Source organism: Neltuma alba, unplaced genomic scaffold (genome assembly GCF_004799145.2).
Source record: "Neltuma alba isolate B1F8T4 unplaced genomic scaffold, ASM479914v2 tig00010367_pilon, whole genome shotgun sequence".
Lineage (NCBI taxonomy): Eukaryota > Viridiplantae > Streptophyta > Magnoliopsida > Fabales > Fabaceae > Neltuma > Neltuma alba.
The window spans coordinates 38700-110788 of NW_021635273.1; the positions used below are offsets into that span (position 1 = coordinate 38700).

General features: G+C 32.6%; 5 protein-coding genes across 6 annotated transcripts; 2 read left to right on the forward strand and 3 right to left on the reverse strand.

Moving 5' to 3' along the window:
* Positions 1-1898: 1898 nt before the first annotated feature.
* LOC114755988 (alkylated DNA repair protein ALKBH8 homolog) lies at positions 1899-6623 on the reverse strand. Its single transcript, XM_028944896.1, has 8 exons — positions 6330-6623; positions 4864-4965; positions 4648-4734; positions 3589-3714; positions 3169-3459; positions 2935-3000; positions 2234-2358; positions 1899-2075 (listed from the first exon to the last, which is right to left on the reverse strand). The coding sequence occupies exons 1-7, from the start codon at positions 6621-6623 to the stop codon at positions 2302-2304; spliced, it is 1023 nt and encodes a 340-aa protein (XP_028800729.1). The 3' UTR covers positions 1899-2075; positions 2234-2301.
* Positions 6624-9325: 2702 nt separating this feature from the next.
* On the forward strand, positions 9326-15531 carry LOC114755999 (adenylylsulfatase HINT3). The gene is made up of 7 exons (XM_028944908.1): positions 9326-9841; positions 10819-10874; positions 11860-11917; positions 14364-14430; positions 14829-14884; positions 15001-15054; positions 15152-15531. Exons 1-7 carry the CDS (start codon positions 9626-9628, stop codon positions 15284-15286), a joined length of 642 nt encoding a protein of 213 aa, XP_028800741.1. The 5' UTR covers positions 9326-9625; the 3' UTR covers positions 15287-15531.
* A 931-nt stretch (positions 15532-16462) lies between these two features.
* On the reverse strand, positions 16463-22321 carry LOC114755996 (U4/U6.U5 tri-snRNP-associated protein 2). Its single transcript, XM_028944904.1, has 10 exons — positions 22165-22321; positions 21577-21999; positions 21125-21369; positions 20279-20363; positions 19991-20176; positions 19747-19914; positions 19443-19661; positions 17102-17273; positions 16837-17008; positions 16463-16754 (listed from the first exon to the last, which is right to left on the reverse strand). Exons 2-10 carry the CDS (start codon positions 21955-21957, stop codon positions 16661-16663), a joined length of 1722 nt encoding a protein of 573 aa, XP_028800737.1. The 5' UTR covers positions 21958-21999; positions 22165-22321; the 3' UTR covers positions 16463-16660.
* A 1210-nt stretch (positions 22322-23531) lies between these two features.
* LOC114755997 (DNA-directed RNA polymerase II subunit 4) lies at positions 23532-28083 on the reverse strand. The gene is made up of 7 exons (XM_028944905.1): positions 27931-28083; positions 27029-27095; positions 25570-25678; positions 25151-25228; positions 24729-24762; positions 24566-24634; positions 23532-24056 (listed from the first exon to the last, which is right to left on the reverse strand). The coding sequence occupies exons 2-7, from the start codon at positions 27075-27077 to the stop codon at positions 23979-23981; spliced, it is 417 nt and encodes a 138-aa protein (XP_028800738.1). The 5' UTR covers positions 27078-27095; positions 27931-28083; the 3' UTR covers positions 23532-23978.
* Positions 28084-64985: 36902 nt separating this feature from the next.
* Positions 64986-70621, forward strand: LOC114755978 (E3 ubiquitin-protein ligase CHIP). Of its 2 annotated transcripts, none has more exons than XM_028944885.1 (8): positions 64986-65147; positions 65275-65342; positions 65457-65520; positions 67286-67357; positions 69328-69461; positions 69681-69834; positions 69987-70097; positions 70182-70621. In XM_028944885.1, exons 1-8 carry the CDS (start codon positions 65028-65030, stop codon positions 70305-70307), a joined length of 849 nt encoding a protein of 282 aa, XP_028800718.1. In that variant the 5' UTR covers positions 64986-65027; the 3' UTR covers positions 70308-70621. The 2 variants fall into 2 exon arrangements, with proteins under 2 accessions (XP_028800718.1, XP_028800719.1); XM_028944886.1 differs by having other exon boundaries at positions 65012-65172.
* Positions 70622-72089: the final 1468 nt, after the last annotated feature.

A 72089-nucleotide genomic window follows, 5' to 3' on the forward strand; every position in this document is an offset into this window, starting at 1 on the left:
TACATTTACGACTGCGCTTACTTAGGTGGCCCACGTCCCTAACAGCAATATATAGCAATATATAGCACTTAACAAAACAGCGATATGCAGCACTTAACAATTTTAGTTCAAAATTCACATTGCGAGTTTTAAATACATCAAATGTTAAATTGTAAAGTTAGATATATTGTGAGTTATCAGTAAATTAGTTTTTTTTTTGGTAATATCAATTTGGCCAAAAAAAGTTAAAAAAAAAAGGCAGTGCATGATACAGTTTGATACAGAAAATCAGTGGAGGCGTGCAAGATTATACTAAGTCATCTCTATATAAAGACGAGATGGAATTCTTCAACGTCGGGGATCCGATGGAAGTTTTGTATTTATAATTTAGGTGCATCAAACAACGATTTCTTTTCCTCTTATCTATAAATTCCATAGCTACCGCTCCTAATTTTGAGCACTACAATCTCAAATCAATTCTTATCATTTAAACTATTATAATCATCTAAACAGGTAATCACCTTAAACAATCTGACTAAAAAATATTTTATTTGATAGTAAGATTTGTTGATTTTTAATACTTATTGAATAATGATCAATTTAATGTATTCATGGTTTTTGGCGGTTTAGTTATAAATTAATATTTGTTTAGCTGATACTTAGCAATCTGCATCCATCATAAAATTTTAATGCATTATATAAGGAAAAGTATATGAGGAGATATTGTTATATGTTGAAGTGAATTCGTAAGATTTTTTTTTTTTAATTTTCAAATAATTTTTTGGCTTCAAAGGTATGAAGTATTTTCTTAATTGATACTGGGATAAAATAACTCCCTATTTATAAGCTTCCACAAAATCTACGTGCAAGGATCGCCCAAAATCTGTTTGCATTTATAGTTATATGGACCAAGGGTCTCTTTCACCATGTTCCATTTAGGAGTATATTATAAACTAATGTATGCCTTAATGCATACATCAATTAATTAATATTCTATATGAATTATGGTCCTTAAATTAATTTTAGAAAGGCTAATCTCCCCGCGCTATGCACGGGTAGTACATACTAGTTATCTTTAATAAGAAAAATACTCTTCTGATCCTTAATATAAGACTTATTTAACTAATTTGATTAAATTAAACAAATTAAATAAGTTAGTTAATTATAGAAAAACATGATATATTTTTCCTAAAACATCATAATCATCTTTCTTAATATCTTACATGCCTCTCCTACTTAGTTATGGTTGAGAGAATATCGATAAGAATAATTTAAAAAAAATTAATAAATATAAAAAATAAGTACCATATTTAAGATCAAAATCAATTGAATAATTAGATCCTATATTAAATACCAAAGAAATACATATGCATTGGGAAAAAAAAAACTTATGAAAAAAAATGAAAAGCTTAATTAATTGTACAATAAAGCAAAATATTAACAAGAGAGCCCTTCAATATAGAATCACAAATTATTTCTTCTTCCAATTCTTTTGATATGTTCGGATGCATGCAAAGCTATGTTAAACCATTTTGACAAAACAAAAAAGAAAAAAGAAGAAGAAGAAGAAGCTACGTTAAACCGACTTGACACATTGTGACTATTGATATAATTTGACTTTAAAAACAAAAATCCAAAAAAAAAAACAAGCTTTTTACTTTTCAGGTGATTTTGTTGAATCACAAATGATTTCTTCGAATCCTTTTTATAATACTCGTTTTGAAAAAGAGAGATTGAGGATGAGGAGTAATGTACTTTCTCCCCACGACGAGATCTAATCTCCATGGCAAAGTATAATTACTGGCAACTATTTGTATTTTGTACCAAGCTGAATGGCTCATCTGAAAGAACCTAAAATGAAGCTGCGCCAAGGTAAGGCTACAAAAGAAAAATAATTGAACTCCCAGACTAACTTCAGCTCTAGTAAATAAACAACTCCACATAAGTCGTAAAAAATAATATAAAATAAAAGGCTGATGCATCATAATCTTCCAGGCCAATTTGGAAAAAAGAAAAGCATGATGATCTTCAATCTTCTCAGTGCTGCAGTCTATCTGATATGCATGACAAACAAAATCAATCAGGAAGATGATTACCTGGATAAGGGCCGTAAAAAGGCATTATATAGAATTCAATGTATATCATCAGATCAGTGCAGACAAATAGACATGCTTAATCCACTAGATGATATGGTATTAGATGTATAAATAATACCAATAAGCCACAAATACATATTATAGTTCGGGTTATGCACCTTCTGGCCCGACAAAAACGATGCCCAACTTGTCAATTCCTCGCCAAATTTGGTAAAAGCCAACCTTCCTATCTTTGAGAGTCACAACATTGAGGAAATTCGCAATTGCAAGCACCTGTTCTGACCTGGTTCAAAAGTTTCGAACGAACAATTTTAACCCGAAAACTTGAATTCTAGAATAACACTAATTTATTACTAGTAACAGTTTATAGGCATCAACATTGCATCTCTAATGGTTCCAAACCTCTTTATGATAGCAACTAGTGACAATACTATAGTAAGACATAAACCGTGGGCATGGGCATATACATGAATTCCATATGTATTGGATAATTCTTGAAAAGGAACCATGCTTAGTGTTCTTGTATTATGCAACAAAGTGGGTTTTGAGGAATACAGATCAGACACATTAGTGTGGGGTAACTGATCATATTGACCAAAATAAAGGGGGAAAATACAACAGCAAATCAAACGGGACAGGGCATCACTTAGAAAGGAGAAAGTGACAAGCAAAGGGCAGCAATTGACATAACTTCTTAAGGTAATTCAGAAGACAGGATCAAAAGCCCTAACTGGTGGAAGTGGTTTACCACTAAATATCCTCCATCTTTCCTTGTGTTTATGATGCATAGATACTTTAAAAGGGGATTAACAAGTTGCTCTCAGGAAGACAAAAAGCCAAAAACAGGAGATCCACAAACCTTTCGAAAAGTAAGAGATACCCTTCTTGAAGCTCTTCTGATAACTCTTTCATTCACCTTGTCAATCTGTGGGAGTTAAAACCCTCATGGAATTATTTATAGACAAAATTATATGATCAAGGCACACCTAAAAGTATATTAAGAAAGGACGAGTGTTTCTGATCGATCTTCAAAGTTTCATGCTAATAAAAGGAGAAAGTTGTCATTATTAATCCAGAAATGACATTATCAAACCTTGTGGTGAGGAATGTAATGGTGCCATGCATATCGCGCTTCTCCAGACATCAGTAGCATAGATCGGGGGGGAAGATAGATAGCCTTCTGAATAAAATTTAGATCATCCTCTGGACTTTCCACTTTTGTGACAGTACCTGAGGCAACTCTAGGAACCCAATCACCATTTGCGTATCTCCTGAACTCCATTATACAAGGCCCAGCTAATGAAAGGCTGAAAATTAAATCTTCAAATGCAGAATGGGTGTCTATATGAGGGGACAAGCCCACACCAGAAGGGTACTCGTTTACCTGTATCATAATATTGACACTCAAAACGTCAGACATGAGTAGACAATATTAATATATAAAATAACCTAATGGTAACAACATACTTGTAATAAATATAAAATTCCATTAGTTCAGCAATACTTAGCTTACCGTAAGTTGGTCCAAAACTACATTTTCAGAATTCCTGAGAGTTGGGAATAATGAGATCCTTTCGAGTATGGGGAAAACAAATGATGGAAGTTCACCCAAGCGGTGCTTTGTATTAACATTCCTTGTCTGCACAGCCAAATAGAAGTGGACAGTAAAGCCTATGGCAATCAATATTATTCTTGTATTACTCAACATGGTATTTTGTCTTGAGTAGTACTTGAAACCTTTCAGGAAGGAAAAAATCACCAATTGAGCAAAAGAATCAGTCATCTGACTTGGAAGAAATCAGATTGTAATAATTTAGGGGCAATAACAACGACTAAATGAAAAGCATAACGGCATAGAAATTAGAAAAATAAATACATAAAACCGGATAATAGCACCAATATGATATTATGGTTGAACATGGAAATTAGTCCCACATAAAGAGGAGAAAGATCTTGCTTTTGTATTAGATAAATGACTGAAAGAATTTGATTAAATATTTAATATTTGTAGTAACGGTTTATAGATGGCATCTTGGGATGGACAGTGTTATGGCGGAATAGAGGCAAAGAAAAAAGAGATTTTGATGATCTTTATTTGGGCTATTGGACGTGAGATTATTTGAAGCAAAATGCACGTAGATACTCACTCTAGTCCTATATATAAGCTACAAATAACCAAATTACATAGATAAAAAAGTTGGTCAAAATTGGTTAAATTGAACGTGTAAAAAATGCAAGCTTTTTCCAAATATACCCTTATTCATGAAGAAATTGAGTGAGAGAGAGAGTGAGTGGGAAAAGAGATGAGAGAGAATAAGTGAGAAACAGACATGAGTGAGACATGTAATTAAAGGGGAGTAAAAATGGGAAAAAACGCATTAAATGTTCAGACATATTCAAAGTGTAACTTGTAAAAAGGACCAGATCCCTTTAAAAAATTGTAGTTTATAAAAAGGACCAGAGTGAGTATATTCTAAGCATACCAACCAATATAACGATGCACCAATTTTGATGAAAAAAAGTATTGGTGCATCGTGATTACAAAAAATTTACTATCAGGTTATAAACTTACATCATAACAAAACTCATAACCATAGTGTTGAACCCTTCTTTTGGAAAGATGATTCCAAGGTCTGCAGTCAACTTCTTGGAGCAATGCCTGGGAAGATGGAAAAGGACCATACTCATCATATGAGAATTAAATTAGGAATAGAAATATAACATTGAAAAAGAATTACAAATATGAAAAGAAAAACTATATTAAAGCTAAGGCAAAAAAACAGCTAACCTTCTCTTCTTTAGTACTAATGAAGTCATGCACAAGGTAAAGGCCTGGAATGCTAAGATCTGAGGCTGTGATAGACACAGGAACCAAGTTATTTACCTGACTCTAAACAAACATGTAAACTTATCAACAAACATGGATAATGAAGAAATCCATTGAAACAATCAACATTAAAAGGAAAATCATCTCCTCACACAAGTAATTTACCATTTATTCAAACAACTTTTTTCAACTTAAACATTCAATTAGGGATGACTAAATTTTCTCAAGTAACAAAATATGATAATAGACAGAACACATAATTATAAATAAAGTGATGTCTTTTCATATACACCTCAACGCAGCATAGTAACTGAATATTAATTCAGGATCCGTCTTTGGGCCTAGTTGAGAGATGGGGGTAAGATGGCTTTGGAAGGAATCCAAGGAAAAGCTTTCCAAAGCTCTTCAGGACATCAAATTAAGACACATTAAAGGAAACCAGAAAAAAATATGGAATTTAATTAAATGGAAACTAAGAAATAAGAGAAAAAAGAATCCTGTCTTGAAGGACACGACAATTTGTTGAAATTACAAGTGTGTGAAAATAGGTGATATTCAAGAGGATCGTATAAATCAAATTGGAAAGGAAGTTTGTGTTTCATCTCTTTGCTACAGAAAAGCTGAAGAAAATTTGACCTTCAATCACTTGATATTAATTAATCACTTAATATTAATTAGGCTCACAAAGTCAAGCAGATAGAAATTGACCACAATACTACTTGAGCATAACAACAAGAATGCCGACTATTACAGCAACAACATGTGCTTATAAGGACGATAATGTGCTCAGCCTTTATGATCAAAACAATATACTTTATTCACATTTCTTAAGACTTTGAAGTTGCCCAGCACAGCTGGAAGCTTAGAGAAATACCGATCAATATCCAAGTCAGCATGATTGGGAAAAACACTGCTCTAGTTTGGTTGAAAAACCCAAGGGCAATTGGTTCTGATAAGAAGAAACAAAAACTGTAATAGTCGGATCTAAATTGAGTTAGAATCATTCTGGCTTTAAGAAATAGTTGTGACTGATATATACAATTGGAAAAGAGAAAGATACAACTCTGAGCACATAAGAAGAGCAAAGTCTTCTTCCACTGAAGGATCTGATTATACTTTCATCCTTACAAGCTGTACCTCATATAGAAACTTGAAAATCCAGCTTCTAAGTTTTGTAGAATTGATAATTCTGTACATTAGAATTTCTCACACATTTGGAAAAAAGGCAAGTAATAATTACCTCTACATTCTATTCTTAGAAATGGAAGCCAGTGAATGAGCACATAGTTTTTGAAGCAACAAGGATTTTCCCTAAACCCCTCATATCCCTAAAGTTTTTCAGGTCAAGAATTTACATGAAAGATATCAATATCATTCCATCAATTTCAAAATAATTATTTACCACATTGCTTGAGAAGATCCAATACCTGTGAAATAGGCTGAAGCATCGAGTAACGAATATGTAAAGATCGGCCTCTGAGTTTGGAACACGGAATTCCATTTAACACCCTTAAGGCAGCTTGGGCAGACCTTTCTTCAGAAAAAGATACAATGACACGGGTACCACTCTCATCTGCTGCATAAACTCCCTTTACATCCCCAAATTCACTAAACACAGATGCGATAGCATCATGGGAAAGTCCCACAGCTGGGCCACAGTTTGCAACATAGAGGTTTGGACTCAATTCACCATCATTCTTAGGACGCACAAACCTTGCCATAGCCACTAATCTTTTATCACTCTTCAACTACAAAAATGGATAACTGAAGACTCAGTTCTAGTGGAGTCAAATGTACAATAAGGTTACAATGAATTGCAATAATCTAACAGCTATAAAATACTATACACAAACACCCAGCAAAACACTATTTTCAATAATGAGAAATGACTCAAGCAAAATACTGAACCACATAAAAGACAGACAAAACAAATATCACAATAGGTCTGCATTATATGGGTTAAAATCCAAACATTTGAAGATAAGACCCCCCATCCAAGTTGTGAATACATAGGGTTCTTATATATAGGCTTTAGTTCAGATTAATGTTGTTGGTCTGTTTCTTCTGGATGTATGTATTCATTAAAAAAAAAAAAAAGGGAAAATTTTCCATCAATTTTCTCATCTTGGTTGAGGAACATAAAAGCCAGCCTGAATGCTGATGTGCTATGAGTAGCAGTGTAGAAAGAGAAGCTTTTTTCTTCATAATAATTAAAATAAGGTGTCAGGTTATAATGCAGAATTACCCATTATGGGCTGTCGCAATGAACCAAACTGATCATCAAGTCCTCCTTTCAAAAGGAAAAACATGTAATGCATGCTTTGTATTAGAACTATCAAAGCAGGCTAGTCCATACTGGCTTGTCACAAGTAAGTGGGCTCAATTGCTCAAATTTACAAATCAAGCCTTTCTTAGTTTCTAGGTTTTTTGGTCTTCAACTATGTAAGACTATAGAATTTCATCGAAAGATAACCAATACAAAAAGTTATTCATTTCAAACTCCTTGACTAAGGTACAAAAAGTTCATTTGCTTCACTAAAGTTTCTTACCATCAACATGAATTCAACAAACTCAACAAGTTGGTTTTCAAGGACTTGATGCAACAGGGAACTATTTTGCTAGTCACACATAGTTGTGACTTGCCTCTTGCAGGCTCTTGGGGAAAGAGGGGGAAAAGGGGAGGGGTCGCACTAAAACTTAAGTTTGATGACATCAAATCAATAAATTTATTTCATTTTTCAGCTACGATCAAAATCGGTTAAAATGGCCACTTTTAGTCGTTCTACATATTGGGCTTATCTTGGACAACATAGGAAGCTACTGCACCAAAAAAAATTTTTAAAAAAAAAAACTATATTGTTACGTCTCAGGATCCACAACCTATATATTTTCCATCTTATGTTCAACTCAAAGTTCTTCAATTTTTAAGTTTTAGGAGCTCATCTATCACATGTGCTTTGACCTATATCTAAATATAGCTACTCCGAAATGGTTGGTAAACGCCGTTAGATAGGTTGAATGCCAATTAGCACGTCGAAATGAGGACTTCGATCCTAGGACATACAGTTTCTGACGCCAAGTAAATCAAAGCTGGCAATTGAACAGACCCGCAGGTTTCATCCACCTAGGCATTCATAATCATCCTTCATGAGCAACCAACTCAGGACAGGCGCCAAGCAGCAATAATGCAAATATCATCCACCAGAACATTGCCACCAGCCAATTCTTATCTCATATTTCATAAACCCAGACTCAACAGTGGGGAGAAGGTGGATACTAACAGCGGTGCAGAGAACAACGTCCAAATCGCCGACCAGCTAACACGGTGGCGCTGCGGATGCAGGTGGCTAGCGTTCCTCTAGGATAGTGTTGGTGTTGGGATCGGGCGTCGCCGTTCGCGGGCGCTGAGGCTGAGCGACGCCAATGAGGTTGGGGCGTTAGTGGGAAGCGCGGGATGGCGGAGGGGAGGGCAAACAGACACAATTCTCCAGGCCTAACTTCGCATTCTTCACAATCAATTAAATTTTATTAATAAAATCAATTATTAGACGAGAATATTTCTAAAAAGAAATTTAAATTTTATTAGTCTAACTAATTTTTTTGCCCTTATAATCTAACTAATTTAAACTATATTTTTTAATAATTAGTAAGTCATCAAAGAAAATAATAACTTCATTTCTGCTGACTTCTTTTTTTGGATATATAATTCACTTCAAATCTTTAACAGCATTTATAAACTAATTTATTGTTCACTCAACATTCAAAAGTATTTTTTGCATAATGCTTGTTATTCAATATTCTCCAATACCTTTTTAAAAAATATTTTTTTATGTATCCAGCATCTTAAAATATTTTTTAGTTGTTGAGAAAAATAGAACAAAATTACACAAAAAATAATAATAAATTGGTTTAGAAGACTACTAAGAAATACCTCATGTGCTTTAAAATTCCTGGTGATTATTGAATGAGATTCCAACGAGAAATTTCTTCCTTAAAATTAAATATCTTTACTATATTTACTTCCTTAAATTCTTCTTTTAGAATCTGTTTGATTAGGGAGAGAGATTTTAATGGGAGATGGGGAAAAAATGGCAGAATAGTGGTTTTAATTGAGAGGAGGGAAGTGGCTTTAATATTATTTTGTATGGTTCACAAGAAGGGAGGAGAATAATTTTTAATTTTTATACGGACAATTTTATTTTTATTTTAATAATATGTAGATAGGATCAAAAATTAAAACATCCTAGTTAATTATTAATTAATATATTAATAAAAAATAATATTTTTGCCAACATTAAAACAATTAATATGATTTTTATATCAATTTAAAATATCCCACCAAAATAAGTAAAATTAAAAAGCGACCCCATAGAACTGAAGAAGCGTCACCTCCTCCTCTGAAACCTGTGGAGCGAATTCTTTTTGGAATTTTCTCCAATAAAAATTCTTTTGAATTATGGTAGTCAATGATCGCCCAAGCCTTCTGCTACGTCAACCCACTCTCGCCTGTGCTGTGCAATGTGGATAAGCCATAGACCATCCTAACCTCCAAGTTGAAACTAACGGTCATAAAAAAAATAGAGAAAGATCGAAGTTTGTGTGCCTGGTTTTGGTCATATTTTTGTCTTCATTTCAAATTTAAAATCGAAACCCTTCCCAGAGCTCACATGGCGAAGCTTACTCCTTCACCTTCTCCCGTGACATAATTCTTTTGAAGCCTTCGATGGAGGCAAGGAGACTCGCCATTTTGTGTTCCCATCTTCGCCCCATCGGGTTGAGTCCCGATTATAGTTCGTCTCACCGTTTGCGGGTTTCGGGTTTGCCTTGTACTTCTTCCTCTTCTGATCGGGAAAATCGATTGCGTGATACGCAGAAAGAGAAGTTGCAGGATGATTGCATTTTCTGTAAGATTGTCCGTGGCGAATCACCCGCTTTCAAGGTATGATTTTGGCTTCTGGATTTTCTTGCCTTCTTATTCTTAAGGGTCTTGCGCCTCTTGTTCTAGTAAATACAAGCCAATACGTGATTATTTGTTTGGTGGCTGAGAAAATTGTGGAAATATGATATTTTTGATATCTTGTGGGCAATCTGGTATTGAAGTTGCTCTAATATAGCATTCAATTGCATCTAGTTAAGAAATGGTGAAACTGATCGGAAAGAGACTTATAGAACCTACTGGGTCCTCTCGCACTTTCAAGGCATTGAATAAAATTTCAAAACTCTTCATATGCATGTTGTACAAGGCGTATTTAATGAGTTCACCAACTTGTTAAATCTTGTGAGGGTTGTGGTTGTTCTTTGCCAACTGTTTGGAACGTTCTACTGCTGCTTTAAGTGGTAGTAAACCAAGTACCCAACTTCTTATGATACAGAAAACAATATCTCTCTCTCTCTCTCTCTCTCTCTCTCGCGAATGGGCTAACGGTCATTGATATGACAAACGAGAATGCAGGCCCCCATGGTTGCTTAACTATTATAAAGCGGATAATATTATGTCCATGAGAAAGTGATGACGTGACCTGCTTATACAATCATAGAGACTGTAAGGTTTCTTGCGAACACTGTTCGTATAACTTGTTCATTTCATTTCTTAATCTGAAGTGGCGAAGATTTAATATTCACTCTAAAATGGTGTTAATGCCATTGGCTTGGAAGTTCATGGGTTTTTGGTTGCCCACATATTAAATGATTTTAGAGATTAAATTTACAAGTTTCCAATTGTATTAACTTTGTTCTTTTTTAGACCATCACAAATTCGTTCTCATTGTTGTGATGCAGAAATTGACATTGTGGACAATACTCTAGGAACTTTTTCCATACTAAAAGCAAACTTTGCTGTCTTTACTGATATTTTTGGACATTCTGACAAATTTTCTCCTTTGATTATCGTTTACTAATGTTTATTGAAATTGACAGCTGTTTGAAGATGACTTTTGCGTATGTATACTGGACACGAATCCGCTGAGTCACGGGTAAGGTATCATATATCTTAGTAGCAAGTACAAATGGACATATTGTGACGCATAGTCTTGTCCCCTCTTGTTTTGTTTTATGTCATTATGCACAAGCACATTTGGAAATGCTAGAAGGAATAAAGATGCACGTAATTGCTGTTCCATACATTGTGATACTGAATATCATCAGTTACCTTAGAAGTTGATAAAGTTAGTCCTGCGTCCCCCAAACTGCTGATTGCATCCAACTGCACTCATAGAGCAGATGTGTTTCATCAGTAGAAGCTCAATGAAAGCATGATTGAAAGAAAAGTGAACTAAACTTTGGTGGTTGAGCCAGAATTTTAAACAAAAAATGTATGTATCTTCAATAGCATTGGTCAAGTATCCGGAATTTTGGCAACAGCCAAGAAATGAAGGGTCTCTTAGATAGATATAGGGCAATCTTCAGTACTTTTGTATTGTAATTTAAATGAAAAAAACCTTTGAAATAGAGTTTTCAATATTCAAATATAAAACGTAACTGTGTATGACCCAAGATTGAATCTCTTAAGATGAGGGGGGTTTTGTTGGGTGCATCACTGAACAAATGAAGGTAAAGTACAATGGGGGATATGATGGAAGTCAGTGGCGTTCTCAACTGAGCGTGGGATTACAGGCGTTTCATGAACATTTTGACCACCACCATCTACACTAATACAACAACAACCATAGGAATGACCAAGAAAATATGAGGTATGGGGAACCAGTTTGGGTTATACAGAGAGTAACTATCTGATGGAAGTAATTGTGTGCATTTTTGTGAGTGAGAGAGCAAAAAGTTCAGGCCTTGTTGAAATGTCATCACTTTATCATATGCTGGAACATGATGTGGTAACAAATAGAAAATTATGCCTACAGGTTTAAAATTATAGACCTAACTTTATTTATTTTTAATTGGTTTTACTGTTCTACATGAGATTGTTTGACCATCAACTTCTTATTTCCAATATTTTTTTTCCAGGCACTCTCTCATAATCCCCAAATCTCATTTTCCGTCATTAGATGCTACCCCTTCATCAGTAAGTAATTTCAATAGGTCTGAAGTTCTAATATATTTGCTGACTGGTTTTTATCATTAGTTTGTATATGCTTTTAAGGTTATAATAAATCTCTTCTCAGTGCTGGATGATGACGGCATTAACAAAATAATGAGAAAATCGTACTATGTTGATTTCATGGCATTTTAAAAGCCAAATGATATTACATGTGTTAGTGTATGTACCCGAGCATGGAAAAAAACTTCTGACAAGCAAGTATCAACGGCCCCCTTGGGTCTCTGATTGTTTCTGGATTCAGAAATTAGTGGTAAAATATAATTTGCATTAATGGCGGAAGTTTTAAAATTGAAAATCTAAGACCTCTGCTTTCATTCCATCAAATGTGGGACATGAGAAAGGACCAAAAGAGGACAACAGACAGTAGAAGGCTAGATAAATAAAACAATGACAATAAGAATAGCCGGCTCAAATAAAAAGAAAAAAAAAAAAAAAAGTCATCAATTCAAGAACTTAGCCAACCGGTAGTACTCTCCCTTGATCATGTCCTTGACATCTAAGCAACTCTCAGACTTTCTTCCCATGAGTAGCCCCTCAACATTCTTCAACTACCCTCCTCAGCGTGATTATCTATCATTCTAACACAGCATCCTACAACTACAAGTCTTGAATCTGCTTCCTATGAGAAGCTCCCTTAACCATCTCCTTGTTGGTTGTCATTACTAGAGGTGCATACCAAAGCAATCATTGATGCACAGTTCTCTCAGTGCTTCCAAAGTCTTCAATATGCAATTGTTAGACTTTCCCTGTTCACAAGTTGCAATCTCCAATGTTGCACCAATGTCTTTGACTGCACTGTCCACGATCACCAAAGTAGAACACAACATTAACAACTGGGTAATTGAAAATAGTACCTTGTTGCGTTGGAATCTGATAAATTAATGAAAATCTCATGAATCTATATAATCAAACAAAGCAGTACTCAAATTGCTGGATTTTTGTTGGATTTCATGTTTTACTTTTGTGGAAGCTGGTATTAGGATTTAAGGTGAGTGATACTTGTGACCTGATGACATGTTGGGAACATAGGGGCAAAACAAGACAAAACTTAGGGGGTGTTTGGATGAAATCAAATCACGGTTTGGAGAATAGCTTCTGAAGAATAGATTTTTGGGAGAATAAATTTTGTGAAGTGATTCTGATAAAGTAAGAGTGTTTAAATAGTTGTTATCAGAAGTACTTTTTATATATGCAAATTACTAAAAAAAGCATAAGTTAATATAATAATTATATAAAACATAGATTTTATAATATATTTTAATTTGAAGGAATAAAATTGTTAATATATTTTTTACCAACATAATTAATAATACATAAGATAATGTAATTAATAAATAATTAATATGTGTATATATATTTATAAGATATAAGATTAAATATGCTTATAAAAAAATAATTGAGAGGTGTTAAGATCATATTATTATTGAGATCTATTCTAACAGGCACAATCATACTCTCCAATTTGAGCCCGAAGCAAAATGGATTTTTCCTAAAACCATGGTTTTGGCCCAAGTCATAGTTTCGGATTATTTCTCTCTGTTTGGCTCACTCTTTCTCCAAACCATGGTTTGGGATGATACCCTACACAAACTTGATTCCTCAACGGTTCAACCTCTATTCTAATGCTATAAACTACAACAACACCTGAACCCTTTATTGTGGGTTTACTATTTCTTTTGCCTTACCAGGCGCTCCTATACTTTTAGTGACTCTCAACAGTTTTTGGAACTCTGAACTTTCAACCATTTTAAGCGAATCCTCTGGCTGTTAATTTTGTTCTAGCACCCTATTTTATTTGGTGGCTTAGCCTTATTTTGGGCCTATTGTATCCTTTTAATGCACCCCAGCACTGGCCTGAAGGTTTGGACTGATTAAAGAGCCCATTCTTTCATAATTTTGTATGTTGTTGACATTTTGTTGTTGTTTTTTTTTTTTTTACCGGATTGACATTTTGTTGTTGAAGTATACTGCCAACTGTTATAGGGGAAGAAAAACTTTGGTGACCTGGAGCTAGGTTTTGAAAATCTTGTGGGCCTTATAGAATTGCAAACTTGAGTTCTTATACAGATTAATGGAACAAAATGGCCAAAGTCATCCAATTCCTAGTTCGGAATTAACAAAAATTGTGGCTTTATTTTTGTCTGAGTATTAATTATTCTTCTCCTATCATTGTTGCAATTTCTTCCAAGTTTGGAAAGTCCACGAGTTCATGTCTCATGGGTTTTATGCTTTGACTGACACACATTGGCATGGGTTCGAGCTGGTAGGACCTGTGAAAGTGTGATTTTTCCCACATCCTGGGTAAAGTGCTAGAAAAGGATATGTAAATTGATGCAGCATTTATTTAATTTAAATGCTTGTTGCGTAAAAAATTATTCCATTTTAGTTACCAAATTGACTTATGGTGCAGGTTGTAGCTGCAATGTGTTCAAAAGTTCCATTCCTTAGCAATGCCATTAAAAAAGCTACTGGCTGTGGTATGCGCTTAAAATTCTTTTCTTCTGTCATAGACTTTATTTATATACTTATTGCCCTTTCTGCCAGGCCTAAATTTCTGTGCTTCAGTTGAACGTAATAATTTCACTGGTTAAGTATTTTGACAGGCCCATGCACATATACAATATTATCCACTTTTGCTTTGGATTTGAAAATATTACACTTTGATATTATTTCCAATCTTGACACGCTGTCCTGCTATAGAAAAATTAAATTTATGGGGCTCATTTCGTGGTCAGATGTATATATATTTTGGCATTTTCCTGAAACTTCAAAGTACTTGAGAAATTATTTTTGCATTAAGAAGCTGCCCTGTGAGTCTATGAAGTTGACAAATATCATTCCACTTCAAATTTCATGGATGTTTGGAATTCGGCAGATTCATTCAACTTGTTGGTAAACAATGGGAGAGCTGCCGGGCAAGTTATATTTCATGTGAGATGTTTTACTTAGGAATCACGCATTACAATTTGTATGCAAATTCAGTTCCCGTTAACTTTTCAAAAAATGTTTAACATCGCTAATTCTATTTCTGAACATGTGAATTTCAGACTCATATCCATATAATTCCTCGCAAAGCATATGATTGCTTGTGGACGTCTGAGGTAATATTCATTCCATCTGACGAACGCACACATACATATTTTGGTATGTAATCATGTCGTGGGATTATAAACCATGGGTAAATCTTATTGTTTTCAGAGTTTGAAGAGGCGTCCCCTGGACTTAGATGGAGAAGCTTCTCAGTTAGTTGCTCGGGTCCAAGAACAGTTGTTGCCATCAGAAGACATCTGTCATGATAGCAAAAATCCAGATTTTTGTCCGAGTAAAGATTAGTTGTATCACTGAGCTGTTGTAACTTGTAACTTCCAATTTGTCTACATATTTGATTTTTTGTACAGTCAATCATATTTTATATATAAAAATAGTTTTGATGAAGGGAATCTTTAAGTTGATTATTATGTGCTACAATTATGCTTGGATTGAAAATTTGTGCTTTCCTCTGAAGATAAATAGATTGTCAATCCGCTTGGCTTTTAAAGATTTATATCTTGAATTGAAATTTGAGGAAATTGGTTGTATTGTTTGTAATAGTTCTATATTATATATAATTGTATAATATATTGATTCATGGTTGATTGTAAGGTTAACATATTGCTCAATATGTATTTTGATTCTGTTATTCCTGTTTGTGCAGCCCAATATGCACGTAACATGAACTAGGATTTCTCTTAGTCTTTCTCTGTTTGTATCAAGCTTCGCTCGCCTTTACCAATTCCCAAAAAAAAAAAAAAAACAAAATGAACTAGTAAACATCTTGTATCTAGACGTAGATGCTACTTGAGCTAATTATCGAAGGTAGACATCACTTTTTGGAATTAAAAAAGAGAGTATATTGCAGGATGATGTCAAACAAAAGATCTCTATCTTCCAAGGGTCTTGCTTCTTACTCTTTAATTCTAAATGGAATTTATCATTTCCATTTGATTGTAGATGCAAGTCTTCTGCAATTTTTCAGTAGTCATGCTGATATAGTTGTTTCTTCATTTTTTCATCATATAAGAAATTTAGGAAACAAACTTGCAGTTTCTCCAACTTGCGAATGAAATTTAGGCAGTCACACAACTTAGATAAATTGTTTTAATTTAAATAAGTTTTATGATAATCATACAGAAATGAAATAAAATTTGTTTTTTTTTCATTTGACCTAAAATTAGTATGTTGTGTGCGTGCGTGCCTGTTTTCACCCTGGTCGTAACTTGTTTTATTTCTACTTACAATGTGGCAATGTGCCTGGATTTTAATCAAAATGTAAATTGCTGTAATGTGAACATGACTATTTTTGCTAAAATTTGAATGTCAAGCTATATAACGGCAATTATGATTTAATGAACTTACACACGTAACATGATGTTTCACCAAGGAAAAAATAGTGTATTTAACTAGTTTCTCAAGTAATCAAGGCACCCTATCAGCTCCAGTACAATTCTCAGCTTACAAAAACAGGCTAAGCAATATGGGGTTTACAACAAAAGCAACAATGAAAGTCCAGTTACAAGTTTAACGCCGAAGTTCCCATGCATGTCTAAACATCTTCAAAGAGCAGAAACAGGGATTTGGATAATTCCTCTTCTGAGGGGGGGTTCTTAACAAAAGGACATTCAGATTCCTGAACCAATTCGCCGGGCAATGACCATATATCTATCAATGTTACTGCTGCTGCTCATATATCTGCATATAAGCCTCAGAGAGTGCAACCATTTGGGGAAGAGTTTCTGAGACGTGTAGATCCTGCATCTCATACCTAAACAATTTTGATTATGAGTCCAAAACTATATTACAAAGCCATTTAGATTGATTTCATTCTGTCAGGGACAAGAACGTACCAAAGTTCTTCTGATTTGCGCTGAACAAATACTCTGTAGGATCCTTCACCGGGTTTGCCATCATGAACAACATTGGCTATTAAATCATATTTAGATCGCAATTTCTCGTTTTCCTTTGGTGTTGACAAGGGAATGTAATCTTTTAACTCCAGGTTCTTCACAGGAAAATTAACTGAAACAAATAATAAGTTAGGATGAACTTAGAAATAAGCATGCCGTATTCAGATTAACATCATTAAAGCCTGCTTTCAATATGAATTCTCACCCAACGTAGGATTCTTTTCCACAAAAAAGTTATTCTTAGTAAATCGACGCATGTGTAGAATGATGTATGGTGGCAATCTGGTGACACGATATCGCATTCTAGCTATATGAGGACGGACTACCTCCGTGATGGTCTCCCCATCAAACTTCTTTAATATGTTGAAGAGTGGAACCTGAAAAGAAAACCTAATTAGCAGACATGAGGATGAAGGGGCATGAAAAGAAACTTAAATACAAAAGCTAACTCATACGAGTCCTCGGGTTCGACAGATCAAGAAAAGTGTATATTAGATACGTTAAAGTAACAGATTATGCTTGCTTCTTATGTTTTTTTCCTTCAGTGCTTTCTCACATAGCATTTCCATGAAGCAATTCATTCAATTAAATGATTAAATTGTTGTGGATGCTAACAACTAAAATTGCAAGCCACATGCATGGGCAGGTGGAGAAGTTGTAAGATGAGAACTTGAGAATACATCATCAAATATATAATAATGGGGAGCTTTTAGGCAAAGCCATGAATCTCCTGCAACCATGTGGAGGTGCTGAACAAAAAGTGGAAATCCTATTCATAAAAATGAGAATCTGAGCTGAATATGGCTGCATTGTAGTTTAACTAAGGCAGAAGATATGGTGGGTAGTGGCCTTTGGAAGACTTGTTTATTGGGCTATTTAAACTAGAAATTACATCATATGCCTGAGGATTCTACATTCTTTTCCCTCTTACATGATAATTTTTATTTTTATTTTCTGGTGAAATACATGATACTTTTTATGAGAGAGATGAAAAGAGCCTATAACATGGTGTATTCCTTTTTGGGGCTGCACTGTTTTATATAGGAACGGGGTGGTGGAACTTCATACCACTGATGAGAATCACTCGTGGGAATTGACCAGGACAAGGTTTCTTGGCTGATTGATAGTTGGTAGCATCCATAAACTCCCCTTATATATCGACCATGGCACTTGGCCCCTTTTCCATGTTGCAAGCTTGCAATAAGGAAACAGAAATGCACTATGGCTAATAGCTTTAACTTTTAGATGTGTCTCGCATTGATCCTAACAAGATCCTCTAGTGCCAATGGATTTTATATCGTAGGCAACTTGGAACAGGTTAGCTATAGGGAGTTTATCGGGAGATCTTATATTACTTCTAAAGCAATGAAGAACAGGATTTTAAAAGCAGGTAGCTTAACAGTTTATCATACCGTTTGGTTGCTAGAGTCAAGGCTTTAAGAATCAGAATGATGTCGCATTTTAGCATAATGAGTTGGTTGCATATTTATCTTGGCACTATCATTTCCATGGAAAACCCATACTACAAATATGGGAATCAACACAGCCATGGCAAACCTTATGAATCATGACTAGCAACCTAATAATTTTCATTTGAACTCACTTACGCCCCCTCCCCCAAACTTTTGGAAACTGTTAACCTATCTCCCCTCCCCATCTTAGTCACTTTATCTTTGTTTTTATTTATTTTCTATTCCATTCTCATCCATTGCAACAACCAAACGGCCTCTAAGAGGTCATCACAAGGCTAGTATGCTTGTATATTTTCTTTTCATACAACTCATGCACGATGGTCTTTTCTTCTGACAGAAAATGGAATTTGGTTGAGTTGATGACCGAAAATCTGGGGCAAGAGTGCAGCCAGATTGTTCAGAATGCTACTCTATGCCCCCCATATATATTTAACTGATATCTTTTCAATCAAAAAGCAAGGATTCAACAGAATTTTATTTATTTAACTGACATTTTTTATCCCATTTTTTTCATTTCCTTTAAGTAAAGGATCTTGACGAATGGTTCCCATAAAGCTAAACAAATAAATACTGTATATCTCAAAGTATTTTCATCGGAAAATGAAGGAAAAATTCAAGACATTATCATGAATAGAAAGAAATAAAATGAGAGAAGCATTATTTTTCTCTGCTCATTATCAAACAAACATTGTTAAAAAAGTTCTTAATGACAGACAATAAGTACTTCGGTGGGTGCCATATCAAAGCAAAGCATTTAATATATAATCCATGCTGATGTATATTATCAACTAAAGCAATAAACAAGCCAAATGGTCATGCTTGGGGCCAATAAACCACAACACTCCTCTTTTTTTCCCCAACCCATCAAGCAAGACAAAAAATATCAGATCCTCGTGTACGTGTGACTTCTATTCAGTTCCTATACCCATTTTATTACACAGAATAGACAATAACCGGGGGGGAAAAACTTTGTCTTGGTTGTCAGAGCAGACCACGCAGTGTGATACAAGCATATCAATCATGGTTCACAATATTCAGAGGCAATGACACAGAACTACATCACAGAGATGTTACCTGAGGTATTATATTTTTCTCCATCACATCCTTGAATAGAGGTGGCGGCGGCAAGTCCAATCCTAACATTAAAAATGGCATCTTGGAAGTTTCTGTGACAAAAGCATCCCGCTCAGTGCCACCATCTGAAAGTTTGTCATTGTGGTTTTGTTCCTCATTGTTTTCTTTCTTCTCAGTGATTTGTTTGTTAGGAATTTCTTTCACAACCTCCAATTCACCCTGCAAGCACAAGTTAGTTGCAGGCTTGCAGCTAGGAAACATATGTTGGTAAAAAATAAGAAAAGCAAATGGATCAGAGAAGAACCTGAAAACACTTGTGTATTATGCTACTATTCTTCTTTGAGGTTCTAAGATCTGCATGCAGTGTATTAAGAAGCCAGGACATAAACTCAACTGGGTCAGATTGTGCACCTATCCGAAATCTTTTCTTACTGGCTTTCATCACTGCCTGCAAAAACTCATGTGGGCTAACCTGCAGACACAAGCATTTAAAAGTTAAATGCTAGGATATCAGAATGAGTTTTACAATGTCTATAACAAAAACAAACCTGTCCTTTAAAGTTTCGCGCATGCCAGATCTTCCTGGTGAGTTCACCAAATCGATGAACAAGTTGAGATTTGCTATGCTGATAGTTTTCTGGGATAAGGAAAAAATTTCTCAAAGGAGTAACTCTCATCAAGGATTGAATTGTCACATTCACAAAATCAGTCTCCTTGATGTTATTAAGTCCCACCTAAAAAATTTAATCAATGCCAAAAAATAAGCAAATAGCACTTAATGACCAGCCAGAAATGAGCGAAATTCCAGTTATTTTAGAATCAAGATGAAAAAATACCATTCCAGGAAGGTAATCAGAGCCATCAAGTGCTCTAGACCATTGCTTAATTTTGTCAAGTTGTTCAACCTGTTCTCTAGTAAACCTACAGGCAGAGATCAATAGAAAGGAACTCAGACATGCCCAGCTATATTTAAAAATTTAAAAGGAAAAAAAAAAACTCTTTTCTTTAGAAAAATGCAGTAATGATAGGAAGCTAGCAGGTAATTTAACCAATGACTGTTAAACTAAGTTAAAGGCAATGCTTCAAATGTTTTCAATTAATGATGTATGGGGGAATAAATAATCATCAAGGCAATAGTGAACAAAATGGGCATCAAGCATGCTGCCAGAATTGAAAGGTTTACATGCATGACAAAGAAAATTTACAAACGGGGAGACCACAAGGTCAACATTGCGACAGAAACCAATGTGCTAATATTATTAATGTTTAAAACAGACAGTCCAGCACATTGGCTAAAAATGACACTGCAGAACGTTGACCAAAAACAAGGGCGGTCAAGAAAATACAATAATGGAAGAAAAAAGGAAAAAAAAAAAAAGTATTCCCCATGCAATTTTTTTTGGGTTTAATTTTGGAAAGCCCATTAATTCAGTTTTGAGCTTATAAAAAGGATAAAATTCCTGAATCCTCCAACAGCTGATGATTCATATAGGAAATAGAAAATTTATAATATGTAGCCACTAGCCTTTATAATATGTAGCTACTAGCCATTAACTGATGATTTAAGAGCTACTAGCTATTAACTGATGATTTAAGAGCTACTAGCCATTAACTGATGATTTAAGAGATAAGTTTCAGGGGAAAAGAAATTGTCTGCAGCAAAATAAACAAATTAGACCAACCTTGGGTTTAGAACATGCCGAATGTCATCTAATGATGGATCATTAATTTCATATCCATCAGGAAGACAATAAACTTTCTCGGTTCGAAGATTGATATAAACGTGGTGTCCTGCTTCTAGGCTATGAGTATAAGCGTGAGACTTCTTCCCCCTTCCTTGATAATATTTCCCACAAACTAAACATGCATACACATTTAAGTTTGAAAGAGACACAGAACAGAACTTCTCAAAGTCAAAATCCAAAACCTGCAGAGTATCACCAAAAGTGAATAATAAATTTAAAAGAAGGAAAGGAAACTAGAAACTCCATGTTACAAGTAATGAAGTCAGTCACAGCCATCTTCCAACCATACTAAAGAACTAAAAAAAAATATTTAAGCCCATATGTGGTACAATGCAAAAATACAAACCAGCAAAGTTCATTGTCCAACATTCAGCAGATGAGTTACATACCTGTCTATTAACAGTATCAAGATAAGGGCAGTCCCTCCGAACTTCAACCTGGCGGCTGTGCCTGCCCACACTCAATTGTTCCTGTGAATCCTCCTCATCCTCCTCCTCAACCTCTTCATCATATCCATGCCCATTTCGATGGGAGTCACCATTTACCTTCTCACCAACAGCAGTCCTCGATTCCCTTCTCCCATAAACTTCCTCTTCGTCTACATCGGCATAATTGTTGGCCAATCCAGAGAGAGGATTTGCAATGGAAACAGGAGGAGGAGAGGGAGAAGACTCCTCAACCAATCTTTGCCTTTTAGAATCCGACGCAAACTTAAGCTCCTCTTCCTCCTTCGAGCCACTATTAATTTCCCTTTCCCGTTTTGATGCCATTCTCACTGACTTCAACTCCTTCAGGCACAAAACTATTCAAACCTATACCCGGAGAAAGAGAGACTCTGAGCAGAATGATTAAAAACCATAAACAGTAATAGCAGAATCCCGGAATAGTTGGCCACTGAACAGCACTTTTTTTCTTGAGAATGTTATAGGAACACAAAAGGAGATAATGAAAGAGGGAATCGAAAAGAGAAAGAGTACCTGCGTGGGTGGTGATAGTACGGAGACTCCGCTCTTTCCGACCCGACGTGAAAGAAGTGAATTTGTGATCGGAGTGAATTGGAAGAAAAAGAAAGACGAGGAAGCGCAGGGAAGGATCGAAGAGGAACTTACCCTGTAGCACTCACTACATTCCTCAAGAAGGGAACATTTTCGTTTTTGTTTCTCCACTCCAACCATGCTCTTATTCCTTTTTAATTTAGGAGTTACTGTTTCACATGATTATTTTGTGAAAATATTCTCCTTTTTTTTTTGCATCCTGTGAAAGTATTAAATTATAATTTATTTTATCTCTTATATTTGTTAAACTAATGGCATAAGATGTGATGTGTCTTTTGTGATCAAAATAATAATAATAAAAAAAGGCTATTGGTTAAAACAGAAAACATTCTATATGAAAATATCCTAACATTTTACTAATGGGACTAAGTTTAGTAGAAAGGAACGCCCCTCATAACATAGTAAATCACGAATCCTTATTGAGAGAAATGTTACCCAACACTCGACAATAAATGATTGTCTTAAAAAAAGTCCAAATATTCTCATACATTGTCATTTATTATGTAATGATATTTGGACATCATCAATGAAAGATATATATTCAAAGTGAAAAAGTGAAATTAAAGAAATTATTGTTAAAAAAAAATCATATGTTTAGAGTTAATTGAAAAAAAAAATTAAAATATCATTTATACTTCTTAACCTTGCGCCATTGGTTTATTTTAATTAAAAAATGTATGTTTAAAGTTAATTGAAAATAATTATATGCAGTTTGAAATAACACTTTGAGCAAGGAATGACAAATATGGATATGGAATAACAGAAGTCATTTGGACACATTAATATGTTGCTCCAAGTTTTATTTTGTCCATAAAAGCTTGAAATACGTATTTTTGTTTTGCTAACGCCCCCCAAACTCTCATATGGTCTTTGCGATAGGACCAATTGTAGGAAAAAAGATTTTTTTCCCCCCCTTTCTTTAGAAAGATGAACGTATGAAAATTAATTTTAGTCTGCAAAACTGCAGAAGAACAAAGAATTCTAATACCACAGGGATGGACAATCTTGACCCCTTCAGAGATGTCTAATAAAATCTAAACGATACAGCAAAAATTAGCATAATTAGTGCATAAGAATAGTATTACGGTTCTTAATGTAAGATTTACGAGGTATTTAGATAGAAACAAAATCATGATTTTAAAAATATTTTTACAGTATACAAAGTAAATATGTAGACAAGTTTGCCTCTATTTACAAAAAAACACTAGGTTACCCAAACACCCCTTTAGTTTGTTACAAACTAGGTCTTATATTTATAACTGATAGTACATACAAATCAAGAAATATGAACAATATAAACATCCGTGACTTCAATATCCCACAAGAGCTGCAGCGTCATATAACATTTGCCCTAAATTATTTCCTTCTTGCATATTGCCAATCATTGAACATGGAAGGAAAGATTATGGATACAAGAGATGAATTCACAATCACATTTTGTACATTCTCTCTCAATTTATAATTTTATAACCATAAAAGACATAAATTGCAAGCTCTTGGTAACCATCTCAATGTCCAGGATTCCATCTATCATTTTCAATGACTAGAGCTATCTTTTGGCATCAAGACCATAAACATAACGGTCTGATCAAAGGAGTTTTACTATCAAATCAGAGGACAGGTATGAATACTACAGAAACATCCTTGTTTGTAGTCAAGGGAGCTTCACCATATTATACATCAAATCTTGCACAACACAGAATATCCATAGCTTCTGGGGGTAATTGGAATAGTAGTTATTCAAATTTCTTGATGAGCGACAGGTCATTCAACATTTTCTCAATTGCATCATCATCATGAGACCGTCCTCTTGTCTGCAGGTAAAAAGAATGAAGCATTAAGCAACAAGCATAGATCTACTAGTTGAACTTCTAGTAGATTCATGGTTTTGAAACAGGCAAGACTACTTCAATTAACCAGCAACTCCATGAACTAGATGTGAGCTTCGTTTAGTGAGCAGTATGAGGAATGAGCCGTGTGGCTTACTATATAGGATTTTATGATCTTTAAAAGTGAGAAAAACTAAGGATCCACTGATCCAGATCCGCCATTATTGAAAGCAGAATTTGTGGATAAATCTGCTACTGAGTAATTCCAGACAGAGCATAATTCATTTTGCACAATCAAATGATAGACTGTAAGTGTTATTTACTTAATCTATTTCAGATAGAAACAGCTTAATATCAGGTTGATTATGGAAAAAATATATAACTAAGGTTCATGCGGCCAACTGTAAAGGATTCAAGAATCATATTACTAAAGCAAGAACAGCTCTGAGGAAAAGTAGAAGCAGAGAGAGGGTGGGGAAGCAAATGATAATTACCTTAATGGAGGGCACCATCGCAATAGCTTCCTCAACTGTTTCAGGGCAAAGATTTCCAAGGACACACAGCTGCACGGAAGCATCAAAACATTTAAAATTTCTTTTATTTTAATATGAAAATTTTGTTTCTGAACGGAGTTTATGAAGGGAAAGGATTAGTTACCTCAAACTCAGCCAATTGGTATCTACTTAGAATTCTGTATGTCAGTTAAGATCGCAACTGAGATGAAAGTTTATAATATATCAAGTTTCATGATTTTCACTATTTACTTTTAATGAACAAATGACTTGAATAGATTTCAAATTCTCTAATTGATGCATACCAGAATGCCATATCATTGAATTCAAGGTAACAATACTGGACTTCTTCTTGGAGTTTATTGGGGATGACAGATGAAAATATTATTTGAAGACAAAAACTCCAGATTCAAGCAAGAAAACAGAATAGTCAAACAGGATACGAATGAAAATAAATTAGTATGGTGAAACAGATAACAAAATAGACCCTAGAATAATTTGATCAAAGGTGGAAGTATCACACAGAACTGAACTGTAAGTAAGATTCAACATGGTTTTCAAGGATACTCTCGTACTTGTCTGACAGCATCGGGATTTTTATAGCGGCTGAAGCGCTTCACATACTGCAATGATTTCTCAAAGACCCTGAGAAAGAGGGGGAGGAAAAAAAGTTAAACATATAACGTTCCTAAAAGTTTTCCAGCCAGAAATTGTCACTCTCTCTTGGTGTCAATTGTTAATATTGGCAATTGGCATGCTGCAGATACAAAAATCAGAAGACATAATATGTAGCATTAACATAATTAAAATTCAGAGAGGACTTGCATGCCCTTTTCCAGTGGATCATTTAGTTCAATCAGTGGATGAGAAAAGATTTTCAGGGAATTGGATGCAGACCAAACAATATACGGCCTTTCAATGAGATCTAAAATGAATAGCTCTCTTAAGCTTATGCCTGAGCTTTAAGTCGATGTAGGTATACTCACTGAGAAACTTGATTCATAGGATCTTCAGAAGTCTGCTGAAGCTGCTCATACTTGTGCTCCAGAATTAATGCAACTTCACAGTTCATCAAGCACTTTGCTTTCAAAAACTCTGATAAATATGAAATGTGATGCAATTTAAAGACATGCCGCAGTAAAACAACCTCATTCAATTCAAGAAAGATATATCTGAATTATACATCATATCATAAATCTTTTAAAAAACAAATAAGAATTTCAGCACCTCTTTAACTTCCATGCAAGGCGAAACGAACTACCAAATAAAACAATAATGAAATATTTGATTGCATGCCTAATTTTGGAAAAATCAAAGAACAATAAATCAAGCAATCAAATGGCCATTAGTTTCTATATTTTAAAATTTTATGCTAATGTTAAGATAAATTTTGATGGGGTGCAGAACAACTCTGGACTGATATAAAAATTTACGAGTATACCCTACTCTAAACACTATAAAAAATTGGGCTGAACTTTTCAGGTCATGCTGTGCAGATGGGACTTGGTCTTAAAAGTTGATAATTTCACATGAGTAGTGCACCTTGGGAGCATGGCTTTCACAAGCAAAAGGGTGCAAAAGCCTTCCTCCTTGTTGAAGGCAGCACCTTTCATGCTGTGAGGGGGTCTGGACCTATTTGGCACCTTGCTTCAGCATGGTCGGCGCCCAGCATCTTTGACTACATTGTCCCGCTCTAGCCCATTATATTACATAATTTTCCATTTTTTTTGGGTGAAATATATTTTTCCCTTTTTTACATATCTAGTTTACATATCTAGTGGGATAAGGCTTGTTGTTGTTGTTGTTGTTTACATATCTAGTTTCCACCGTTTTGCTTCTTTCCTTCCGTAGGTAGCATGTCAACCAGATGCATTAGAAACAAACCTTGCTTTGCCCAGCATTTTGAGCATGCTTTTAACAACACTAAATTTGAATAGATAGGATAGAGGCCATTTGTTATAAAACCAAGCATCAGAGTTATGCAAGTCCAATTTCAGGATCAAACACACCATGATCAAAGACATGTAAATTCAATGTCATTATCCAAATAAGCCATGCCAGGATAGACAGATTTAATCCCTTCGAGATCAATATAGTTAGATAGAATATAAAAATTACATGGGGTTAATCCTTTTTTTTTTTTTTTAATCAGACTAAAGACAGAAAAAGTCTTCAATGATTGCTATGATTGCACAATCAGTAAATTTCCAAGGAACTGAAAATAAGCAATAAATACAAAAGCTTGCAGGTTTGAACCAGCAAAATTAGAGATGGACAATTCATCAATATTATATTAATTCTCACTTAAAATGTGCTGCGGCCAAAAAACAATTACTAGATAACCACAAAGGCATGCAGAACCACTACTTTAGCTGAAGCAAGCAGTCAGATCAAGCAATTTAGTTATGAGTTATGGGCAATGACTGCAAGAGAAAACATAATTACCATCACCGATTTTAAGCTCCGCAGCATTTTCTTCCTCTTCCCCAGACATATTCAACCAAATTGAAACCTTCAAATAAGGACAAAGACAACACATAATAAATACTAGAGATAAATTGTAACCAATTCCACTTACAAATAGAGTCAATTACATAAAATACGAACAAGGAGATAATTAGGCCATTATACATAGAAGAATCAGATCCCTAAATTCAAGCAACAGTAATACTCCTGCGTATATTTAAAATATCATAGACCGAAACTAATTGCCAAGTGAAGCAGCAACACATGTAACGAAAGTCAGATGCTACTTGAAAACCAGTGCCTAATTAACTAAGTGCATCCTAATTCTACAACCTTGCCAAACGGATCTCAGGAGGACCCCAGTTGCAATGTTTAAAAAACCCCACTCAATACATACTCAACTGCAGAAAATGAAGTGCCACTGAAGTCTAGCAAAAAGGTGCGGCGAAGTCCAACAAATTTTATCAGACAAATTCTTAAATAAAAATCGTTTGCATCGAAATTCAAAACCAAACTGTCCGCTCAACATAAAAAGAACAGGCATTTAAGTACATTCCCATTAGAAGAATGACAAAAGTTGGACTTCTAATAAGTTTACAAACTAAAATAGGACATCAAACTACCCCTTTCTTTATAAAACCATCCGCAATGATATACGCCCACAATGTTATGTCGAAATCACACGAAAACAGAAAGCCCTACCTCGATTTTCACAAGGTTTCAATTTTTCAACACATATCATCCCAAATTCAAGCTTAGATTAGAGAAGATCCATGGACAGAGATGAATGGACTAAACAATATATGACACCTCTATTAGAAAGTCAGGAGCGTTTCACAACTTGGTCAGTATATGAAAAACCAATAGCAAACTGGAAGTACCTTGTTCTGCTGATAGAGAGACTAAGATGGAGAAGGGTCACCAAACAACCTTCGCGGGAAGAGAAACGAAGCTCCAAGAGAGCCTCCGATAGCAAATGGGAAAGGAAACAGAAACTTGGACCGAAGAGACCCCCCTCTGGCCCCTTCGCCTCTTGCCTGCTTTGACCAAAGAAACCGCTCTTGGTCTCTGAAAGGGGAAAGTAAAAGTAGAAAATAATACGTCAGTCCAGAACTAGAGGCGATTAGCAATAAATTTCAGAGATTTTTTTAACAATTTCTTCCAACTACGTGTACTTAAACTCTAATGAGTTCCCCACACCACGTCTTAGCTTAACTAGAAATTTCTTTTCCGTGCGATGCACAAATTAGCATATTTAATTATATTTAACATTTGAATAAATTGCTTTATCTAATATAGCTTAAAATTTACTTCTAATAGGAATATTTTTTATTTATTTATCATAATAGAATTTGAATTAGAGATGCAAAATTTATGGGAAATAGATGAAAATTTGAAATTAATGATTTATTTCTCCATTTAAGCCTTGACATACTATCTAATTATGATACCCCCTATTTAAATCAATATATTCAAATTTCAATCAAGATATTATTCAAATTCAAAGTTAATTATTAATTTTTTTCATTTGAATCTTTATTTGAAATTGCATTTATTTATAATATTTTCTATTTAATTCAATATATTCAAATCTCAATCAAGATATTATTTAAATCTCATTAATTGAATATATTCGGATCCTACAATTTCATATCCGACCCATTTTCAAAAGTATCAGGTATTACAAGTTTTCAAGAATATAATTGATAATTGATTGATTGATGATTGATTTATATTTGAGTTTATAATACCATCAATGATGGAGTTTGTCACCCCAAATGACCCGACTTAACTCAAATTTGAATTAGTCCTCAATAATCAGCAGCTCAGATGGTATTGCTGCCAAAAAGAACTTTATAATTGTAATTATTTCAATGTTATTTTTAAAACATTATTATAAGATTAAAAAAATTAATAATTAAAATTATTTAAATTATACTACCTCCTGTGCTAATTATAAGATCTCGTTTTGTAGACTGTAAATAAGGTCTTATAATTAGGATTGGAGATAGTAATTTTTACTATGTACAAATAATGGTAAAATAAAGAGTAAAATAACATAATGATCTTTCTTTAATTTAATTCTATAGATGAAGATGTAAAAATACTTATAAACTTTTACCTAAAATGCACCTATCATCATAAGTTTTTCTAAGATATAAAAGTACCCATAAACTTGCAAAATCATAACAAAAATGATACCACTGTTAAATTTGCCTGACCTCCGTTACTTTTTACATATACTAATGTTATAAAAGTATCAAAATACCCCGAATCTAAAAAAACAAAAGAGGCCAAAGGTGCAAAAAAGGACAAAGATGTTTGGCATATTTTAAGGTGTACTTTAACTTAAAAGTTTAGGGATAAGAAAAATTTTATGAGTTTGATTTTTAAAAAATTAGATGAGTAAAGTTAAAAGTTTTTAATTTTACATACTCTTTTTTTTTCATAACCTTACTTTTTTAACTTTTAAATTAAAATCATTAAATTTTTTCCTCCCCTTCTGTGACAACAACTAGTTTTAATAATTTCATCATTATCTTCTTATTAGTCATCCAAAATCAAAGCGCGGAATGGTTATTATGCTGGACATTAATTAATTATGATTTACAAATAAACCAGTTCTACGTGTATATATACTGTGCTTAAACCATCACCTTTAATTTTCTGAGCAACTAATAGGAAACTCTTTTCCCACAATATTATCTTCATTCTAATGAGTGTAGTTATAACAAACATTGGTTTCATACATCATTGTATTGGAAATGAATAAATAAAAAGTATAATGTGTCAAAATTTGCCATTTTGGTGTTTTCTTTGTTGATGACTCTGCTAACTTCCTTCTCACATTCTTTTCCATACTAAAAAAATAAGCAATTTCAAAAAAAAAAAAAAACATACATCTCCTTCTTCCTTTAATTTGTTTTGTGCCAACATCCTGGAGCTTAAGAAGCACAAGAGGGCAGCCATGGAATGAACTTGGGAGCCTAGGCATGCATGGGATATAGATTCAAGAGAGATTAGCTTCTTTTCCTTCAGCTTTCTTCATCCTTTCTCCTCCTTTTGCTTCTATTTTGATGTTATGGTGTTTTTGCTGATTTTTGTTATAGCTGAGATATTATAATATAGTGTTATTAATTCTGCGAGACGCATCGATCAAAATAAAATTTTAAGGGACAATTGATAACGATATTGATGATAAAAGTTTAGGTAACAACCAACGAGTGTTCAATTTCTGTCCAAAAAAAAAAATAATGGGCGTTTAATATCATTACAAATAATATATAAATTGACTTTCAACGACAACTCTAAAAATTACTGAAAATTTTAAAAGCGACTTTCTGTCACTATTTAGCGACTATTACTTATACTAACAGTGACAGCAAAATAAGCCATCACACTAAAAGTAAACATTAAATATAGTTGCTATAAATCTTCATATTTTAGTGGTGACATATAATTCTGCCCAAAATTTTTTAATTTGATCACAATCCAACCTTTTATTTAAAATATCTAAGTAATTAATTTCCTAGGTACTGAATGCCAAGGTAATGCGAAGGTATGTATAGACTGATTTGTGTTCGATTCTTAAACTGTATGAGCTTAGTTCACCAGAAGTAATTAAGCATCTTTAAACTGATGCCATTTTTTACCCCCAAAACTACATCGTTTTGGGTAAAAACAAGAAAGGGTGAATGCTTTTTCTTTTCTTTCTTTTTTCCCCTCTTAATCTAGCATTTTAAAATATTTTTTTCAGTGTCATTCAGTATCCTAGATTAATTGTTAGTGTATTCAGCATATTAAAAAAAAATTTTATTAGCTCTCAATATTTAACACCTATCACCATGAAATATTATTTAGTAGCACCGATATTCTAAAAATTTTCAGCAGAACCTAATACTACCTCCGGTCCTTAATATAAGACCCCGTTTGACTTTTTGTTTGGTCCTAATTATAAGACCCCAATCCATTTTGTCTATCATATTTATGCATTTTTTTCCAAGATAATCCTTCTAATAATGATAGTTCTAGTCAATACACTTAATTAGCAAGGATATTTTAGGAATGACAACACTTATTTATTACAAATAACTAACTTAATTTACTTCCTTAATCTCCTCAAATAAGTCAACTGGGTCTTATAATTAGGACCGGAGGTAGTACCTAGCATCCATCACATTGAAATATTTTTTCAGTAGTCCCTGTTATTCGAAACTAATTTTTAGTATATTTTGCATCCCAAAATATTTTTCCTATAACACTTAGTATCTTAAAGTATTTTTTAGTCCAATATTTTACAGTTTTGAATGCACTAAAATTTAGTTTAAAATGCTGGGTACTACTAAAAATACTCCAGTTTGTTGCATGTTAGATAATAAGTGTTATTAAAAAAATATTTTAGCACATTGAGTGGATTAAAAATTATTTTAGAATACTAGGTGTTACTGAAAAATATTTTAGAGTACTAGTAGACAATATTTTAGAATTCTAATTGCACTACTAATTAATTTAGGATACTCCACAGCACTAAAAAAAATATTTTAGGATGTTAGATTTAAAAAAAAAAAAAGAATTCACCCTCTTTTATTTTTACCCAAAACAAAGTAGTTTTGGGGGTAGACAGGAGAGAAGCCACGTCGTTTGTGTGCCAGGCCGGTTTTAAACTTTATGTCCTCTTCCCCCAACCATTTCAAACAGGCGCTTAAATTCGCGATTAGGTCTGAATGTAAACTTGTTTATAGCATGTGATTTTCATTTGATTTTTAACAGTATAGACCTTAATTTAGCAAAAGTTAAGGCTTATTTACAGATACACACACACAAGCGCACACATCTTGATTATTAAATACTACTATTTCCAGTTTTTAATATAAAAGCTAGTTTAATTTTCAATTTAGTTTTAAATATAAGATCTCAAACCATTTTAACTTTCATATTTATCTATTTTTTTTCAAATAACCGTTATAATTGTTACACATGTTAAAAGTTTCATCAAATGGTAGTTTTAGCTAATATCCATGATTAGTAAGGGTATTCTAAGAAAAAAATATTTATTTATTACAAATAACTAATATAACTAATTTTTTTAATCTTTCTAAATTAGTTAACTGGGTTTTATATTAAGGATCGGATTGTGCAAACTATATACTACTTCCGGTTCTAATTATAAGAGCTAGTTGACTAGTTTGAGAAGATTAAGGAAATAAGTTAAGTTAGTTATTTGTATAAATAGGTATTGTATTTCCTAAAATATCATTGCTAATCAAGTGTTTTAGCTAGAACTACCATTGTTAGAAGATTATTTTGAAAAAAAATATAAATATAAGAGATAAAATAGATTAAGGTTTTATAATTATGACTAAAATAAAAATCAAATAAGATTTTATATTAAAAACCGGAGCTGGTATTTCTTTCCACGCTTCGTTCCTTCTTTCTGACTTCGTCACGTGCTACTAAAAGATAATGACATGAACAGATGGAAGAAATTTGCCTCATGGCTTCAGTCGGGAAAAGTTTACTAATATGTTGAAGTGAAAATAAAAAGAGGTATTTTGGAATACCTCATGATAAACCTAAATTATGCTGTTGCCAGCAAATATAACTTCGACTTAGCGCCATATCAATCAATCAATCATGATCACTTTATCACTCGAATATAATAATTTAGTGCCCCCATAGGGACGGTGTGATTGCCGCTTGAAGATGTTTATATCTAGTTATTTTCGCTAAATTCTTATCAGTGTGGGACTTAATTAATTCTCCGAACTAAGATCTGTTCCCATTTATATAATGACAACGCACGGCTATAATTAAACGCTTCATTATATTCCTGAGATATTATAGCTAGTAATGTTAAACAATGTGAGCGACATGAAAACTGAAAAGTTTTGAACACTTCTCATGAATTAATAGCATATCTCTGACTTTTTAATCTTATTACTCCCACAAATTGATGATGATGAAAAGAGGGGAAAAGAAAGAAGCAAAAGTCGGGAGATGTCGTATTTTTGTTATATACATTAGTTATATGATCTCTCGTTCTAATTATAAGATATCATTTTTAGGACTACAAACAAATCTTATAATTAGGATTAAAGGCAGTACAACAAAAGCAACTAAGTATCCCCTAGCTTGACAAAAGTCAGAAATATTTTATGCACTCTGGCTTGTGGTTGTGACAGGTTCTTTTCCACACGTTTAAGCATATATAGCAGCTACTCCTTAATATAGGAACTAGTTGAAGATTAAATTTAGAGTTCTCACTCAGAGATAATTTCACTATACATTATTAAGTAATATAATTTAGAGAAGTTAACTCATTTATTATAATTAATCAATTTAACTAATTTTATTAATCTATCCTAATTGATTATCTAGCTCTTATATTAAAGATTGGAGCTAATATGCTATAACAATGGTCATGTTTTATAAGCCAATGAGCATGATTAGTCACTAATTATGTCCACTCCTACTACTTCGATCAGGGGAAGGGCTACATCGCAAATTAGTGTTTACCAACACAAACAGATCAATTTGCAGTATCCAACGAGGGAATAGTTTGAATTAGGACTATTTGTTAATTATTACATCAGTCTCAAATCTATAATTCTCTGTTAATATGTCTATGGCAACTTACTCTAATAGCAACTCTGGTCAAAAAAACTTACTCTAATAGCAACACCATTTGTCACAATTTGATGAGATATGGGGCTTGCGTGGGGCTTGTGTTTGGTGTTAACATGTTTGTGTGTGTTTAAGTTATATAGAAGATGAACAAAGTGGCATATTTCAAAATACAATCTTTTTTTTAAACTTCAACCAAAAAAAACCTTTGCAAGCACAAAGTGTGTTCTACATATCCTATGTTCTCGTCACTACAATTTGTGTACTACTACAGAATATGAAATACTTGACGCATCATGCTTGACGATTAAATAAAGAAACCATCAAATAAGATTAAAATTTGATGGTTTTATAGGAACCGTCAAATATGTGAGGAATACTTGACGGTTATTTTTAGAACGGTCAAATATTTTCTAAGAATACTTGACGGTTCTTCAAGAAACCGTCAAGTATTTCTAACAAATATTTGACGTTCCTCTATAACCATCAAGTTTAATAATACTTGACGGTTTTAAATATAACATTAAATTTGACAGTTATAGAGGAACCGTCAAATATTTGTGTAACATATTTGATGGTTTTACTAAAAAACCGTCAAGTATTGTGTTTTAAAATCCCTAAATTGTCTCATTTTGCTCAAGCTCGATTTAAAATTTTAGACGTCATTCTCTTTCACACGCTCTGCTCAGACCTTCTAGTATTCTAATCTGCCATCCCCATATCATTTTCAAACTTTTCCTATTGTTTTTGTGGTTCCTCCTCCATCATCATCACCCTCAATGGTCCTCTTCTATCATCGTTGCCCTCTGTGGTCTGTTTCTTCTCTTTTGCAATCAGCGAGCATTATCACATGTTGTTCGCGGCCTGTTCTCCAAATTTTATTACTCCGGGTTGGTCATGTTCTTCTTTAAAATCACTAATTTGATTTTGTGGTTTCTTCTGCCTTGTTGCATTTTTCCTGATGTTAGCAATGTATAGCGATCAAATAGGATCATTTTATTCTATTGATATTTTTGTTTGTTGATTTAGGTATCTTTTCAAGAACTTTATAGTCCCCAGTGGCCTTGATAACAAGTTCAAGATTATCAACCCTCACACTTTTACTAGCCACGAACCTAATATGAAGAAGAAAGACTTATCTAGAACTTGGTGGATATCTTCATTTCTAGGGCAGCAAAGGCTGAGACTTTGTTTTTGGCGCCTTACTGTCAAAGGTACGTAGTATACTGAACTTTCTTAAATTCTTTTATTTTCAAATATTTTGTAATTATTCTAATTGTGGTCAATCCCACAAAGCTGAGAATTTGTTATCTCGATTCTCTTCATGGGGATCCAACCAATCAACTATTTATGGTTTCATTATTCAATAAGTAATATTTATATCTATTATTTAATTTAATTTAATTTCTTGCTTCAATCTAATTTTTGACAATCATTAATATTCAATTTTATTGTCTTCTCAAGGCTTTATGGCTATATCACACAAATCAAGCCTTACCCTGCCCCCCGATTAAAAACAGCCAATTTGATGATACCTTCTCGTGGAAGAAAGTGAAGGTATTCATTACCATTATTTACTATTCTACTAAATATGATCTATTTATATGATTGACTAATATTATTTCCTTTTCCATTCTTTACAATGCCCATGTTAGCCCAAAAAAAGCTTCGATTGTGGGTATTACGTGATGAAATTCATGAAGGAGATAATTATGCACAATGCTGACACAATCCCTACGCAGGTAATATGCATTTGTTAAAGTTCAATTTATATATTTAAAAATTTTATTTGCTATAGCTTTACATTTATATCTAACTTCAATATAATTCGTGGTTCTATACAATACTTTGCTAACACATATTGCATAGTGTATTCATCCGCTTAGATGGAAGAAATCATTGAAGAGTTGGCAATGGCCTTATTCTGTCAGTGGGCACAAAATAGATAGGGAAGTAGAAGACATGTACAGCTTTGGTTTCAATTTTGGTTTTGGTTCATTTTTTGCTGTTGGTTAGTTTTTGGCATTGAACAACTTTGGCAATTGGCCAATTTTAGTTTTGGTTCACCTTTTGTACTTGTCCAGAATTTTTACTTGTCTTAAACACAAGTTCTTTTAATATGACAGTTGGTTTCCTATTAATTAAGATGTATATAATGTAAATTTCTTCCTCATACATGTGTGGTTACATTCATATGGCTGAATTATTGGTTTGAGTGCTGGTCTGGTTCTGTTGAATATGCTGCTTTGTATGAGGTTTCATAATTGTAGGGGGGCTGCTGGCAAAGCAGAACTTGTATAAAATTTTTTTTTCTATAATACTTGACGGTTATTACATAAAACCGTCAAGTATTGTTCACAACTGTTGGACAATACTTGACGGTTTTAAGAATCGTCAAGTATGGTTCCATAATACCTGACGGTTTCTAAGTAAAACCGTCAAGTATTGTTCTTCGATACTTGATGGTTTTAATTGTAACCCTCAAGTATCAGGGAGCAATTGTCAACAGTTTTTTCTCAAAAAACATGAAGTGTTCAAGTTATACTTGATGATTCTTCATTAAAAACCATCAAATATTATCAAAATATTTGACGGTTAATAACCATCAAATATCTGTCATCCAAATATATAACGTCGGTATACTTGACAGTTTTTAACTGTCAAATATGACCCAACATAACTATCAAGTATTTCTCATTCTGTAGTAATGGTGACATACACAAAGAAGTAGGGAAGTCACATATTGAAAGCATTTCATTTTTCTCGTAATTTTTAGTTTGCCTGCAGGACAGGGACAATATATTTTATCTTTATTTTTTAAAAAACTAATTTATATGCATTTTATGTTTAATTTCTTGAAAAAAATAATAAAATATCCTAAAAATTCCTAGATGACAAATCAATATGGGTAAATTTTGAAATCCCAAATCAAAGTCTTTATTGATATGAATATAATCTTTGTGGATGTCTATATATCTCTTATTATCTTCTATCATCTCTAATATCTTCTGTTATATCTATATCTCACAATTATCTCCTATTATTATGCAATCGATAGATTCAGTCAAAGATATTAAACTGTTTCATAAATAGAGACTATGTATCCTGTATTTAGTACCTTTGAATGGAATGAGAAACACTCATATCTTCTATTCTCTTCTTTTATTCTCTATTATTTTTTTAGTTTTATAACACATTATCAGCACGAAACTCTAACCAAGGCACGCATGATATACCTTTCAATCCAATCATAATTTTAGAGCATTATCTGTATAATTTTTCTAGAGTATCTTTTGCTTTATTCAAATGAAAATATCTCCAACAATGTATATATGGTGTTTCAGAGTATCTATGTCCCTATTCAATTTATCTAGGATAATTTAAGCTATTATATGGAATTAAAAGGATTATTTATCATTGTTTTAAATATCAGGTTCCACCGTTAAGATTGAAGATTATTATTACTTTATATTTTTGCACTATAATTTATTTTTGATATGAATATTATACCTTTTGAATTACTTATGATACGAGAAATTTATTTCTTCTAAGGGAGAATTGAATTTTTTATTTATTTGTTATAATGAATTTCTCATTCACATTCTCCTCAAAACACCCTTAGTTCATAAAGACCATAAGTTTTTATTTATTTATATGGGTAAGAATATAATGATGGAAACACATATTGATTAAAACTCTAGAAGAATCAAAAGTCTTAGATTCAACTAATACTAAATACTTGTTTAAATTTTGACTTAAGTAAGAGATTATAAATTCAACCCTTGAAAGGCATGTGAATTTCTCTCATTAAGTAAAAGATAAAAATATAAGGCTCAAGAAGAGCTATATAATGAGTTATTGTCCTATTGATGGTTGAAAGCGTGAGCTTCTCTCATTGGTGAAAGATGAAAATATAAGGCTCTACAAGAAGTATATTATGGTTTATTATATCCATTGATAATTAAGAATAATATTACAATAAACCTAAAGTTCACATGTTTATTATTTGACATGGCCAGTTAAATCAGTCCGGATAATAATGATACAAAATATTATGAAGAATGTGCATTGAAATTTATGTGCTACTTGTTCTCGAAAGAATCAAATAAGAGAACATCACTAGTTGTGCTTGAAATTGGATCTGTGCATATATATAATGAATCAAGTTTATATATGAGCCCATTGAGACACTATGTGGACTAAATCAATACATTATTAAAGAAAGATGCATCTATGAAATGGTTACATGGGTGATTATGATCAAGCAGCCTAAAGTTTGCAAATATGTTCAAATAATCATATTGGGTGCACAAATCCCATATTATGTAACCAATATGATTTTCGTTGAAGTAGCTAGTGATCGTTCCTCAACTTATCAATAATTATATGCTTAATAAAAGCCTCCATAAGTAGCAAGATTAAGGCTTATGAGAACAAAATTGCTGTTTTAGTGTTGGGATATTGATTTTATATATTTTTGCATATAAATGCATCAAGAAAACAATATATTATGAAATTCGTAATTATAATTGGTGTTTGGTCAGGAGCAAAGCATTTTCTATCTTAGAATATGCAATATCTATTATTTCACCTTAATAATATGCAACAAGCTATGAGAATATTAACTATTGTCTCAATTGAAAAATGTGGCTAGTGCCACTGTCAATTATAGAAAATCTTCTTTTAAAAACACCAAATGTTCTTTCTATCACATTTTGCAAGGAAGCATGCCGATGGTTGAAAATTTCTTTTGCATTTTGCGGTGCTCTTGTTGAATATTCCTTCAAGTGATAATGGACTCCTCTATAAGGTGTTATAACACTATGCTTGAGTAGAAAGTCAGCATCCTGAAGAAAAAAGTTTCCTAAACAATATGAAGTAGTCCATAAGTACAAATAAACATTCATAAAAAATAAAATAATGGTTTATAATTCCATACTAACCCTGGGGAATTATAATTTATTTTCTCTTCATAAAACATTTTTAAGGATTCTTGAATCTAAGTTAGTTTCTTTGCGACCAACCAACACATATGTGAATTTTGCGTCAAATGAACATGCAACAAAAACATTTTGAGTTAGATAATCTTTACATCCTCAAAAACGGGCAGCTTGTTTTTTAGGTAGTTTTGCTCGAATATGAGTTTCATCTATTGCTCCAATGCAATCCTATTTTAAACTTTGGTTACGCATAACATATATATAGTATACAATTACAAAAGCATGTACAGATATAAAAACATACCTTAAAATATGGGTAGAATCTTTCATTATTAAAGATTTCTGGAGAAACCTCTGAGCCAGAAGGTTGCACAAGAAATTCAGCCTCAAGAGAAACAATAGCTTGTAATACATTACAAAAATGACGACTAATAGTTTTCTTAGACCAATTAAAGTAAAAAAGCCATCATTCTACTTCTTACATTGTGTTCTAATGTGTGAAGAAATTTTGCCACCTACTCCTCAACTGTAACATTTTTAGAATTATTAACTCTACTAGTGTTTCAAAGTTCAGTACATAATTACATAAATGCTTGTAGTTCCATGCGAATAACATCACAACATTTTTTGCTTCTTCTAATTGTTTCATGAATGTTCTCCTCATGCTTTCTCTTTCAACATTACCACAACTGATAGGCCTATCAATTAGTGTTGATATATCTTCCAACAAATATAGTATATGTACAATATAACAAACAAGTTGTACAACACACATTTGCCTACATCATTCCCAATCTTGTAACACATGATTGAAGTTGAGGTTGAAGTTGAAGTTGAAATTGAACTTGAAGTCAGGACCTTTAGTTGCCACTTCAAAATTTGTGAACTTTTTAACTTCAAACTCAAAATCCAACATTTCTTCCTCAAAGTCCTTAATCATTCCTTGTTCATTATAGTTGCTCATCTATAGAACAATCCAAAACCACACAACCACATACATAATATGCAATGAATAACTATGAAGAAATTTGTTGAGACCTGATTTAGCCTATCCTAGAAGAGTATAGAGTATAGTTTACCATGTCATACAAAGCTGATATAAGACAGTGAGTAGGGTTGATGATTTGTATTTGGATTTTATTACTTTTATATGAAGTATTGCATCCAAGGAGAATAAATCAAAGGCCAAGGATGTATACTACTAAGCCATGGAATATTTTCATCACAAGTGTGACAATAGTATATACCATTAGCATAATCCACCAAGTGTAATGATATTATTTGTGTCTGCCTCCTCTCGATGGAGAACTACAAATTTAAAAATCTGTAAGGGAATGCTAGGGCAACACTCCTTGGAATCCTCTTCTTACCATGTTTTTTTAAACTGACCATTTAATATGAAATGTCAGAGTGGATGAATGCTGGCCTTTATTATCAATGGTGATCAATGGTGGTCTGTTATCTACCTTTACTTTCATTATAACAGCTTTTCCTAATCTATTTTGTACTTAACTTATGAATTTGCTTACTATGTAATATCCTATTTTAGCCGTAATACATTTATATGTTTACTTGGATTGAGAATGAAGCTACTTAATTCATTATGATCATAATAACATACGAAATAATTCTTATTTAGTTTTTTAGTTGTCTTGGAAATCTATTTCTAACTCTTTCCTTTTATCTTCTCAGAACCTCCTCAAAGCTCAATTTAAGTACTTAACTTGGCATAGGACGGCATTATCTCGATCTTCTTCTTCAAGGAACCTATTAGAAGCAAACTAATCTGTTATGGAATAACTAATCTGGTTGTTCAATAAAATGTTTGAAAGAGAAAATTTGCTATGGAATAACTAATGCAATTCTAGTAAATCTATAAAATAGAACAAAGAGAAACAGATCAGAGTTGACTTGACACAAGCATTGATAAAAAAAAATGAAAGAAAAGAAAGCAAGATTAATAAGATAATAGAGAGCATAGAAGTATATAACAGTTCACATCTTTAATCAGAAAGGAAATATAGAAAGACAAGTTGGGTTTGTCAGAATCGAGCTTCCATCTATGAACCATATATTTTTTGGGATCCATACAAAAGGAGTCTAAAATGAGTGCTGCGATTTGTGCGTTAGAGGTGTTGCAAGGAGATGAGAAGTATGCAAGTTATTAGTTTCAGAGTAATCAAAAGAGAGGGTGAGATTAGGGCTTAGCAACAGAATAAGGAGAACAAGAACAAAACAATAAAATGGAGAGGATGATGATGATACCTAAAGAAGATGTAGACGACTGGACAGACGATACCACTGAACCAACAACAGTGAGAGCATTTTTGCACGGGAAAGGTTGAGGACTAATCTCAGCTTGGTGCGAGAGAGGGCAGTGAGGTGAATGAATTTTTTTGGGTATCACTCCATATGTGGAGAGAAACTTTAGGAGGAAAAGGGGATATGAGACTCACTCTACCCCCTGCCAACTTTTCCTTTCTCTCCTATTTTCTTTCCCATTTGAGTAGGGAAAAACTCCATTCCTCTCTCATTTTCCACTCTACTTTTCCTTCATCTCCTATTTTTTCTCAATCCAAGCAGAGCATTATAGTATTTTGAAATTTTTAATCTCGGAAAATGACACTAATGCCTTTCACCTTTTTATTTGTTTTTTGAGAATGCCCCCTTTGCACCTTTGGTCGATTTTCAGCTACTCAAGCTCCGATACTGGTGACCAGTCACTTAAAATTGATGACTACTTTTATTTAACTATTAATTTTATTTATTTTTAAAACTCCGATGACTCTTCTTATTTAACTATTGACTACTCTAATATCGCATTTAAATATTTTTTTTCAAAATTCAATGACTACTCTTGTTTAATTATTGACTATTCTAGTTTTGCTATTAACTACTTTTATTTCAAAAATTCAAAAAATATATTAGATATTATTAGAGATCTAGTGACTACTTTTAGCTATTTACTATTTTTGTGTAGTCAATAGCTATATAAAGGCAGTTATTGAAACTCTGAAAACAAAAGTAGCAAATAGTAAAATTAAAATAGTTAATAACTAAATAAAAATAGTTAACAAAAGTAGTCACTAGGAGTATAGAAACAATGTTGTCATTTTGTAGTATCTAAAAATTATAAAATACTACAAAGAGTTTTGTTTGGAATTTTAAAATTCACGTATCATAATCTTGTCATTTAACATTTTTTAGGGTGTTGTTGTGTCATATTCTCTAAATTCATCACACAAGATACTTCATAACGTCCGCATTCAATGCTCATCAGGTGATGAGCACCTGCTCATCACCTGATGAGTAATCTGCGCCGTCCAGCTTTAATATTTTTAAATAATTATTTAAAATTAGAAAAAATTATATTTTTAAAGAATAATAGTTAAGAGATTATTTTTATTTTTTATCCTATACATATTAAAATAATTATTTTAAAAAAATAAAAATTAAATAAAAATTAAATTTGAACCGTGAGCATTAGGTGCTCATCAAAACTGATGAGCACCAATGCAAATCCATACTTCATACTAGTGTATTTTTTGCGCGAGAGAATGCCACTGGCTCGCTTGGGCCTAGTGTTTTGTGCTTCGGCTAGAACCCTTTGGCGTGGGTTCGAGCTGGTAGCTTTCTTCGAACTTTGATTGGATTGGATTCTTCCATGTTCCAAGTAATCAATTGGACAACTATGAGGTATTTCATAATACCTCTCCTTTTAATTTTAAATCGTCCAAAGATAATTAGCGGAAAAAGTTATTGAAGTTTTATACTGACGAAAATAATATTGAGAGATCAAACCTTAAGCAAGTACTACCTTCTTTCTTAAAAAAAGAAATTCATATAAGTGGGTCTTGTAAATTATATAAAATTTAAGTAATGATAAGTTGCTATCCTCAACTTATGGCTAACGCGGTTAATTACTAACTTATCCTAAGTATTCTCCTCCAATTTAATACTTGCTCGAAATCTTCACGTAATATGATCATTATAACTATTTCTTTTATAGTTATTTAAATATATATCATTATTGTGTAATTAATTCCTTATGTATTTATAGCCTTCTTCATGACGGCAAAAAAAAAAAAAAAAACTGTTCGTTGCAAAAGGTGTGAGATTCAAAATTCATTAAAAATAGGAAAATGAAATATAAAAACTAATTAATATCTAGGTTACCACTGACTTGGAAAAGCACTAAGAAATTTATATTAGAATTCTCCTTCTTACTACCAACATTTAAATTAAAGATCCTAAAATCTGCATTTTAAGAAGTTTCTGTAAACTCTTTATATTGGTGGCATATGAATTGAGAATTTTCATTAAGTGAGTTTGATTGAACTGATACATTAAGACAATCGTCAATCAACACATTTTTTTAATAAATAACTCTATTTACTTAACGAAAATTTTTAATTTTCACAAATTAATTAAAGTGAAGAATTGCTTAGAGGGTACCAACCCACAAACAAAAATGAATACAACTAATTAAGGGTCGGTTTCGTTTCAGTGTAATTTCATGATATCAAAATGATTGGGTTTATTCGGTTAATTCCCTTATTTTCATGCCTACAACGTTTAATAAACACTAATATATATATATGGGAAAATTAAAGAAAATGACTTAAAGAAAATAATATTTATTGAGGATTTTAAAAATTCTAATTATTTAGAAGGATCAAACATCAACATATAAATTTAAAAATACTAAACTTCTCACTTATGCTCCATGTTTTCGGGACCAATTACAAACGTAAAATATATATTTTAATGATATTATATTAAAAGTAAAAAATTTATTATTTTGTAGTGTCAGAAATAGTAGTTTGGAATACTTTAACTCTATCCACTCTATCATTTTTGTACCGGACTAATAATTTGAACATGTCCATCTTCAGACTGCTCATCCAGGCTCTAAACATCAAATCCCGCTCTCATGAAGTTTAAGGAACGTTGGTTAACTTTGCCATATGAAAGATCACATACTTGCAGTGTTATTACCTCTAACCTTTATAATAAGAGTTAGATAACTAATTTATGAATATTTAAAAAATTATAATTTAGTTAATTATTTATAATAAATGTAATTAGAAAGCAGGAGAAAATATACATGTGCTTGCTGGGGGGAGGGGAGGGAGATGGAAACAAGGTTCATGGAGTAGTCACGGATTCTGGACCATTTGCGTCTTCTTGGCCGCCGGTTCTACTCGTGGTCTTCATTTTTCCTTTTAATTTTCTATTGAATCCATGTGCCGGAGCTTAATTGGAAGCCATTTAGGATGACAATGTGATAACTCAAGCTGGGCAATATATGCAAAAGGATTAATTTACTAAATGTGAAAAGTGTAAGGAATGAGTTTTGATCGAGTTAAATTAAACATTAAGGGATAGAATCATATCGAGTTATAATTGAGAGATTGAGTTCCAACTGAGTTAAAATTTAGACAATCAAAAGATTAATTTTCTCCATTTAAAATCAGTAAACTGATGTTAAGTTTTAACTAATGGCAATCTTCATGAGTCATGCCCATATTTAATTATCAATGACATATTGAGATTTATTTTCTTTTACTCGGAATATGCTGGAAAAAATTTTATTTTGTTAAGAATAATTTTTAAATCTAATATTCATTAATTTCTTCTAATATCCCTCATATTCATCCAAATCTGATTTGATTTATTGAGTGTATATTTTTCTACCTTGATACTCCTCCGGTTCTTAATATAGGACCCAATTCTTGAGTTGATTTTGGTCCTAAATATAAGATCCATTTCTCATATTTATCAACTTTCTCTAAATTACCCATGTGGATACTCCCTCAACCATAATTAAGTAGAAGAAGGAGAGGGGGTATTAAGGAAGATGATTATGGTGTTTTAGGAAAAATGTGTCACTTTTCTTATAATTAACTAACTTACCTAATTTCCTTAATATAATCAAATTAGTTAAATGAGTCTTATATTAAGGACCGGAGGAGTATTATATTTAGATATCCTCCTGAATTTTTAATTATCTACAAATGTTACTTCCCAACTACTAGCCTCCAACGTATCCATTGTCGAATAATATGCTCTAGATCTTCCGATAATATCGTTTTATTTATTTCATGTGGCTTCTATTCATGCGGATGCTTACAAAATAATCTAACTCGTTACGAGAATCTAGGAAGAACTCAGGGCCTTATAAAATATAACAGTAAGATAAAAAAAAATAATAGTAGGATTGTGTAGTAAAATATAATGTGGTTACTATATCACCAAAAAGGTCACGTACAGTTTGGACTTCGCGACGTCTTTCTTTCTCCAGAAGTTCAATGTCATCTGGTTCATCATCATGATCCTTCTGAAAGGTCCACACCGACGGGAATGAGAGGGAAGTTAGGGTTTATTAAGAGTCAGAGGTTGAAAGGAGACCGCCGGGTTGGGTAACGCTAGCCTGTGACCTGAGTAGGGGCATTAAGGTGATGCTTGGATAAGCATGTTGTAACTCATATACCATACGCATGCCTCTGTATGTTTGTATCTGTAACGCACACATATGTACAACTCTATGTATGTATCTGTAACGCATACACACATATATAACCAATTACCGTACACATACACGTGCTAAACCCTCCTGATCCCCCCTCCCTGCTTAGACCATCACCTTTTTATTTTCCTTTTCGTTGTTCTCATAGTCAGGCTTCAAAAACTGCTCTCGTACGTTTCGTGTGTTATATATATATATATATATATATATATATTTATGTATGTATGTATGTATATTAACTATAAATATCCAAAAAGAATCTCAAGAAAATGATGCAAATCATTCATACGTGGAAAGGATTGAAGATAACAAAGTGAACGACACTGTCCTTGACTGATATGGTTTGTTTTGGCTAGCTAGCACCAAGCACTACCAATTACTTGAATCTTTTGAGAATTAACTGATATGAGACCTTATTAGCTCATGCCATCACGCACCTATATGCTATAGGAGGTGATTTTTTCAATGTGGGACTTTTACGGATAATTAAAAAGTCGCACCTTTTAGCGCACACAAAACCATCCATGCATTCTAAGGCTTAGAAGAGTTGTTTAATATAGTTTAATTTGCAACCAATTAAAAACACAAAGCAAGGGGAAGAAATTATAGACGATGAAGGGAGGGTTTTTATATGTTTTTAAAAGGGAAAACCATATTGAAGGTACCTATACTTTCTCTCAATTTTTAATTTGGTACCTATGTGTTTTTTCCCCTTTAATTAAACATTTAATTTTATTTTTTTAGCAACATTAGCTCTTATAAATTTATTCTATTGATATTTTTAGTCTCTACATAAGGATTAATGATGTTAATAGAGCAAAATTAAAGATTTAGTTAAGAACAAAAAATACATAGGTACCAAATTGAAAATTGACAAAAAGTATAAGTACCTCCAATATAGTTTTCCCTTTTTAAAATAGAGATTTTTCAAATAAAAAGGAGGTTTCTGAAATTTAGATTAAACATAACGATATATATGCAAATAACTATTAAAACACAAACGGAAATAATATATATCCTCAAGATTTAAATCTTGAATAGCTTATGTTATATATCCTCAAGATTTAAATCCTATTATATGCTCAAGCTTGGGTTATTATTCCCAATCCTAATTTCATGTATTTATAATAATATTCTAGAATCTAATAGAAGTCAATGAAAATATCAAGACAAATCAAAGGAAGCTAAAATCTATAAGATGGTAATGGGAACGGAAAAAAAAAACTAAGCACAATAACCAATACATTTTTAAAAGAGAGGTATTTTGAAATACCCTATAATTTTCTACTCTAAAGAAACATGCTGATATAACTATATATGTTTACATCTGAATGTAAACCGAAAATAGACATAACTGCTCTGGAAAGCCAGCTTATCATGAAATGCCACATGTTGGCAATTTGTCACCAATCACTATATATGTTTACATATACTAATTTTGTGTCTTATTTAATTTTTAGCGCTGTGGACTTTGAAGTAATGCAAATTCATATATTAATAATGAATCATGCCCAGCTTATAAATCATTATCATTATTATTGTAATATCCTAAGAGTTATGTGTAAAGCATGAGGACACGTCCGAATTCTTTTTATTTGCATAACCAAAAACCAACGGAATTCTCATTTAGTGCTCATCACATAATGATAAATATATTCTCATTTTTCACCATAGTGATTAGTAAAATATGCTCATCATTGTGATACAATCTAAATTATTCAAAATCTGAACTGCAATAAGTAATTAAGCTATTGATAATGATTGATTAATACCAGGGTCCTTAATTTTTTTCGTTTTGAATTGAGTTGAAAAATGCTTGAATCTAATTACATATGACAATACAAAGGCTCAACGCACTTTTACACACATACATATCCATATGCGTGTGCATGCCAAGTTTAACAACTGTAGCAACCTCGTATAATTATTATGAAAGGTGACGCTAGTATAAGGTATTAAAAAATAATAATTAAAAAGAAAAAAGCACTATATGAGTACGAGGTACCTCAAAATACCTCTCTTTTTTATTTAATAAAATCAGTAAAATAACGTATGTTATTAGATTTGAGCTGATCAACGGCAAGGATATTATCCTACCATCATATAACCATATTGTCTACATAATGTAGATGATATTCCCCATATCGATACCCGATAATCTAGTTGGTTAGTTACGAGAAACGAGGAAAAAAGTCGGGTCCTGGAACCTATAATAAGATTGTAAAATATTATGTTGTTATCTCAAATTACGTGGATATATTTTTGTGGCACGAAGACGTCTCTTTGAAAGTTCAATATGTCAGCCTTCCTCTAAGCATAAGCTTAGTTATCTCTCAGATCAATTACAGTTAACAACTACGTAGGTTCTGAAAAAGGTTCCACACCGGAAGGAATGAGAGGCGATTTAGTGTTGATAAAGAGGCAGAGATTAAGAGGAGATCGCCGAGCTGGGTGACGCTCGCTTGTGACGTAAGGAGGGGCATTAGGGTGATGCTTGAATGAATTGTGAATAAGCACAGCAGGTGGTTCTTTATAGTTTATAATAAAGGGTCTCTTGTAATAGTAATACACCCCGCCGGTGAAAAACTCGCTGGCTTACCAGAGCAGCGTTGTCCATTGTGTAAACATCGCCACCACTATCGCCCTGCCTGCTGCTTAGACCATCACTTTTTTATTTTCCCAGTGAGGCGTCAAAAACTGCTCTCTCGTTTCCTTTCATGCACACACATAAGAAACTTGACCTAGCTTTTTCCTACTATATATATGCACTACTCCTTTAGTCCTAAATATAAGGCTCATTTTACAGTGTAAATTATACTACATAATGGGTCTTTCATTTAGAACAAGAAAAATGGGAGAATGAGAGATAGACAATGGAATGGGTGACTAGGAGAGAGAATATAAATTATTAAAGAGTATTAAAATAGTATAAATTGTATGGTGATTGGATTAACACATGGGAGTTGGGAATCAGTTTGGGTGTTCATCAAAGTTCATCAAATTTGGATTGTCCATATCTGATGTGGATGGTCTAAATTTAATTTTTTTTAATTTTTATTTGTTTAAAATAGTACCTAAAACAAAGATGATTTCTTAATTATCATTTTATTTAAAAATAATTTTTTCATTAAAAAATAATTAATTGAAAATTTGAAATTTAGACTGTTTAGATTAGATTTGTATTTAGATATGATAGGCTTCTCATGCTCATCACTTTGATGAGCACTCAAACTGGTTCCTCAAAGTTGTCATCTTTTTATTTGGCTAAGTACGAGTAACAAAGTACACATGGACAACAACATGGGCCCACCATTAAAAGTAACCATAGTTAGCTTAAATTAACTGCAATGGCATTTTTGGTTCGTTTGAAAAGTTCACAAGTCTTTTTACTCCCAACATTTTATTATAGTGCTTGACGCTCTTGTGGATACTACAATGGGCAAATTTGTGCCCTCGCCCACACACACATGTACACAGACACATATTCGATGAATTAAAAACCCCAGTTCTTCCAAACTCACAGGTTTCGTCATCCCAAATTCACAGTTGAGATATATGTAGTCCACCCTCGGTGAATTAGAGCCAAAACCCAATACGAATGGGACTTTAATGAGAATTAGAAGAAATATGGGTCTTAATTATCTAATGATCGAAATTCAAGTAACAGCAACGTTTGTTAACTCCCCAGGTGGAAATCTCCTCTTCTTTGTGTGGAAAAAAGACTCTTTCCTCCCTCTTCCGTCTTGGTAGCTAGCATTTGTCGTGTGTCAGTATTCTCTGAGTCCTATTTGTTTGCGTGGGTTGCCTGAGCATTTAGCCGAAGTTACAGGTATGCCTCAAAATTAACCTTCATACATTGTGAAGTGAGGTATTTCAAAATACATCTCTTCTTTAATTTTAAAATCACTAGCTAGAAACTTAGGTTTTGAAAGATGGCAATATTTGTGGCTTATGAATTCTGCAATTTATTTTTGTAGAAGTGGACCTTTTTTTTTTTTTGGTGAACAGAAGTGGACCTTTTTTGTTAGTTAATTTTCTTATACTAGGTAGTTTTTCTAATGATTGAATATTTCTCTTGCCAAACAAAAAAAACTGTGAAAACATAAAGTCAAGTAATTAACAATTAACTAGTATTAGGGTTTAGGAACATAGCTCACAAGAGAGAAAGAAAAGAAAGGAAGATTAGTCATCAGTGGTTAACAAGGAAAAAGAAAACGAAGGCTAGTATTTTTTGCAAGGGTGAGGTAGATCTCTAATAAGTACTTGGTCATTTAAGGTACTACAACTTGGGTTTGATCATACTTGAATGACTACATACTTGGTAGAGTTCCTTAGCCTGTTTAATGGACTAAATACATGGCGAAAACCACGACTCAATGCCGCCGCCTCCATGAGCCTCAGACAACTTGCAACTTTTAATGGACAAACATACAAAGCTGATCTCGCACAAAAAGAAACTAGCATTAGGGTTTAGGCAAATAGCTCATGAAAGAAATAAAATGGAACAAAGGCAAGAGTAGGTCATTACAAAATAGATCATATATATAATTGGTGTGGGGCAAAGGCTACCTTTACAACATATTTTTTTTTAAAAAAATTACATCTTTATATTATAAAGAAGACTAATAGCCGGAGGAGGAGGCTTCTTCATCAAATGACGAAGAGGAGGCAACAAAAGGGTCATCCATGTCATCATACTCAATGTGTCTATTAGAGTAGGAGGTTGACCTTGTCGTTGAAGGTGTAGAAGTGAGACACCATACAATGGAGGCCGCAATCAATTGTAGCTACTCTTGCAAGTAGTTGGTTGAATGGAGGCGAAGGTGGGGGAAAAGGAGGAGGGAATGATGGAGGACATGTTAGGATGATTTTCTACCATTTCACCATTATGGGGTCACCGGCAGTAGTAGACAAAGATGATGGCAGAGAAGGATAGTTGGCTTCTGATCTTAAGCAGACAATGACAGGACATGATGACCGTTCGAGTTCAGACTACTTCAGGGCAAAGAAAAGGTAAGAAATAAGCCAATGTAAAGATTAGTAACACTGGTTATTTGTAATAACTGATGACATTTAAGTATGTTTACATCGGTTGGGTTAACATTCAATGTAAAAAGTAATAATGATACCTTTTGTAATAATAACCAGTGTCAAGATTGTATTATTATTTGTAAAAACGCCACCACCTTATTTATTATATCTTTAGCTCAATAACCGGGGTAGATAAGGTAGTGTAAAAGGATGTTTTCTAGTAGGGTATTTCTTTCTTTCTTTCTTTCTTTTTGGCTAAGCATAGATAACCTCCTATTAAAGATAATTTTGTTCAAGGTACAATGGTGCATTAGATGTAAACACCTCTTCTAGCAGAGATCACGTTATTATATGATCTCTCTAAAATACTTTTGTATATCGTTAGATTATATGTTAGTCTATAAGTCAGACAAATTAGTTTAAGGGAAAATGATAAATTTAATATTTTAAATTAATTTATTTAACTTCTTTAATCTCTCCAAATTAGTCAAGTGACTGTTATATTAAGGATAAAATGACTATCGACAAAGGCAAAAAGAAAAGTATGGAACCAAATGATTAGCATGATTTACTTTATTAGCTACCCCCACAAATTGATTTCGTCTTCTTTTTTTTTTTTTGTGGATCAAAAATTGGTTTCGTCCGACGCATTGCCGTGATCTAAATATAGCTACCTTTTTTAACAGAGATCACATTGTTATATGATCTCTCTAAAATGCTTTTATATATCATTAGATTATATGTTAGTTTATAAGCCAAATAAATTAGTTTGGAAAAATGATAAATTTAATATTTTAAAGTAATTTATTTAATTTTTTTAAATTAGTTAAATGAGTATTATATTAAAGATAAGATGATATCGACAAAGCCAGAAAGAAAATTATGGAACCAACTAGTTAGCATGTTTTTTTTTTTATTAGCTACCCCACAAATGGGTTTCGTCTTCTTTTTGTTTTTTGGGTCAAAAACTGTTTTCGTCTTCAATGGAGCTTCTTTGAATAAATGTTGGCGTTTGTTTTTGCATGCGATGCTCATAATACCATTTTTGAAAACATATAAATTAACATCTTGAATCATTGTAGCTTGCCAAGCCTCGCTATGTTGAAATATTAGGTGCAAAAGTAACACTAGTAATGTACGAACGTAGAAGTTAGTGACAATTTATATATATACGCCTGCTCTTAGATAACGTGTTTGTGATTTATGATAATGCTTCTGTGGTACTTAATATAGAATCTAATTATTGAATTAATCTTGTGGCCTGTTTGGATACCCCCAAAACCATGGTTTGAGAATCATGGTTTTGGGCGGAATGTCACCCAAATAGGATCAATTTTGGAAAAATAATTTGAAACCATAGTTTGGGTCAAAATCATGGTTTTGGAGCCCAAAACCATGGTTTCAAGAGAAGTGAATCCATTCTACTTTTGGCTCAAATTGGAGAGAATAATTGTGCCTATCAGAGTAGATCTCAATAATAATATGACTTCAACACCCCTCAATTCCTTTTTTATAAACATATTTAATGTTATATCTTATAAATATATATATACACATATTAATTATTTATTAATTATATTATCTTAAGTATTATTAATTATGTTGGTAAAAAATATATTATTAACAATTTTATCCTTCAAATTAAAATACATCATAAAATCAATTTTTTATATAATTATCATATTAACTTATACCTTTTTTAGTAATTTGTATATATAAAAAGTGTTTCTGATAACAACTATCCAAATACTCTCACTTCTCAAAATCACTTTTTCACAAAATCTATTCTCTCCAAAATCTATTTTCCAAATTATAGTTTGGTTTCATCCAAATACTCCCTTGATCCTAAATGTAAGACCTACTTTTGATATTCATCAATTTTTTCTAAATTACTCCTATTGATACTCCCCCAACCATAATTAAATAGGAGAGAAAGAGAGAATATTAAAAAAGATGTTTATGGCGTTCTAGGAAAAACATGTCATATTTCTTATAATTAACTAACTAACCTAACTTGCCATTAAAAAAAAACTTACCTAACTTCTTTAATCTAATCAAATTAGTCAAATATGTCTTATATTAAGGATAGGAGGAATATTAATTCTGTGATGTTTAGGACGGCTTTCATTTGTGAGATCTTTTTGAATAGTTTTCTTTTAGTGTTAGATCAAATATTATTAGAAGGATTATTGTGTTTTACAACTCATGAGCTTGAAACTTTAGTGATGGCACTAACATGACAAAATAAACATTCACATCTCCAATCAATATTTTAATTATTATTTTTTTCATTTTGTTGTATATTTTTAATAGTTCGATGTTCATTTAATTTGGTTTCCAACCCAATTACAAGAGCATGAAGACATAGAGTGGACTCTGTGATGTGAAAGAACAGTTTACGATAAAAAATAATTATGCAAATTTGAAAGTATTAAAAAAAGAAAGAATAAACCAAAAAGGACTATATGAATACGAGGTATCTCTCAAAATACCTCTCTTTTTATTTAAAAAAATCAGTCAAATAATGCATGTTAGGTTTTAACGGCAAGGGCACTATCCTATTCCTACCATCATATAATCATATTACCTTTTCACATGATCTTGAATTTTTAATTATCTAGATAATATAGATGATATTCCCCATGTATATTATCACTCCAACGAATTCATTATCGAATAGTATGCTCTTCTTCCGATAATCTAATTCTAATTAGTTACGAAAAACAAGGAAAAAGTCGGGTCCTGGAATTTACAAGAAGATTCTACGATAGTATGTTGTTATTCTCTCAATTACGTGGGTATATTTTTGTTGCATGAAGACGTCGTCTTTCTGAAAGTTCAATATGTCAGCTTTTCTCTAAGCATCATAAAGCTTTATCTCTCAGATCAATTACTGCTAAGAACTGCGTAGGTTCTGAAAAAAGTTCCACACCGGAGGGAATTTAATGTTGATAAAGAGGCAGAGAGTGGGACGAAACCGCCGAGCTAGGTGACGCTGGCTTGTGACCTAAGTAGGGGCATCAAGGTGATGCTTGAATAAGCAGATCTCCATATGAAGGGACCCTCGTACTAACACACTCCTCCATTGAAAAAATCGCTGGGTTGCCGGACCAGCTGTCCGTTGTAAACTCCGTCGTCGTCACCGTCACCCTGCCTGCTTAGACCATCACCTTTTTATTATTTTCCTAGTGAGACATGAAAAAACTGTTCTCTTATTTAATTTGTTTCATATACATATAGAGATCCCTGTAACAATTAAACATGTTAAAAATTTCATCACATAATAATTTTAACTAATGCATATAATTAGTAAAGGTATTCTAAGAATGACAACATTTAATTATTATAAATAACTAACTTAACAATTTTTTTAATCAACTCAAATGAGTTAATAAATTTTTCTACTAAGGATTAGAGGAAATGTATATGTATACATGCCCCCCTCAAAGTAAATTATTGCACAATTCATAACTAAAAAATATTGCCATTTTTTAAAACCCATGACGTTAATTTCTAGTGATTTTTAAATTAAAAAGAGAGAGATGTATTTTGAAATGCCTCATATTATTGCACAATATATGAAGGTTTTGAGGCATTATAATTTCTAAACATTGCCATTATCGTATAACATCATCGTCTCCCCATCAATATCCTTTTATTTATTTCCTTTGGCTAGAAGTATCTTGTGCTATCCATTATGATGTTGCCAGGCCACCTGATGCGGATATTTAAACAATTAATGGAACAAAATATTCAGAATCTAATTTGTTACGACTTACGAGAAACAAGGAAGAACTGGGGCATACATCAATTATCTCTCCGGTTTTGGAACCTATATATACATTAAAGATTGTGAAATATTATGTGGTTATATCATCATCAATTACAAACTACTCCTCTTATCTTTAATATAAAACATATTTAACTAATTTAATTAGATTAAGAAAATTAGGTAAGTTAGTTAATTATAAAAAAATATGACATGTTTTTTTTAAAACACCATAATTATCTTCCTTAATATTCTTCTTCCCTCTTCTATTTAATTATGGTTGAGGGAGTATTATAAAAGTAATTTAGACAAAATCATAAATACGAAAAATAGGTTTTATATTTAGAATCAAAATCAACTCAACAATTAAGTCCTATATCAAGGATCAAAGGAGTATAACCATCCAATTTGACACAGGATATTTTCTAATGTGCTTGATTGGGTTTTCATCCTCATTTTTGGGGCACGAAAAAGAAGTCATAGGTTTGACTTCACGTCGCCTTTCTGAAAGCTCAATGTCAGATCCCTCAATCAATCACAGTAAACTGACTGAGATTGTATCCACGACTCTACGTAGGTTTTGAAAGTTCCACATCGGCATGGTTGGCAAAAAAAGAAAAAAAGGTTCCACATCGGCATGAATGAGAGGGAAGTTAGTGTTGGTACCTACTTGGACGATCCACCAATGACGTATTCCATTAAAGGAAACAATTATAATTGTATATGAGGGACATCCCATTTACCCCAAATCGCCAAGCCAAGCAGGTGAGGCTTGCAACCCAATGGAGGCACCAGGCTATGGGATAAGGAGCACATCATTACGAGGTGGGAATGCTTTGGGACCGTGATGATGGCCGTCATTTAAAGGAGCTCACACTCGTAAGTGTGGCGGTTTGCCAGCTTTCCAACCGATATCAAGTTATCAACAAGCTTCTTACACCATTGTTCAGCTATATTTTTGAACCTAGTAGTTCAACCACATGAATGATTATGTCATCGGTTCGAAACGAATTAAAAAATTACTTTTTTTTGGTTTACGCAACATTTGGGTCATTCTCTTGAGGAGAATTATTAACTACTTAATAAACTAAATGTTATGCATGATGCAGTAAAATATATGGTTTGGAGTTTTTAAAATGCAATAAATGATTAAATGACTTAAGCTATAATATTTTTGGTATTTTGATATAAAAATGGATGAGATGGAATGAAGAGAATAGCAATGCCATGGAGATGATCTCTTCAAATTTGGTTAGGCGGCAAGCTTTGATTCGTTCATTAGGAGATTGGGTTGTAATTAGAATTGACACTAACATGCTATATGCCCATTGTCTTTTAATGATCTTAATTAGTAAAACATACATCAATAATGCACCTCTAAAAGCAAGCACAACTCATAGAATTATTCCACAATAACATGCTATATTCAATACAAATTAATTGAATTGAAGTTATGCATCAACGTATTAAAGTACTCAACTACATAACCTAATCCAAGTACATAAATCATAGCTCAACAATTCATGGAGTCAATAAATAGCTAAACCTCAACAACATATACAAAGATACATACATAGAACTAGATAAATCTAAGTGTATAATGGAGAAAAGCCCAAATAGAACTGGGAAAAACTCTTCTAGTGAAGATCCAAAGCTCAAACTACGTACCACCCAACCTTCAAGAGAGATGAACTCAACCACACGTATGAGAGGAGTTCCAACTTAAATGTCAAACTAACTCTTATGTTAAAGAACAGAGGTGCTCCATTAATTTGCATTAGTTTTTAGGCATAGCAATTAGCATCAAATTAATTACATATATATCGATTTATCCTTTTGTTAGTCAGATCTTGTACTATCTAGCCTCATTCCTGGAATAATTCATACATATTCTCTCTTTTGCCTGAATTTTGAACCTATCACATAATTATTTATCTCAATATCCCCCTCTTATTGATAAGTACAAGTTTAATTTCATAGAACGCTCTTAAATAAAAAACGATGAAAACCATGAAATTATAAAAAAAAGAACAAAAGAGGAGGATATTATACAAACTTTACTCATTATACAAACTTTACTTATCCAAATCACTTTTACTTATCTTTCTATGTAAGATGTACCGTGTGTTTGTGTGTGTAACCACGTTATATTTTACAATCTAATTATCGGTTCCAATACCAGTAATAACGCCCGAGTTCTTCCTAGATTCTCGTAGCGAATTAGATTATGAATTATTTTGTTCCATTATTTTTTAAACATAATCCGCGCCACATGAAATAAATAAAAGGGTATTGATGGGAAGACCCGAATATTATACGATAATAGATATATGGTTGGAAGATAATACTATCTCCGGTTCTATTTATAAGATCTCTTTTGTAGACTATAAAGAAAGTCTTATAAATAAGATCTTATAAATAGGACGGAGGTAGTATAAGGGGAATATTTATCTGGCTTATCTAGACAATCAAAAACCCAAAAGGAAATGAAAAGATAATATTAAGGTAGGATAATATCCACTCGAATCCGAGTGAATTGACTACAAGGGACATTAGTATGGGCATGATTTATGAATATTGCTAACCTGACATTATTTTACTGATTTCAAATTAAAAGAGAGAGACATTTTGAAATACCTCATATTCTTTTTGCTTTATTTATGATTTTCCATTACTTCATTTTCTTATTTTTTATTTTAGGACTTTTTTTTTAATTATTTATTATATATTTCATAGTAAATAGTACGACTGATAATTTCATGAAATATTAAATACATGTGTTTGTCAAAGGTTCAAAACATTTGATTAAGTCTTTCTCAACTCAAAACCAAATTTATATTTTTATTAAAATGCACAATCTCTTGCTACACATAATGAAAATTAACTTTAAGCATCAACCTTTATGAAACAATGCAAGGTTAGTAAATATAACTTGATTTTACTGACAAACCATCCTTTTAATTGACAATTAAACTTCAAGTCAAGCATGATTTTATCCAAGTTTTATACTCTAATTATCTTTCCCAAGCAGAATCAAAGTGAACAAATCAATCCAAATGATAGTCAAATTTGTTTCAGAAGCATTAATCAAAGGACAAAATCAAAATATAAATTCCATTAACTATTAAAAGACAGCAGTAATTAAGTCTCAGTCTATACAAAGGTTCAAAATATTCCTTAAAAAAAAAAAAAAGCTTAACTACTCATCTTCAGAAAACAACCACAACTACTCCAATAGTTACAGTTATATGAGAAAAATGAAGAGGAAAGAGAAAGGAGAAGCAAAACCATAGAAATGAGTTTGAATCTTTTCAAATCTTCAATTATTGGTTTCAATAATTCCAAATGCCTCAAACTCTAGCAAAGCAACCTCTTGAATCTTCAAGTCTTAGAAAATTGAAAAATGACGTCCCTCTTCGAGTTTGTTAGCAAATGGAGTCCTATGATAAGTTCTATCATCAAAACACAAAGCTTCAAATATATAATTTTAGACTAATTAAGTATTAACTATAGTAAAATGTGCTGAACTAACATGAATGGCACAAAGTTAACAATCATGATCATATCTTTGTAGCAATAACATTAAAAGTTCAGATATATATTCGAATATATCAATTCATGACATGTGTTCTAAAGTTTTCAGTCTCCATTTCTCTCACGATGTTTAACACTACTATAATATCTCAGAATGGTATGGTAACGATTTAATTACGAGGCGAGCGTGGTCATATATAATGCATGACGTGGGAAGCGAATTAATTAAGTCCACACCGATAAGAATTAAGCGCAAATAACGGTATTTAAACACTTTCCAGTTTGATAACGCTGCCCTCATGAGGGCATTGAAGTTTGTTTAATACCTAGTGTATTATTGATAGCGGGAAAAAAAAAACCCTATTTCGACGCTAAGTTAATTATTCTGATTTGAGGTATATGAGGTATTTCAAAATACCTCTTTTTCCTTCTCACTTCAACATATTAGTAAACTTTTCCTGCCTAAAAGCCACACGGCAAATTTCTTGCCTCTGTTTGTTTCATCATTTTTTATGGTAAGAAGAAACTAAATGTGAAAAAAATTTAAAAAAGGTTTAAAGGTCATTTTTGTTCCAAAGGTTTTCACGAGAGAGCGTTGGCTGTTAGGATTTTTTTAAAGCAATATCACCCCGAAAATTGTAAAATCAAAGCAATGTCGCCTTATATTAATAGATCCAAATGATCAACCGTTAGTTGATCAATTATGCTGACATAGATCTGCCACAAGGGCATATTCTACCATGTATTACGCCACATCATCATCTTCCTTACTGAAATTATAACAAAAATCAAAAGGAAAAAAAGAGGTTCAACGCTTATACCCAGCTTCTTTCTTGGCTTCCCATATGTTCGATTCATTATGTGCACTGCAAATAAATCACCTTTTCACTATGATTTCAGCTGGCAGAAGATCAATTTGGAATTTGCAAATTTTCGCAAGGCAACTAATTACTTAATTGAAATCAATCACCGGGCAAATCAACAAAAATCAAAGAGTGGAGGGAAGATCAACCGAAAAAAAAAAAAACTCTCCCCCCTCATCATCTTCATCGGGATCCAGGAAGAGGAAAAAATCAGCAATATGAAAAGAATACCCAATCGCAAAAAGAAAACCCCCCCCCCCAATCATCATCAACATTGAACAAAAAAAAATTAACCGTGAAAAAAAAATCTGGAAAAACCCTTCCCCTTCATCATCATGAGCGTCCATGGATTGTGAAGAAAAGATAGAATCATGAATTTTATAACCTTAGATTCAGCAGGATAGTTCAAGCACACTAATGTAACACTAAAATCCACTAGATTGCGAAGAAAAGACGGAAGACCCCTACCAACAGAGCCCAAGGAAAGAAGTGCTCTGGATGCTTTCTTGGAGGATGTTTGATGAAGGAAGAAAGGATTGGTGATTTCTCGTCATTATTGGTGTTTCCATCGGAAAGGAAGAGGGAGAAAGGAGAGGAGTTTATGGAAACTGGGTGAGCTGTCAAATATTAGATTTTGGATGATGATGTGGCATTTAGCAAGTGCCATGTGTACATACCAACCAAATTTAACAATCAAAATTAACGGTAGGTGAAATTGCTCTGTTTAAATATGAGTGTAACGTATGTGTAAAGTTATGGAGGTGTTTGGAATGCCCAAAAAACACTTTTAAAAAATATATTATACAAATTAGATAAAGCTCTTGTTACATACTTATTTCATATACCGTAAAATTATTTTTAAAATCATGATTTAGGTTCATTTAAACATTTTTATGATTATCAATGGTGCATGTCATCAGTGTTGTACTCTGAAGAAAGTAATACAGGATAGTTCTCTTATTTTTCTTGTTTGCATCTCTTCTCTATATTACTTTATTAATTGTTTCATTCATAACACGCTGTCAACATAAATCTCTAATTTAATTTGTCTCTCGTTATTTTCATTGTTGGCCATTCACAAAGAACATAATGATGCTCAAGCGTGTAAAAAAAAAAAGTTTTTATTTGTACATCAATTAGGCAATTAGCAAATAAGTCATGTGGTATGCAAAACCGTGAATATATATTACTCCATGGTCGGCAAAATAAGCAGATATTTTAGATAAAAGGTTGGATTTGTTATGAATATTAAAGGGTGTGTTGATGTCCCTCTCCCTCTTCATGTATTCCAACTTCCAAAACTCCCACCATTACTCATTCACTATTTCATTAATATTGTCGCTTAATTACTTCCCAGTCACATTCATGCATTTTACTATCCATTATTTGTCAGTTGAATGTGAGCGTAACATATGTGTAAAACTATAGAGGTGTTTGGAATGCCTAGAAAACCCTTTTTAAAAAATGTTTTTACACAAATTTTTTTGGGTAACATTTTTTTTTACACAAATTAAGACAAAATTTCTCTTACGTACTTACTTTCTATACTATAAATTCACTTTTTAAATCATGGTTTGGTTTCTATTTAAATACTCCTATGATTATCAATAGGACATGTCATCTGTGTTGTGATCCAAAAACAATAACATAAGATAGTTCTCTTATTGTTTTTGTATCTCATTTATAACACTTTCTAAACACAAATATCTAATTTCATTTATCTCTCGTCATTTTCGGTATTGTCCATTCACAAATTAAAAAAAAAACATAAATTTTGCGCAAGTGTGTAAAACAAATAAAATAAAAAAAAAGAGGATGATATTGGACCTTGGTGAGCCCCCCAAGTTTTTCCCATCGGCTGGTTATCACACAGCCTTGGTGGGCTTATTGAGTTACAAGCCTTAACCATGTGATTCTCGGCAATTTAGTGTTGATGTGAAGCTCTTAATACATTATTATTTTTTCCTTATACTTTTTTTTTCCCTTTGTACTTAAGGATGTAAAGTTGTGAACCTTGTTTCCTTTAAAGATGGATCGAGAAAATAGGATGCATTGTCAAGGAGTAAGTGAGCTAATCTCCATGTATATTACTTCCTCTGTCATTGTTTTATAAGCAATCTTGGATTAAATTAGTTAAAGATAACAAATATGTAAAAATTAAAAAAAATTCTAAAATATCCTTATTTATGAAAAGAGAATATAAAAAAGATAATAAAAAATTGTTACAATAAAAAAATTATAAAAAAGAGAGAATGTGCAATAAAGAGAGATTATATTAAAATATAATTTTTAAAACTTTTTTTCACTCTCTAGAAAATAATGTTTCAGGAAACAAAAAATAAATATATTAAAGTCTACTCTTCATAACATTTAAAGTTAACTATTTCTCTCTCAAAGAAATGATGTTTCAAGAAATAAATAAATAAACATATTATTAACTATTAAAATAAGTCTTTACTATCAGCAAAATAGAAAACTTGCTATAAAAATTTAAGATAGCTTATTAATATTGTTGATATTTAAAAAGGAGGATAGTGGTTGTTATTTATAAATAGGGACAAAAGGAGTATAATACAACATCACAGCAATGTGGAGAGAAGGTAAATTTTCTCAAGCCATTATTACTTTCTCCTTACTAATTATTTCTTCATTTACAATGCATTAATGATGGATGAAACCAATAATGTCAATTATAACTGTAACCATTATGACAACGCAGATTTTTATTATTGTACTATATTTAAAACCAAGTTTAATTTTTAACTAATTTTTATATTAAGTATCAAAAATTTTACATTTAAAATCAAATTTAATTTTTATGTTAAAGATTGGGGGTAGTATAAGGAACTAATTATCCTTTTGGATGACTAAGGAGTTAAAAGGAGAGGTATTTTGAAATACCTCATAGTTGTTGAATTGATTTGTGGGAAAATCACAGTCACAGATCCCACCAGCTCGAACCCATGCCCAGGAGTTTCAGTACAAACGAAAAAACCCAGGGGACATGAGGGAGCCAGTGCCGCTTCGTACAAAGAAAATATATAAAATCGGCCAGCGCTAAGGAATTCAAAAGTAAAATAAACATAAGTTAATTTGTATTTGTCAATAGCCTTATAACCTAACAAGATAAGAACAGGAAATCTTCTCTCAAGTGGAAAGTCAAAATTCGGAAGTTAATTGTAATTTTTGGTTGATAATGTTTACCCCTTAAGTCAAAAATAAAGTTGATAATTGTTAAATTGATTTTAGGTGAATGTATAACGAATTTCATTTTTTTGTCAAAAAAAAAACACAATGAATTTCATTTTATTTTATTATGAAGTTCATTTATCATCACTTTTTTTTCTGAGTATATTAGTTATTACATCTTTTAACACAGGAAAAATAATAATAATAGAAAATAACCAAAATAACGAAGTTGTGAATCGCCCAATTAAAGCAAGCTGTCATAAACTGACGTGCTCGAGCAGTAGTTTATCCTTCGTGGACCTAGCACTTTAGGTTTTAATTTTACATTGGACCCGACTAGTTCAATCCCATTGTAGGCCTACGATGGTAATAGGGATTGTATTACCAAGAGAATGATGTTTGGTTGCTTTTTTAGTATGATAATAAAATTTACCATTGTAATGATAATTATCAAAAATTTGGTAATATCCATTCACGTCTCCCCCCTTATGAATACTTATTACCACCTTATTGTATATTTTGAAAAGTCTTATTTGCCTATCATATCCAATGTAAAAAGACACAAAACACCCTCAATCCCTACCCTTCATCTTCTATTTCTTGGACTTTTTCTGCAGCCTCTGTCTCACTCACCTCCATTGTTGTTGGCATCATTTCGACGCCCCACCACCTCCTTCCTTTGCCTCCACCATCTTCTTCAACGTCGACAAAGCCTATTCCTTCAACATCGGCAAAGCTTCATTTCCTAATAATGATTCCTTTTCGCAATCACACTTCATAGCTTTCACCTCAGACATTCGATCTCAAAACAAAGTAATTGAAAAATGATGTACGAAGAGAAGGACCGATAGTTTTGATTTTTCCAAAGACCCAAATTTGATTCCAAATCTATATTGTTAGTTTTGATTTGTCATTCTGTGTTTTAGTCAGTTAATTCTAAAAAATTGGATCCAAATCTGTATAGTTTGTGGTCAGACTTTGTGATTCATGAATTTTTATTTTATATTGAAATCAATGTCATGGTCTGTTTCCCTTTTCATTTTATCTATTGCCGTTGAAGAAATACGAAAATATGAGGCAAATGTGTTTTTTTGTTGTTGGATGAGGATATTTTGGTCTTTTTATTTGTTTACATTTTTAATTTATCATAAAAATTAATTTTTCTTTTACACATGTCCAATGTCATATCAAACATTTTGATGGAAATCAAAATTGCATTACATCTTATTACATTGCAGTGCATTGCATGGTAGAGGGTATATGCAATTGAACCAAATAGGCCCATAATGTGACAAAAAAATGTCCATTATGAATGTGCATGTCATAAGATTATGGAAAAATGAAACAAAAATGACACTTCAACTTAAAATTTCAAAATAGTCACTTGAATAAGTAAAATCTCAATTTAGGTATAGGTGACCAATTTGAGATTTACAAATTTGCTGAAATGACCATCTTGCCTTTTATTTTTTATTGTTGTTAAAAAACCAAATATCCTTACCAGCCAATCAGTCACCAGAGCTCAAATGCCGGTAATAGTCGCTAGAGCTCAAGTGGCCGTATACATTGAAGCTCTGGCGGTCGGCAACTATTCTTTTAGAAATTTTTACAAGGTCAGTAACATGGTTAACAAGTTCTATAATGTTATTAACTAATTCGATATAATAGTTAATAATAGGTTTTCTAGGAAGTTCAAAAAGTAGCATTTTTATAACTTCAGTATCGTTAACAAGTTCCGTAACTTGATTAACAAATTTAGTATAACATTTAACAACAAATTTTCTGAAAAATTCAAAAAGTGACTTTTACAACTTTAGTAACGCGGTTAACAAATCATGTAACGATATTAATAACTCTCACAACTATAATGGTTGCCTAATAAGTGGGAAAATTTTGTACCACCTTCATAGGGAACTAATATTAAAGACATCAACTTTTATAAGAGTTGTTAATATCATTACATTACTTGTTAACTCTATTACTAAAGTTGTAAAAATGTCACTTTTTGAATTTCCTAGAAAACCTGTTATTAAATGCTATATTGAACTTGTTAATAGAATCACAAACTTATTAACGATACTAATAAAAGTTGTAAAAATGTTACTTTTTAAATTTTCTGAAAAAACCTGTTATTAATTGTTATACTGAACTTGTTAATAACATTACAAAACTTATTAATAATATTACAAAACTTATTAATCATGTTCCTGAAATTGTAAAAATTTTTAAACAATTATTTGCTTACTGTTGGCACCAAAATTTTTAGCGACTGACCAGCCAGTAAGGGTCTTTGATTTTTTAAAAACAATTAAAAAAAAGTGCAATATGGTCATTTCAACAAATTTGCAAATTCCAAATTAGTCACTTGTACCTAAATTAGGATTTTGCTTATTCAAGTGACCATTTTGGGATTTCTAAGCTTAAGTGTCATTTTTGTGTCATTTTCCCTAAGATTATTGGCATCAATGCTTTTTAGTGAGATTTAAATAAATAGAGAGAATTATAATAAGATCCTAAAAAATAAAATAATAACTAAAAAATCCTAATAATGATAAATTTTAGAATAAAAAATAACAACTTTTGGGATTTATTTTGTAATTTTTTGACCTCATTATAATTCTTCCATTTAAGCTGGGTCTAGAGTTAACCAAAAAGTATAAATTATAAATAATATAACTCACTATAGATTAAAAAAATACCTTTTTAAATTTATTTTTGATAAATTTATACTTTTTAGTTAATTAGAAATACTTTTTAGTTATTTTATATTCAAAACTTGTTGTTCACGCCGATTGTGGAAAAAAGTTTTTCGGGAATCAATCACTATCTCATTTTACGCTATGAATGTGAAAAAAGTTTCAATTCAAAATTTATTATTTGACAATCAAGACTTATTATTTCTAGACGAACTATTGTTACAACTTGGAATTTTTTTTTTTATGTAAACAAAGTTTGTTTGTTCCTTGGCTATCCTTATTGTTTTTTTATTTTTAAAGGTCATTATTTGTTATTTTTCCTAAATTTTTTTTTTCAATCTCATTTATCATTAATTTCTTCTGAGGATATTAGTTTTTTTTTTTTTTTTAGGGAAGCATATTAGTTTCTTTAACCCAAGGAAAAGATTACGTAATAATAAAATAAAATAGCCAAAATAATAAAGCGAGGTTGCAAACCGCCCAATGAAAGCGAGCTGTCATGAAGTCAGGTGCTCGGGCTGCGAGTTGATTTTTCGTGGACCTAAATCTTGAAATGAAAAGTCAATACAATTCTAAGCTTCTGTTTTGCTGAGTTCGATCCTCTTCTCGTTTTGGCGCTGGCTTTCGCCTGGAAAATTCTGGACGATTCTCTCCTCTCGTTCTGCTCCTTTCTTCTCCAACCATAGTTGTTCATAATACTGACATACATATATTTCTTTCATAGGTTTATAGCCCCAGAGAGTTTTTTTTTAAGGGGGGAGGGGGAGAGAGAGAAATTGAAAGGGACATAGAATTTTCCAACTATGGGGCCAAATGCAGGTTCTTTGTCGGCGGTGGCGAAACAGGCGGAGCAACTTCGAATAAACGGCAATAATTATTTCAAGAAAGATCGGTTCGGAGCTGCCATCGATGCTTATACGGAGGTATTTTTCGGATTTGGATTTTGATGTATATCGACCTATGTTACCGTTGTCTTATTGGCAAAGATCGAACTTCCTGATGTTAATTGTTTTTTCTTTTTCATTTATTGATGCCGTTTTGTTGTCAAAGGCAATTACTCTAATGCCCAACAATCCGGTTTATTTCACGAATCGTGCTCTATGCCATCGCAAGCGGAAGTATGTATGGAGACCATCTAATTTGATTTTGCTCTTTGTCTGTAATTTCATGAACTGAAATTGGTTTTCTTGTTTCTTTTATGTGTGTCGTTTGTTGGTCCGGTGTTCTTGCAGTGACTGGACAAGAGTGGAGGAAGATTGTCGGAAAGCTATTCAACTAAATCACAATTCAGTCAAGGTTGTTGTGATCCCCTTGTAATTATATAGTATTTCAAGCCTTCAACGTGTCTAATATTGATTTGCTTACATTTCCTCACTGATAAATCATCTCGCACGTTGGAATCGAGTGTGCTGCGTATTTAATTTAGCCTGGGATATAGCTATTGTTCTAGATTTTGAATGGCTCTATTGCTTTCATAATAGCATGTTGAAATGTTGAAATGTGAAGTACTTCTTTACTTCTATTTTTTCTTTGCAAGAATTTGGAGAACTGGGCTATTGGATGCTGGTTGAAATCTTTTGATTAGATCACTGATGCAAACATAAAGCGGAATGATGAGTGAGATATGAAGTCATAATTACTTTCCAAGTTAACGCTGAAGTTTCTGTATGGTGCGCTTTTTATTACATATTCAGATGAACTCTAGTGATATTTAATAGTTGCGCTGGAATCTTATCCTTTTGGGTGATTTTTCTGGGTGTACCATGCGGTCTCTTTCTTCAATGTGTATGGTGTAAGGTGTTAGATCTGATTTATGCTTGGTGGAGGCAAAAATAAATGAATAATCCGGAGAAACATAGTGCCATTTTATAGGTTAACTAACATCCTCTCTTTTCTGTTGGTTACTTTTTCACTTCTTCCAAGCAAGCCATAGAAATAGTGATATTTCCTAAATTGCCTTGGTTTGAGAAGCAAGGTAATTATTTCCTTGTTTCTTGTGTTTCTTCTTTTGTAACTCTTAAAAAATTGTTGGTATGGTCATTTTGTCTTTCGGGAATTTTGCTGCCTGATCATGTTTTTTCTACGTTAGTTGCATGATACTTCTATGCTTTCAGAATATTGTTTTTTTTAATGCTGCTTCTGGAGTGTAACTTCTGAGTGAATCATGCATATTATGAGATTACTTCTTGCGACAAACATCTAAGATGAAACCGTTGGCAAATTTAGTGAAAATCTTTCTGATTAAACCTTAGAATAATTGACTATGCACAAGCATTATTATTTATTGTGATCATGTTAGTTACACATTTTATGGTTTAGAACTTGTAATTATTCCAAGTAGAGTCGATTTCATTGCTTCCATCATGCCCATTGTCCTGTGACGAAAGCTACATGTAATTTGAAATATAAAGGCTCTTTTGTTGTGAAGGTTTTGTGCTGTTAGCTGTCATGCTATTTTTATCTTTTACAACTCAAATGTATTCTATCCGTAACTTTGTAATATTCTCAAATTTAGATTCTCTGGAAAATAATATTTAAAATTATGCTGCAAAGAAGGGCATTAAAGGTAGCTTTTTATGAGCCAAATAACTCATATTGTGCATTTCCCTTTTCACCCATCATATGAAGGTCAATCGGCAGATCCACTTTTGTTTGGTTTTGGTTTTGTTGCAGGTTAGATATATCTAGAGTATTTTCTTTTCCAGATAAGGATTACCATTAATTGTGTATGTTGATAGTGTGATAGTGTTAATTATATTTTACACAACAGATAGAGTGGAAAACATTGGCCTTAAAGCTATATTATCTTGTATACAATTTCATTGTTTTGATCTAACCTTTGGAAGAATATTATTGGTATATTTTCTTGAGAATGGGGTATAGAGGTTTGCATGAAAGGTGTGTACTGTTTAATAGAAACAATGGCCGGAAGATAGTCTTTGACTATGGTACATTGTATGTAACAATAGTTGCATTCTCTTCATATGTATTGTTACTGCCAACACATTATTTTTTTTGGAGTATCTCGTACCTATTTAGATTTCTTTTTGCTAAATCACAGGCCCACTATATGTTGGGACTTGCTTTGCTGCAGAGACAAGAATATGCAAAGGGAATAGCAGAATTAGAGAAGGTTTGTGGCTATTGAAGCCTCCTTCTATATATTTGTTTTGTTATAAGTGTTTCTGTTGCTAGCAACTTAGAGATTTATGGCTTCTTTGAAAAAGTATGATTGTTCGTTAAAAAAGGTATTTTCAATTGCTACTTTTGTGCATTTAACTGCAAATCACTTCGTTTGATGCGGAAGTAAAACCACAATCACTCAAAAAAATAAAACGGTGTGGTATTGATAAGAATTTAGTCAAGATAAAGTTGTCAACAAAGTCATAGTTCAATCTCCTGATGAGGTTCCTAGTCTGCTTGCACAACCTAAAGAAAATATTGATTTGACTCTTTTACTTATAAGTAACGAGAATGATATGGACTAGCGGGCATCACTTCTCTAAATTTCTATAGGGGTGATCAGAAATTGAATGTAGTAAAAACTCACGAGGCTTCCTGTGAACAATATGGGTATGAATTAGAGAAAAAGTTGCAATCTGCATGTGTTGCTTATTTCAATTTATCTGACAGACTACTTGATAATTTTTATCCAGAGGAGCTTCAATGCAGAGGGAAGCTTTACTCTTTTTGTTTTTTAGGGTAACAAAGTGAGTTGTTGCTTATTTAAGTTTACCTGTACTTGGATACCTCTGATTTTTGAGAAACATTGCAGGAATGCAAAATTATTCCAATAGAAGTTTTTATGGAAAGAATGATGAGTCCTTCTATTCATTTAACAATTAGTGGAAGGACATCACCATGAATAATGCCTTAATGAAATCTTTACTCTTTAGCAGTATTTATATTCCATCTTTGCTTTTTGACTCCCAAGTCTCCCATGTTTTAGAACCCATGATGATAATGTTTGAAACAAATATGATGGCAATGCATTGCATGGATTCAAGATTCCATGCAGCCCTATCGTTATACTCCAGTATCTTGGATGCTCGTTTCTAGAATGCATAAATTTTTGTGATGTCAGAAACAAGGACTTGGAGATTTTACGCTATTAGTTCTGTTTTTTCTGTGTAAATATGTAGTTAATATGATTCCAAATTTGAGAATATTGAATATTTGGATATTTGATAGCAAAGAAAGTTACGTTTACCATGTACTGACTGCTAACCCGTTAACTATTATGTACATGAATATACAGCAATGGCATGCGCTTAAGAGCATGTTCAAAATTGAGGAAAACGCTAATATGGATGACTGTTTGACTTAACCTGCTATTTCAGCTTTTCACTCTCCTTTCTTCTTGCATAATTCACTTGTTTGTTTACTTTTTTCTTTTGGGTGATGCATTCGGCTTAAATTTGTTATGATCTGTTGTTAGTGGCAAATAATGCTTGAGCTAAATGGAAAGCAATCCATCATCAAACCTAATATTGGCGAGATGCTGTAAAATCCTAGTGCTTATTCTTGTTCTGTCTTGCAAGTTGAAATCCTACTTTGCCTGGTGTAGTGGGAGAATGGTATTTGTTTATGTTGTATAAAGTATCGTTATATTATAGATACTTTCTGATAAATTAAAGCTTTTTCTTTCGACTTGTTTGGTTTAGTTGTCATGTTTTTCTTCTGGTATGCATGGAAAAGAGTTTGCATTGGCTGGAGGGCTAGAGAAAAGTCTTTTTCCTCTGCCTGCCCCCATTTTCTTTGCTGGTTTGTGTCTTGCGCGATCTTGTGTTATAGAATGCATTTGTCTAGCTGGTACCCTGCGAATTAATTTGTGCAGGTTTGCATCTGCCTGCTTTGTTTCATTCAGTAGTAATGTTTCTTTTTTAACCCCCGCGGTGGGTTCCTTGTGCTCCTGGGCTGCTGAGTGCCATGGTATTTATTGGCCAAAAAGTAAATTAATAAAGGGACGCTGGTTGCTTCTCTAGATTTTTGGCATGATATCTAATTAAATTGACTTGACCGTAGTGCATACGTGCTTCTATTTTTCTCTTTACTTTTTGCATGATGATTTCTTATACTGATTATAAAGTCATTTAATAATAGGCTTTAGATCTTGGGAGGGGAGCCAATCCTAAGGGCTATATGGTAGAAGAGATCTGGCAGGAGCTATCGAAAGCAAAATACCTAGAATGGGAACGTTCATCTACCGAGCGATCATGGGAATTGCAGAGCTTGAAGTATGTTTTCTGGTGATTGTCAAACCTATTGACCATTGGACATTCGTTAATGCTGGGTGAACAATGAATTCCATATCAAATTTGAAATCAGCTACTTCATGAATTGTGTTTATGCGCCTGATTAGCTAATTCTTATATATTTATTTGTTGAAAAGTAGTATCCACTTTGCTTGTCTAGTTGTTATCAGCTGCTTCATGTAATGTCTGTCTCTGTCTCAGAGAAGCTTGCGAGTCTGCTTTAAAGGAAAGGAGTCTACATGGCATCTCCCAAGAGGAAGGCTTGATAGATGAAGATCCAACCACCCTTTCAGAACAGCTCGAGGCTTTAGGAAGAGTGTTTGGTAAAGCTGCAGAGGACGATACACCCACTGAGGTGAATACATTGGCTTGTCTCTGACTACTTGTCTACCAAAACCATCCATACACCCTTCCCGCGCCTTTTTTTTTTTTTCCCTCCTTTCCTTTCTTGATATTTTTTTAATGCTTGGTTGTTTACCTTTTGGTTTGGCATTTTGAGTATAACAGGTGCCAGATCACCTTTGCTGTAGAATTACGCTTGAACTTTTCCGGGATCCTGTCATCACTCCTAGTGGTCTTACGTATGAGAGGGCAGTGATTCTTGACCATCTTGAAAAGGTACGCGGTTTGTATGTCCCTGTAAATAAAATGTTTTCAATAGTTTAAAGTCATTACGCGGTTTCTAAACTCTACCAAACGTAGGTGGGTAGGTTTGATCCAGTCACCCGAGAACCGCTTAATCCATCCCAGTTAGTACCAAACTTGGCCATAAAGGAAGCAGTCCGGGCATTCTTGGATAAACATGGATGGGCCTACAAGATAGACTAACCTATGATTTATGTTAACAACTGAGAGGTGTTGGTAGTTCCTCGTGTGCTTGATGTTTGGTAATCATTGTTTGTAGTTCCATGCGGTGCCTGTTGTGAACAAAAGGGTTAAATGTTGTCTAAAAATGTACATATAACTATAATTGACTGTTTTTTTGCAATATGTACATAGTAGTCTGCTTGATCATATTAAATGCTCACAGAACAGTTGCTTTTTTATTTGTGTACTTAGGAAAAAAAGACTTTTCAGACTATTTGAGTCCATTTTGCTGGTTGGCTCTGTGGGCTTATTCAATTTCTCATATTTTTCGGTCATCTTGATCACCTACCTTGTGGAACAGGTAGTCATGTCCTTGCAAGATTCAATTTTGGCTCAGATGTAATATTCTATCTTAATCAGCATTAACTCAGTCTGTGTGTGGTTTCATATTAGAAACAAGCGATGCTATTATAATGTGGCATTAACTCTTCAGTGCCTTATCTATTTGCACATGATCAGCTCTAATACATCTTATAATTGCATTAGCTTTTTTTTTTTTTTCCCAATCTTTTGAATACACATTACGTTGTACTACCTCCGTTCTTTATTATAAGAACTTGTTTAACTTTTAATTTGATCTTAAATATAAGACTCCAATCCACTTTGTCTATCATATTTATTCATTTTTTCCAAAGTAATCCTTGAAATAATTATACATATAAAATGTTTCATCTAATAGTAACTTTAGTTAATATGCATAATTAGTAAGGATGTTTTAGTAAAGATAACACCTATTTATAACAAGTAACTAATTTAACTAATTTCTTTAATATCTCTAAATTAGTCAACTAGGTCTTATAATAAGAACCAGAAGTAGTATTTGTGAATGTAAAAGAATTAAGTTGCCAAATATACGTTTTATTATAACATGAAAAGTTATCAGTAGAGTCTCTAGAAAAATATTACTATTTACAGTTTGAAAATTCTTTTATAGTAATCTGATCATGGCATTAGAAATAAGTAATAATTAAATGAATTTATATTATTAAATTTTTTAGATTGATATTACTGGCATTACCCGTAACTTAGAAAAGAAGCATGTAATTTTGGAAAGTTTCAGTAGAGAAAAGAAAAGCTTGTGGAATAGCCAAACGACTTTAATTTCAAGGTTTGGCAGCTCACGGGTATGGATGGTCTCAGCCGTTTCTTCCTTAAAAACAGGCAAATACATCATATGTGGGGGCAACGTTCAAATTGTTCAACACGGAATGCCCCAGTTTGGTTTAACTGATAAGGATATGATGCCTATTTTATAGGGTATGGTTTCAATTTTATTATTAATGAGATGATTTTATTGGTGAATAGTTTGTACATATCATCACATATATGAGTTAACACGGCATTTGATCCATATCTGTTTATATATATAGAGAGAGTTCAAAGCTGTTACATGTAATGTTTATTTTTGTAAATGATTAAATGTATGTAATTTAATGACATTCAATATTATGATTTATTTCAACTGCTATGTTTCTTGGTTAAAAAAAAATTATGCAGTTAGTAATAAATTGTGAAATATAAAAAATGTTGACTTTTTACATTTTTAATGGTAAGGGGTAATATTATTACGATTTTAAGCTTTTTTTTTAAGTAAATTTGCGTACCAAACAACTTTTGAATGCCTAGTAAAAATGTTTGAGACAAATTTACATCTGAACATTTTATTTTGCCAAAAAGATCAAATTGCTTATATCAAATTTTCTAATAAATCAATGAGTTAATTCTAGTCAAAAGAATTAATCT

Coding starts and splice junctions, on each gene's coding strand:
- LOC114755988 (XM_028944896.1), bottom strand. CDS start 6,623: ATGGCAAGGTTTGTGCGTCCTAAGAATGATGGTGAATTGAGTCCAAAC. Junction 4,966..6,329: donor TGCTTCAGCCTATTTCACAG/GTATTGGATCTT, acceptor ATGTTTGTTTAG/AGTCAGGTAAATAACTTGGT. Junction 2,359..2,934: donor TATCTCTTACTTTTCGAAAG/GTTTGTGGATCT, acceptor CTTTTGAACCAG/GTCAGAACAGGTGCTTGCAA.
- LOC114755996 (XM_028944904.1), bottom strand. CDS start 21,957: ATGGCATCAAAACGGGAAAGGGAAATTAATAGTGGCTCGAAGGAGGAA. Junction 20,364..21,124: donor CGGCATGTTCTAAACCCAAG/GTTGGTCTAATT, acceptor CTCTGCCTGTAG/GTTTACTAGAGAACAGGTTG. Junction 17,274..19,442: donor AGAAAAATATAATACCTCAG/GTAACATCTCTG, acceptor TTTTCTTTTCAG/GTTCCACTCTTCAACATATT.
- LOC114755997 (XM_028944905.1), bottom strand. CDS start 27,077: ATGTCTGGGGAAGAGGAAGAAAATGCTGCGGAGCTTAAAATCGGTGAT. Junction 24,635..24,728: donor ACCAATTGGCTGAGTTTGAG/GTAACTAATCCT, acceptor GCTTCCGTGCAG/CTGTGTGTCCTTGGAAATCT. Junction 24,057..24,565: donor CGATGGTGCCCTCCATTAAG/GTAATTATCATT, acceptor TTTTACCTGCAG/ACAAGAGGACGGTCTCATGA.
- LOC114755999 (XM_028944908.1), top strand. CDS start 9,626: ATGGAGGCAAGGAGACTCGCCATTTTGTGTTCCCATCTTCGCCCCATC. Junction 11,918..14,363: donor TAGATGCTACCCCTTCATCA/GTAAGTAATTTC, acceptor CTTATGGTGCAG/GTTGTAGCTGCAATGTGTTC. Junction 14,885..15,000: donor CCGGGCAAGTTATATTTCAT/GTGAGATGTTTT, acceptor TGTGAATTTCAG/ACTCATATCCATATAATTCC.
- LOC114755978 (XM_028944885.1), top strand. CDS start 65,028: ATGGGGCCAAATGCAGGTTCTTTGTCGGCGGTGGCGAAACAGGCGGAG. Junction 65,148..65,274: donor CCATCGATGCTTATACGGAG/GTATTTTTCGGA, acceptor TTGTTGTCAAAG/GCAATTACTCTAATGCCCAA. Junction 70,098..70,181: donor TTCTTGACCATCTTGAAAAG/GTACGCGGTTTG, acceptor TACCAAACGTAG/GTGGGTAGGTTTGATCCAGT.